Source organism: Calliphora vicina, chromosome 1, assembly GCF_958450345.1.
Source record: "Calliphora vicina chromosome 1, idCalVici1.1, whole genome shotgun sequence".
NCBI lineage: Eukaryota > Metazoa > Arthropoda > Insecta > Diptera > Calliphoridae > Calliphora > Calliphora vicina.
Genome location: NC_088780.1, coordinates 142,966,492 through 143,038,580, shown reverse-complemented (window position 1 = coordinate 143,038,580; position 72,089 = coordinate 142,966,492). Strand labels below are relative to the sequence as shown.

The window sequence follows — 72,089 nt, the reverse complement described above, 5'->3', positions numbered from 1 at the left end:
CTTCTACTTATTCTAATTATAGTAACAATTAGAATTTAATTTCATTGCACTTGTTCTTCAATTTGACGTAAGGGTCCCCTATGTCCTCACATATGAGGAAACAACCTGAAGAGGGGTGGCATAATAGTAAGAGAGTCTGATTATAACTGTTTGCATACATTGATGTGTATGTGTGTATTTGTTTGTATATTTGTTTGTCTGTTTAGCCAAAAACTAATATGAAAAGTATCCTTTTGAGACATGAGTATTAGAGTGACAATCAGTTGTATGGAAAAAAATTTTTGTTAAAATTTTGAAGAGTGCCGGGTGGAATATTGTGACACTAGGCCTAAATGTTAAGTGCTGAAAATTTGAGCCAAATCGGGCAACGATTTCTGGACGCGCATCGAGGTCAAAGTTCAGATATATGCAAAATTTTACTGTTAATATGGAATAAATAGGTGAAACTCGTTAACTTTCTGCATTGTTTTCTAGAAATGTGTAGATTTATTTATATTAATGAATATTACATTAAAAATTTTTTTTTGGAAATTAGCCCTGTATCTCCTTTGGTTCAAAATGACCCAAAAACTGTATTATCGCCAAAATTAGAGAAAAATGCAAATTTTTCAGTTTTTGAAAAAATTTTGCTACTAAATAAATACTTTTGCAATTGAATGTAAAAGAATCGAAATATGTACGTAATTATCGTTGTAATGAGATATAAATGACAAAATTTGATTAAAAAATTTCAAAGTTATTACAAATTCGCCAGACCATTAACGTGTTTCAGGCCAATTGAACAAAAAATTTAGGAAAAAAATTAAGATATTTCGAGAAAAATTAAAATAAAAGCTCATTTTTACTTAAAATATGTCCATATTTACTTGTATATGAGTTTTTGTCTTCGTAGGATATCGTTAACCTATTCGCAGGTAAGGCCAAAAAAAATAATTTTTTTTAACGGCTGTTTCAAAACTCCATTTTCAAATTTTTAAAAATTTTGTTAAACAAATTTCAGATTTTTTCGATCATCACATTGGGGTTTATTGAGATCAAAATAGGGAATAAAAATATGAAAAAATTATGTCAATACCTCTTACAGTTTTTCCGTACCTGCGATTTAAATTTTGCGTTTTTCAAGAAAAACTAATTTTTTGTCCATATTTAGGCGAATGAGTCCAATTTCCATACTGTTATAAATTTTAAGTAAAACCTATTCACAATATTATAGTCCTTGTAATTTTAAATATGTTCTGAAAGTTTTACTAAAATCGGAAAACGATAACCTTTAAATCGTGAAGGTCAATGGTCAAATTTTTCAATATTTGGAATTTCTAATGAAAAGATAGCGAAATGTTATATGTTGTTGGGCCGATTTTAATGCAACTTAAGGAAAATATAACATAAAGTCCAGAATTTAAAATAACAGCACAAAAATGGAAATTAACCCTTAGCAGCACTTGGGGTTCAAATTACCCTCAACTTTTAAAATCACGAAAAACACAACCATTTTGACCCCAAGTCCTCTTAAAGGTTAAAATCCATTTTTGCACTGTTGTTGTAAATGCTAGACACCAATATATATTTTCCTCAAGTTTCATGAAAATCGGCCCAAAAATATATAACATTTCGCTATCTCTCCATGAAAAATTCCAAATATTGAAAAATTTGACCTTTGACCTTCACGATTCAAAGGTTATCGTTTTCCGATTTTAGTAAAACTTTCAGAACATATTTAAAATTACAAGGACTATAATATTATGAATAGGTTTTACTTAAAATTTATAACAGTAAGGAAATTGGACTCAATCGCCTAAATATGGACAAAAAATTAGTTTTTCTTGAAAAACGCAAAATTTAAATCGCAGGTACGGAAAAACTGTAAGAGGTATTGACATAATTTTTTCATATTTTTATTCCCTATTTTGATCTCAATAAACCCCAATGTGATGATCGAAAAAATCTGAAATTTGATTAACAAAATTTTTAAAAATTTGAAAATGGAGTTTTGAAACAGCCGTTAAAAAAATTTATTTTTTTTGGCCTTACCTGCGAATAGGTTAACGATATCCTACGAAGACAAAAACTCATGTACAAGTAAATATGGACATATTTTAAGTAAAAATGAGCTTTTATTTTAATTTTTCTCGAAATATCTTAATTTTTTTCCTAAATTTTTTGTTCAATTGGCCTGAAACACGTTAATGGTCTGGCGAATTTGTAATAACTTTGAAATTTTTTAATCAAATTTTGTCATTTATATCTCATTACAACGATAATTACGTACATATTTCGATTCTTTTGCATTCAATTGCAAAAGTATTTATTTAGTAGCAAAATTTTTTCAAAAACTGAAAAATTTGCATTTTTCTCTAATTTTGGCGATAATACAGTTTTTGGGTCATTTTGAACCAAAGGAGATACAGGGTTAATTTCCAAAATTTTTTTTTAATGTAATATTCATTAATATAAATAAATCTACACATTTCTAGAAAACAATGCATAAAGTTAACGAGTTTCACCTATTTATTCCATATTATCAGTAAAATTTTGCATATATCTGAACTTTGACCTCGATGCGCGTCCAGAAATCGTTGCCCGATTTGGCTCAAATTTTCAGCACTTAACATTTAGGCCTAGTGTCACAATATTCCACCCGGCACTCTTTGAAATCTAAAAAAAAAAAATCGGCTGTCACTCTAATGAGTATGAAACCATTTAGGAACAACTATTATTGTGCCATAAACACTCATACATACTTCCATACTTATATGTATATGTACATTAGACTTGTCTTTAAAAACTAGATTGGTTTTGGATGATTCTTATTTTATTTCCTAGTACCTCAAGCTAACTAATGCCAAATTTGGCATCAATCGGATAACGATTGAACAATAGCACTTTTTTAATTTCTTAAAGAATTTAGCTTTTAATGCGTTTTTTTCTCACCAATATTATCACGACTTAAATTTTTTAAAACTCAAGAAAATTTCCGAGTTTTACCAGGAATTTTTTAACTTTTTTTTTCTTTATCTCCTGAAAATTCCTAAAATATAATACCCTACACTAAGTAAATATGCAAAAAAAAACTCCTTTGAAATTTCAATAATTTGTATTTGTGAGTGATTTCCGGAAGTGGGCCGATGGGAGCTATGACCAATTATAGACTGATCACCATGAAGTGATCAAAGTAATTTATTTTGAATTTTATGAATATACCAACATTTTTAGAATATTTATGCACGTTAATGTGATTTTCGGAAGCGGGTCTAATATGGGATCCGTTGCTAATTATGGACCGATCATAATACAATTTGGTGAAATAAATTCCGTATATATAAAACTTATTTGGAGCGAAATTTGTGTAGATACCTATACAAGTTAAACATTTATGACCGATGAAGTCCAATTTCGAGAGGACATTTATATGGGGGCTAGGTTAAATAATGAACCGATTTCATCCAGTTTCACTAGGCTTCGTTCTTGTGCCGAACAAATTTTATTTTTATTAAAATACCTTCAAAATTGCGACCTGTACTTTGCGCACAAAGTTTACAAGGACAGACGGACAGACTGATGACCGGATTCTGAATCGATCGGTATACTTTAAGGCGATCGGTATACTTTAATCGCTCTAGCCATTCTCACGTGATGCGATTACATACGTGGACCATTTCATTTTTATATGTTGGGCATTTCACGACAAGTGAACCAACTTTTGAAATCCATTTCTTCTGATCGGGATGAATTGCACCGAGGTTAGTTCTATTAGATAGTAATTGAGACACAATCAACAAGATCGGTCGAGAACTCTCCGAGTTAGAGGGGGTCAAAATTTGACATTTTGGCCAAACATGTGTTTTTTCTCATCCATGTAACTTACTACATATTGTTCTTAGCCAAATGTGTTCTAAATAGTTCAGATAGCCATTTCTTCAATCTTTCAAATATAAAAAAAATGTTTACATTTGTTCCCGAAATCAAAAACTTTTTTGACTTTTTTTCCAAAGGGACCATTTTTTCTCTGAAAAGAAAGCTTAGATATTTTCCTTGAAGACCTATTTGGTCGCTTAATGGGATTCGAGTTTGATATCTATCAAAATAAATGTTTTGTAACTCAAGAAATTTTTTTTGCTCAAAACAAACCTTAGGTCTTTTCTTTAAATACCATTTTGGTCGCTTAGTGAAATGCGAGTGTGATATCTATCAAAATAATTATTTTGTAACTCAAGACATAAAATGTTTGACTTTCTTTTGAGAATAAATAGAAAGCATCTTCAAAAGAGCTCAGTACTCGGACTATTTAGTAGAAAACGTTATAGCCAATGCAGGTTTAAAAACATACAAGGCTCAAAACATTCCTGACAAGAACTCGGCCAAAGACAGAGCACGGAAATTGAAGTCAAATTTTATAAAAAAAACAATACCTGCTGCATAATGGATGACGAAACGTATGTTCTGAAAAAGTTTTCGCAGCTTCGGGGTATATATTTTTATGTTTCTGATGCTCGAGAGAATGTTGTAGAAAAGCAATATGGAGTTACGGCAAAGGAAGTCAAACATTTGTTACAAAGGACTCTATAAATACCAAGGAATGTTTACAAAAATAATGGTTCCATTCATAAGACTTCTTAATGTGTCTATTTATTTTTGGCCTAATTTGGCATCCTGGCATCCTATGGTAATCAAGGTCTTGAGTGGTACAAGAACAATACTGTGGTATTTGTACCAAGAGAGACAAATCCTCCAAACTGCCTGGATAGATATTGGGCTCTTGTTAAAAGAGAATTGAAGAGCACAAAAAAGCTGTCCTAAAGTGGGGTAGATTTTAAACGGATACTTAACGGATACTTAATGGAAGGGTTTCCGGAAAAGGTTCATAAATTCATCACTATTGATTAGAACTATAAAATTAATATTGTTTTGTAAGTTCTAATAATAATTTCAATCAAATAAAAACAAAATCAAAATTGTAAGTTTAGTGGTTTCTTTATTATTAATATTTATGTATGTTAAGATTTTTTCGATCTCAATCCTTACTTGGTAAGAGAGACACCACTCTACTGTTATGATCCCACACATTTCTATAGATTTTATGTACAATGGTAACATAATATCTCATTCCAAGCTGTAGGTTAACTATTATAATTCCCACTAAACAGATCCATCCCAATTTCAGCCAAACATCGTAAAAATATAAAAAAGTAATTCAGACACATGCTGTCGAAATTACAATTTTCTTTTTAATGGATCTCCGATCTCGTCAATTTTTAGCTAAGCTTCTCACAGAGGCAAGGACTACATACGTAGTCAGCTTAAAGACTTTCACAATTAATGTTCTCCAAATATTCGATAATAACTAATCCAATCCGGCAAATTTTCATCCATCTACGTACAATAGTAACAAATTAATTCTTCAAAGTTTTACGGATTTCTCTAATACTGAGGTGAGGTTCCATGTCATCTAATAATAACCACATATATTTCTACCAAATTACGTAAAATTATAAATACAATGTTTCAGTCAAAGTTACATTCAAAATTATCTAATTACTTTATATGGGAGAAAGCCACGCCACCGAATATTTTCAGCGAAAGTATATGAAATTATAAAATAATACTTCCGCAATTATACTTCTCTAAATATTCGAAAATAACTATTTACTTTGTCACCCCTGTGCCGAAGGAATTGATTTGTATAATGTTTGAAGACTTTCACAATTATGGTTCTCCAGATATTCGAAAATAACTATTTACTTTGTCACCCCTGTGCCGAAGGAATTGATTTGTATAATGTTTGAAGACTTTCACAATTATGGTTCTCCAGATATTCGAAAATCCAATCGATCCCATTTTCAGCCAAATTCCGTATAGTACTAAGAAATTAATTCGTACAAAGTTTAAATACTTTTACGATAATAGTTTTGCATCATTAGCTCTTTAGTAGAAAATAAAACCTCTCAAAGCAAATCTATTTTTTAAGGGCAGATCTAATGTATACATGTACATGCAAATAAGGACAATATGAAAAGTATTTTTAAGATATAAAAAAATGTGATTTGTACTTTAAGCTGACTACTTTAATCGCAATTATTTAAACTATATAAATGGTTGGAAATATATTATGTTTGATTATTTTCTGGCTTACAAAGTAAAAATAACATAGCCCACATACGAGCTATGTGTCATTAATTCATTACATAAATAAAATATATTTTGAATATCTTTTTAAATAACTTTTCTGCCTATTTTCGTACTTCAGTAAATATTTTCCAATTATGAAATTGTGTTTGTAACTATTTAAATTGTGTAAATGAAAACAGTTTGTCGTGCAATCATATGCCAGTAGACAGCATGTATCAGAGTGTCGTTCAAGTTGTATATTTATGTGCGTATGATGGTATATACATTTATATATATACAAACATTGTTTACGTCACACAGTGAGGTAGATGTGGTCGATTTTGACAGCCTTTATCTCACCTTGTATTCTAACCATATGGTCACAAATTTAATTTTCTTAACCCCGATGTCCTCCTCTATGAGTCGTTCAAACATCATTTTGCAATCGAACCTGAACATTCAGATTTATTACAACTTTTTTTTTACTATCGATCCCACTGTGCACCAGTTTATACATGCATACATATAAACAATTATAGGTTGATAGGTAGGTTAAGAGGGCAAGTAATATCGCACGTATCCCATGTTATGAACACTTATTTAATTATAGATTTTCGCCCTTAAGGTACTCATTTAATTCTATTATTTTGCAACATTAACCTTGTTGTCATAAACGTCAATGTGTGTACCACCTTAATGATTAAAAATTAATAAGGCATGTTTCATTTAGCCGTCAATTATAATACAGACTTATAATACCTTGGTGGCAAAAAATATCAAATGTTATAAAAATAGAAAATAATGTGATAATAAATGAATTAGTTTCATTCTGTGGAGGGGTGCACGAGCATAATAAATGTATTCAATATTTTATGAATAATATTATGTAAATATAATGTATAGTATTTCTTAAGAAAATAAAATAATTAAAAGATAATTTATATATAAAAAAATTAACATAAAATTAGCTAAAATGTGTGAGGCTTAATTATACACATGTACAAATTATTATAAATGTTGACTATTACTACGTTTATACGTAGCCTATTCGCAAATAAAAATTATTTGCAGTTAACTAACTCTCTGTTTATATGTAACTTTGGTTACGGAAAATTTTTATTTTTTTAAATGCAAAAATGAAAGAATTAAAAATTCTTGTTTGTCTTACAATTCAATTAATGCAAAAACGCAATGAAATATTTAAAAAACTAAAGAAAAACTAAAAACGTTAAAAAATATGGCAATGTTTAAACTCTTATTTGCAAATAGTGTCGTTAATCAGGAATTGTTTTCGTGAGTTAGCTATTTGCAAATAAAAAGATAATTAACTGTTTATACGGCAAAGTTTTCTAATTACAATATTTTTATTTATAAACGTAGTATATGTCATACACTTATTTAAGAGATATTTTAAGTTTTTCATTTAAGTTGTTTGTAGAATACTGTTCTCATAATCCATGACATTTATTTTCCATTTTTTATTGGTCAATTAACGAAGTTTTTCATTTAAGTTGTTTGTAGAATACTGTTCTCATAATCCATAACATTTATTTTCCATTTTTTATTGGTCAATTAACGAATTACTATGTTATTGCTGATACAAAGGCAAGAAATCAAAATTATTGTCGAACATTTTGTAATAACGAAAAAATATTTTTTTTTTATTATAACTACTGTCTGTAACGACTTCCTGCAACACTTATCATGTTTATAAACATGTTCATCAGTAGAAGCTTCTTCATTAAATGCATCTATTTAAAACATAATGGTGACACTTGAATTTATTGCGATTATGAGATTGCTTAAAATATTACTTATACTACTTGTTATAAGTGTAAGGTACATGTTTCTCTCAAAGCATTAAAAAAAGCTTTCCAAATTATTTAAGGACAAATAATAAAATAACTATCGACCAATTCAACAGTTTTTACGCACTCCTGAAAAATTTCAAAATTCCACTTAAGTTGTTTTGTCAAAAGTCCACAGATATACACACAGCGTCAAAAGTTAGTATACACTACCAAATTTTTTGATTTTTTTAAGATCATGAAAATCATTATAGTCCGAGTTCAATCTTTTTTTTTCGCAATCGAATCTATTATTGACCCCAATCTCAAACAAACCGAAACTTTAAAATTTTAATCGATAGATAAATTTTAGGATTTTCCTTATTTAAAAAAAAAATCAAATAATTTTTGGTGTATACTCACTTTTGAGGCTCACTGTATATGTACTTTTGTGTAAAACAATTATTATAACCGGAATAACAAAATCAAATAACTCTTTCCCCATATTTTAGGTCTAGGGTTTTGTATTATACAGGTGTAGCCCTTATAAAGGAGCAATGTATAGTTATGAATTGATATTCACAAAATCCTATAGTAAAATATATGCATGTTTGAAACAAATTTGTGTTAAATTTATTATTATGGTTTATTTCCTTTAAATAAACTGAATTACTTTAATTGCAAATATAAGTGAACAGTAGTTTACAAATTTTAACAACTCCTTATTTATTTGAATACATACACTTTATAATTTACAAGAATACACTGGTAATACAGTTAATGTTGACTCCAACTGACAGCAACACGCTGTTACTATTTATATACACAGTGCCATCTTCTAGTAGTTTTATAATTCATCTATTGGAAAAAGCTAGAATGTTCTATTTCCACAATGATAACCTGTTGGTCTGATATGGACTAAATATGGATTCAAGAAGGATATGGTTTTGTGATATCTGTTTACATGAAACAAATGTTAGCTGATTTTTGTATGGATAATATTATTCTATGGGCAATTATTTACCATAAAGCCACATTCTGGGAAGACATTTCTATAGTATCTTACATATTACTTACATAATTGGTGGAAAGACCAAATGGAGGAAACTCTAAAAATTAGTGATTAAATAAATTGCAGTTAGAATGTGAATGATGGAAACGCTTGGAAATCGTTCGTTAAGCAGCCCTATCCATTCACTGGTCTAATATTACTATGAAAAGTTGATTTAATTAATGGCTTTAAAACTTTGTAAGCTTTTAAAAATATATAATAATATGAAAGTTAAACCTCAAATATTGTTTGTAACATATTCATACCCTGCACCACCATAGTGGGGAGGGTATAATGCGTTTGTGCAGATATTTGTACCGCCCAAAAATATTAGTCTAACACCCACCTTAAAGTATACCGATCGACAGAATCACTTTCTGAGTCGATTAAACAATGTCCGTCCGTCAGTCCGTCTGGCTGTCCATGTAAACCTTGTGCGCAGAGTACAGGTCGCAATTTTGAAGATATTTGGATAAAATTTGGTAGATATAATTTTTTTGGCCAAAGGACGGAGCCTACTGAAACTGGCTAAAATCGGTTCATTATTTCTCCCAGCCCCATACAAATGTACTCCCGAAATTGGACTTTATCGGCCATAAATGTTTAATTTATATATCTATCTGCACAAAATTCGCTCCAAATAAGTTTTATATATACAAAATTCATGTCACCAAATTTTGTTACGATCGGTCCATAATTAGTCATAGCTCCCATATAGACCCGCTTCCGAAAATCACTTTATTATGCATAAATCTCTTAAAATTCAACATAAATGACTTTCATATATACATAAATCACACGACCTAATTTCATGGTGATCGGTCCATAATTGGTCATAGCTCCCATATAAGGCTCACTACCGAAAATTCCTCACGAATATAAATTATTGATATTTTTAAAAGAAAAATGTTTTGGCTCATTTACTTAGTGTAAGGTATTATATGGTCGGGCTTGACCGACCATACTTTCTTACTTGTTTTATTTCGTATAGTGTATTTTTAATTGTAATGCTAGCATTTATTTTCTAAATACATAAATATATAGTACTTTTTATATTAATACTAAATAAATCCCTAAGGATAAACTACATATTAAAGGTATTATTATTTTTTAATACATTTCTGTAAACTAAAATTACTTGTTTAATCTGATATTTACATGCAAAAAAAGTAAGCAGTATTTAGACAGCTATTTAAACGTTATTTAGGGCTTAGTTTTATTTTGATATAAAAGCACATTCAAATCCTAACATACACACACAGTATATACTAGGGTGGACCTTATTTTTCTTTTTGTTTGGATTTCTGAATCTTCCAAGATCTAAAATTGTTCACCATCATCTAAAAATCCTAAATCTTTGAGCAAAATCTGATATCGGTAGCACATTATATTTAAAGTATCGAGTTTTCGAGTCAAAATAGAAATATTTTCACACCTAAATTAAACTTTATAATGTACATGTTAACTCTAACATCGCTAATGATAAAAGTAACTACCGACTGCAACTATTTGTACAGTGCCTTCTTCCTGCTATAAACTTCATGAACGATCTTAACGGACAAAACTAGAAAATTTTAATTCTAGAGCTTTTAGCAGTTTCAATGTTAATGTTACCAGCTTAAACATATAGTGTGGTGCTATCAACATTATTGATAAGTAGAAGATTCTACAGACGACCATATTTATAAACATGATGAATGTTGTAAGCAGTCGTTACAGACCGTTAAATTCAAATTGATAGTGCAATATTCTGACATCGATAACCCATTATAATGTGATTCCAAAAAAAACGTGCAAATATAAGACGACATATAATAGTCTCGAAAATTAAAATTACAAATTCGGAAATAAGCAACCAAGAGAAACCATCTGAATAAAAAATTTTCGAAAATAAGCTGGGAAAATTTAATTTTTTTTTTGGAAATTTGGTTTAAAATAATTCAAAAATGTAAAATTAGGGTTTTGAAATATTAATGAAATATTATGATTTGTTTTGCATCAAATTATAATGGGTTATCAATGTCAGAAATGTTTGAAATATTTTGAAAATATTGCTATTTATGTACTCTCTACACATTATCTGATTTGTCTAAAATGTTCATCATTTAGTTTTTAAATCACAGAAAACCATTATAAAATATACAATATCTTGGAAGCATCGAAAATCCAAAAAGTACAAACTAAGGGCCACCCTAGGGAACATACACACATAATATGCATATTATATTTTATTTAAATATATTTATTTGAATTTGCATTTTATTGTATATAAAAAGGTTTTAGATTGACAAATTGACACTTTTTGTTGTTAATTAGATGTATTGTGAGTGAGAATTAATTTGACACTTGTAAATGAAATTTTATTTTTGAAGTTAATTAGATGTTTTTGTTGGGAATATTTTTTGCTTTTATTTTTGTTTAGTTTTTTAAGCTTTTGTGGGTGTTAACTTAAGGCAACATTATATTAAAATTATTCTCAGTAGAATGTAATTATTTTTACTTTATAATTATGTGGTTTAAATTACATTTAATAACTAAGTTATATTAAATAGTAGGTGCTTTTTTTGGTTTTTATATTAAAGTTTACTAATTTAATTATACAAATAATAACAAGAAATGAATTCCCTGTTTTACATAATTGATTTAAGAAATGGAATGCTGATTTATGTTTAACGGGGGTGGGTAGTTTCACTTTTTATAATGTCATATAATTTAAATATAAACAGTAAAATTTGTTAGCAGTGGTTAAATGTTTATGTTTTGTTTTACTTCTTAGAATGCATAATTATAGCAAACCAATAGAAATTGCCCTCTTACGTGATATGTTGTTTAATAATTATACGCCATAGAGCGACTCACTTCATATGGAGAGAAAAAAGGTATCCCCTAAAATCTATAAATCGATTAAAATTTTAAAGTTTTGGTTTGTTGGATATTGGGCTGAATAATAGATTCGGTTCTGAAAAAAAATTTTCAAGTCGGACTATAATAATTTTCATGAAAAATACTTTTAAATAAATAAATCTCTTAAACGTGCTAGTAATGACAGAAACTTTTTTACAGATGATTTTCATGATAGCGTTAATCTTACTAACAATTGGTTCATTCACAAGGTCTCCTATCATCATGTCAGCTTAACCGACTCATAGGCGATCGGCACAGGGGTCAGCTGGTTGGTCAAGATAATACAATAAACAAAGGCAATTAAACCATTGTGAAATATTAGGACAATATGACATGAATTGACTAATTATGTAAAAAATTGCATGGTATTATTTTTCCCATTTTCAATACCAAACTACTTAGGACAATCTATCTATATGAATAAAAATCAAATGTCGTTCGTATATGTAGTTAATATATTTAGACAAATTTGTTTTTTAAATGTTGGTCATAGCCCAACTTAGGTTTTTACTGAATGAAAAATTTACCACGCCCACTTTTTTCGATTTATCTAAAATCGGAAAACGGCTACATCGATTTGGCTAATTTTTTGTCTAAATGATCATAGTAATCCAATTTAAGTTTTTACTGCAAATTCGATATATCTAAATTCGCTAATAACTTGGCCAATAAGCGTTGAATCAAGAAAAGGAACTCGATCTATGATCACTCATATTTCTGAACAAAAATCGATTTTTTATATAAAAACTCAAAATATCAAAAATCGCTAATAACTTGGCCAATAGGCGTTGAATCAAGAAAAGGAACTCGATCTATAATAAGCGTTGAATCAAGAAAAGGACCTCGACCTGTGATCACTCATATTTCTTAACAAAAATCTATTTTTTATATAAAAACTCAAAATATCCAAATTCGCTAATAGCTTGGCCAATAAGCGTTGAATCAAGAAAAGGACCTCGATCTGTGACCACTCATATTTCTTAACAAATATCGATTTTTTATATAAAAACTCAAAATATCTAAATTCGCTTATAACATGGCCAATAAGCGATCTGTGATCACTCATTATTCTGACCAAAATTCGAATTTTTATATAAAAACTCAAAATATCAAAATTCGCTAATAACTTGGCCAATAAGCGTTTAATCAAGAAAAGGACCTCGATCTGTGATCACTCATATTTCTGACCAAAATTCGATTTTTTATATAAAAACTCAAAATATCTAAATTTGTTAATAACTTGGCCAATAAGCGTTTAATCAAGAAAAGGACCTCGATCTGTGATCACTCATATTTCTTAGCAAATATCGATTTTTTATATAAAAACTCAAAATATCTAAATTCGCTTATAACTTAGCCAATAAGCGTTAAATCAAGAAAAGGACCTCGATCTGTGATCACTCATATTTCTTAACAAAAATCGATTTTTTATATAAAAACTCAAAATATCTAAATTTGTTAATAACTTGGCCAATAAGCGTTGAATCAAGAAAAGGACCTCGATCTGTGATCACTCATATTTCTGACCAAAAATCGAGTTTTTATATAAAAACTCAAAATATCTAAATTCGTTAATAACTTGGCCAATAAGCGTTGAATCAAGAAAAGGAGCTCGATCTGTGATCACTCATATTTCTTAGCAAAAAACGATTTTTTATATAAAAACTCAAAATATCTATATTCGCTAATAACTTGTCCAATAAGCGTTTAATCATGAAAAGGAGCTCGATCTGTGATCTTTCATATTGCAGACCAAAATCGAATTTTTATATAAAAACTCAAAATATCTAAATTCGCTAATAACTTGGCCAATAAGCGTTTAATCAAGGAAAGGAGCACGATCTGTGGTCACTCATATTTTTGACCAAAATTCGATTTTTTATATAAAAACTCAAAATATCTAAATTCGCTAATAACTTGGCCAATAAGCGTTTAATCAAGAAAAGGACCTCAACTCTGTGATCACTCATATTTCTGACCAAAATTCGATTTTTTATATAAAAACTCAAAATATCTAAATTCGCTAATAACTTGGCCAATAAGCGTTTAATCAAGAAAAGGACCTCGATCTGTGATCACTCATATTTCTGACCAAAATTCGATTTTTTATATAAAAACTCAAAATATCTAAATTCGCTAATAACTTGGCCAATAAGCGTTAAATCAAGAAAAGGACCTCGATCTGTGATCACTCATATTTCTTAACAAAAATCGATTTTTTATATAAAAACTCAAAATATCTAAATTTGTTAATAACTTGGCCAATAAGCGTTGAATCAAGAAAAGGACCTCGATCTGTGATCACTCATATTTCTGACCAAAAATCGAGTTTTTATATAAAAACTCAAAATATCTAAATTCGTTAATAACTTGGCCAATAAGCGTTGAATCAAGAAAAGGAGCTCGATCTGTGATCACTCATATTTCTTAGCAAAAAACGATTTTTTATATAAAAACTCAAAATATCTATATTCGCTAATAACTTGTCCAATAAGCGTTTAATCATGAAAAGGAGCTCGATCTGTGATCTTTCATATTGCAGACCAAAATCGAATTTTTATATAAAAACTCAAAATATCTAAATTCGCTAATAACTTGGCCAATAAGCGTTTAATCAAGGAAAGGAGCACGATCTGTGGTCACTCATATTTTTGACCAAAATTCGATTTTTTATATAAAAACTCAAAATATCTAAATTCGCTAATAACTTGGCCAATAAGCGTTTAATCAAGAAAAGGACCTCAACTCTGTGATCACTCATATTTCTGACCAAAATTCGATTTTTTATATAAAAACTCAAAATATCTAAATTCGCTAATAACTTGGCCAATAAGCGTTTAATCAAGAAAAGGACCTCGATCTGTGATCACTCATATTTCTGACCAAAATTCGAGTTTTTATACAAAAACTCAAAATATCTAAATTCGCTAATAACATGGCCAATAAGCGTTGAATCAAGAAAAGTACCTCGATCTGTGACCACTCATATTTCTTAACAAATATCGATTTTTTATATAAAAACTCAAAATATCTAAATTCGCTTATAACATGGCCAATAAGCGATCTGTGATCACTCATTATTCTGACCAAAATTCGAATTTTTATATAAAAACTCAAAATATCAAAATTCGCTAATAACTTGGCCAATAAGCGTTTAATCAAGAAAAGGACCTCGATCTGTGATCACTCATATTTCTGACCAAAATTCGATTTTTTATATAAAAACTCAAAATATCTAAATTCATTAATAACTTGGCCAATAAGCGTTTAATCAAGAAAAGGACCTCGATCTGTGATCACTCATATTTCTTAGCAAATATCGATTTTTTATATAAAAACTCAAAATATCTAAATTCGCTTATAACTTAGCCAATAAGCGTTAAATCAAGAAAAGGACCTCGATCTGTGATCACTCATATTTCTGACCAAAAATCGAGTTTTTATATAAAAACTCAAAATATCTAAATTCGTTAATAACTTGGCCAATAAGCGTTGAATCAAGAAAAGGAGCTCGATCTGTGATCACTCATATTTCTTAACAAAAATCGATTTTTTATATAAAAACTCAAAATATCTAAATTTGTTAATAACTTGGCCAATAAGCGTTGAATCAAGAAAAGGACCTCGATCTGTGATCACTCATATTTCTGACCAAAAATCGAGTTTTTATATAAAAACTCAAAATAAACGATTTTTTATATAAAAACTCAAAATATCTAAATTCGCTAATAACTTGTCCAATAAGCGTTTAATCATGAAAAGGAGCTCGATCTGTGATCTTTCATATTGCAGACCAAAATCGATTTTTTATATAAAAACCCAAAATATCTAAATTCGCTAATAACTTGGCCAATAAGCGTTTAATCAAGGAAAGGAGCACGATCTGTGGTCACTCATATTTTTGACCAAAATTCGATTTTTTATATAAAAACTCAAAATATCTAAATTCGCTAATAACTTGGCCAATAAGCGTTTAATCAAGAAAAGGACCTCGATCTGTGATCACTCATATTTCTGACCAAAATTCGATTTTTTATATAAAAACTCAAAATATCTAAATTCGCTAATAACTTGGCCAATAAGCGTTTAATCAAGAAAAGGACCTCGATCTGTGATCACTCATATTTCTGACCAAAATTCGAGTTTTTATACAAAAACTCAAAATATCTAAATTCGCTAATAACATGGCCAATAAGCGTTTAATCAAGAAAAGGAGCTCGATCTGTGATCACTCATATTTCTTAGCAAAAATCGATTTTTTATATAAAAACTCAAAATATCTAAATTCGCTAATAACTTGCCCAATAAGCGTTGAATCAAGAAAAGCAGCTGCTCGATCTGTGCACGCATTTTTCAGACCAAAATTCGATTATTTTAAAAACTCAAAATATGTACATGTTGCAAGACTTAGGTTTTTGACAACAAACTTAGGTTCTTTGTCTCTCAGTAGCGCTTCTATGTATATTTTATTCTATGTCCTATATGAATAAAAATTATCATTCAATAATACGTTTTTTTCTTTTTAAATATTTTTACCCTTTTCAAACCGCTTCGCACAAATTCAGAAATCGAACATAAGCAGTTTTTTAACTTGGACAGGACAACGTCTGTAGGGTCAGCTAGTAAGTAATAAAATTTGTTCTTGAAATCATGAGAATGTAGCAAAACAAAATCTTATTAAAATACTAATTTTTTATTGCCAATATAACTTTTTCATGCTAAGTATGTTTGTGTTTTTTGGATGTAGCTGACATAGCTCAATAGACTTCATAATTTTTAAGAAAACATATACTTTGTTGGGTTTTAGATGAATATTTCTCGATATTACACATGAAGTGATAAACTTAATACCCTCATTCAGGCGCGGATCCAGAGGGGAGAAAAAAGAAAATTCAAACCCCCCCAGTATTCACGTCTTTTGGTGGTGGAGGGTAAGAAATCTGTTTTTTGTTCTCTTACACTGTTTTTTTCATATATACATATAGTCTTTACTTGTTTTTAAATATACAAATAATATTATTCACTATTTTTTCATAGCTATGTTACAAAGCTATAACTTCTTAATCAAATTCTTCTATGAAGTAAATACCTCTTTCATTAATTGACAAACTGACTAAAACAATAACTTAAAATCTTTCTTTTCATAAATTTTATAATAAAAACAATTTTAAAATTCCAATTAACACAATATAAAATGTATGTACATATATGAACTTAAATACGAGTTAGTTGTCATGCACTAAATATATTGGAATATGAAAATTTCTCTATTAATTGTTTTCTTAATTGTGACAACTTAATTAAATACCAAGTGAGTAGTTAAGTGTCACTTACTAAGTGCGTACTTATATACGAAATGTAACTAATTAATAATGTAAATGAAAAGTAATACAAACTTTACAAATATAAATGCAAGTTAGATTAGAAAATAAAACATTACTATTATAAATATTAAATGCGAAACATAAAGGTATACGCCAACAAAATAAACTTAATGTAAGAAATTGAGTAAAAGATGATTTACCCCCAGTAACAAGAAGTCTGGTTATGTCTTAACTAATAGTTATACTGACAGTTTTCATTAAAAAATAATTTTAACCGGCAGTATAACTATTAGTTAACGCATAACCAGGCTTCGTGTTAATGGGGGTTAGATTAAATTAAAATTAAAGTTAAAAATGTTTATGATAAAATTTAAGTTAAATTGATAATTAATAAGACTCCTGGGCCAGATGACATATCAGAACTGATATGGATGCAGTGATAAACGATGATAGCTGGTTCATTAGTGAATCTTTACAGCACTTTACAGCCAATTATTTAAAAGAAAGTGGCTGACAAATCTTATAGATATTTCAGAACTTTCTAACGTTATGGTGAGTATGATAAACTACCATCTACGATCATAAATATTTGAATTTTATTATTAATATATCTTGTCGCTACCGGTATATCATTAGTAGAATAGATACGAGGATGGTCAATTAGTCGGCGACTTTTTGAATTTCCCGGCTCTTAACTACTGTCCCGGCTACTACTGTCCACAGGCAATCGAAAATGGAAAAATGTAAATTTCGTCTGCTCATTAAGCATTTTTTTTTGCGGAAAACTAACTATGTATTTCCGTCTGTTAAAGGTACATCCGAAAAATACATTAACACGCATAAAAATCGATATTAATAAAAAAAAATTAAAACAAATTTGTTTAAAGTCTTCACAAATCTTACAACTAGATTTGTGACTATCTATTCTTAAATAAGCTAAGCTCCTTCATAAGGCTCACAAACTGAAAATACCCTACATCTAAAATATGGGCGGTATAATGGTTTTGTCATTCGTGTTATTGGTCGTAGACCCACAAATTTATATATTATTGTGCCTTATAAAATTCTAAGACGCTAGCGATGTCTGTCTCTCTTTTGAAGGCATAATATGGCTTAGAAGACTTACGGGCTGAAGATTAATCAAAAATACTATTTCTTGATCAAAAATGTTTGGTGTTGAAAATGAACAAAGACCAAAACAATTTTAGAACAAAATTTCCGTCCGAAGTTTAAAACAATTAAAATACTAGAAAATCTAAATTTAATTTATGTATTAAAACGTAAGAGAGCTATATTAGGCTGTATCGAATCTTATATACCCTTCACCAAATTAAACAATAAATTAAAATTTATATTTTTAGGGGAAAAAAATATTTTTTTTTTCATTAAAAAAATTGTACGGAAAACATAACTACAAAATTTTTTAAAAATACTTTTTTATTTTTTAAATTTATAATAAAATTTTTATTTGTTTATAAAAAAAAATAATATGGCCTTATATACACCGTTGCAAAGGTCTTTAAAATATCTATCATAGGATATCCATATTGTCTATATTAATGACTTAGTAATCGGGAATATAATTTGTGGGGACGAAAATGTAAAAATTACGAACGGAATGACAAACTTATATATACGAATTATTCGATTTTTCTCTTGTTCGAATAAAACGAATAATTCGAATAAGAGATTTTAACTTGTTCGAATAATTCGATCACACGTTTAAAATTAATCGAATTATTAGAATAATTTAAATTTTTTTAATGCAGAAGGTTTTCGAGCATTAACAATATTTTATGTGATGTTCAAAAAACAGCACATAATACTAAGGAAAATAATTCCCGGGAATTCTCGCACAATTTTCCGGGATTGAACATTTTGGGATTTCCCGTCCCGGGAATTACCTTGTTCAGATTTACCACTATACATAATTTTATTCCGATAACATTTAAATGCTTGAAATTTACCAATGCACTGATACAAAATATAAAACGGACCAAATTGGGTAAAACAAATAAATGTTTTATACAAAATGCATAAGAATTGGTGCCGATACTAGTTAATAAGATTCGGTATAGCCAAATAAATATATTACTCATATTTGTGCTTCAGATAATAAAGATTTTTTTCATAACTGAGAAATAGTTTTATTCTGCACTAATGTTGTTGTCCACTTTGCAACATCAATGAATGGCAAATCAATGATTTTAATTAATTGAATATCTGAAATAACCTAAGAATAAAAATAAATTAATTCCTTGAGTTAATGTTAAAAAGTTGTTCGATGTTTTATTTTTGTTTCTTTAGTTTTTCTTAACAGGTCATTAAGACCAAACTTCAAAACAAACTTAACTTTTTATTTGCAGATTGGAAATTGCTGAAATATAAAGATTGCAATATTGCCGCCATTAAAGCTACACTATCAATGAACAAATCATAATCAATGTCCCTACCAATATTAAAAATAACGGACATTGACTGGTTAACAGTCACCAATAAACGAAATGTAGAGGAATATTACCAACATTATTATTTTTATTATTTGCTATAATTCAAGGACATACCCGCATAATGAAAACAATAACATGGTTTATAGCATTTTGCTGCTTACAGCCACAATCTTTATGGTTCAAACAGCAAGAAGTCAAAAAGTAAAACCACATCGTGATGATACTGTAAGTATGCACTAATATTTTTTTTACTATTATTTACTATATTAACAATGTTTGTGAGGAGTGTTTAAGCATGGGGTGTTAAAAGGAGGCGGTATAGGAAGTTATGAGTTTTTCGTCCCTTCAATTCTTCTGCTAAAGTTGGTTCTTATTTCTTATTAAATATAACTTTACACTTTATGAGCCAATTTGTTTAATAACTATTTATCCTGCGTATATTAAATTTAATATATTTAAATTCATCTAGGTCGCTGTTGCACACATACATATTTTTAAAATAACATCATTTATTTTAACACCTTATAACATCAGAGAAAACAGTGATTTATACTTAGTTATGAAAATATTTATTTCAATACATTCGCCAGTTCATAAACCCGCCACATACTCGTGTATTGACCACAACTATTTCCATCACATACCGTTATGAAAATATCGACTGTGTTGGCATTTATAAAAATTTAAGTTTCTTTAGTTGCTTTTTTGTCATTGATAGATTTTTATTTTTGTGGCAACTTAAATGACACATTGATTCTACTCCCATCGTTATATCATGTTGTTCGAAATGTATTAAATTTTATTTTTTAAAGGAAGCCACATCAAAGTATTTATTGTTATATAAAAATAATTTTATTTATTTGCTACGTTCTACAAATATTGAAGAATATCGTTAGCTTACAAACCTACCTAAACTAAAGCGGAAGGCGGAACGTTTTTCTCCGCTTAGCTTTAACGCTGAAATATCATACCTAAACATTACAATATTGGTGTTTCTGATTTTTGTTTTGGGATTTGTAAACTAAAATTTAAAAAAAAAAATATTAAATTTAAAAAAATTAGTTTCTTGCTTATTTGCTTCTCCTTCTTTATTTCTGTGTTTACATTTATTGTGTTTTGCAACTAACTTCACTATTAAACGCGCTGTCAAAAACGGATTTTCCAATTTAAAAGCGTTGCCGCCGCGTTATTTCAGTATACTGCATACAAATTTTATGGGCATGAGAATTTTGAACAACTAGAAAACGCTTTCCACTCTTATTTAGGTATGTTTGTTAGTGTGCAAACGTGACAAGTCCATTTTCAATATGATTGGTATGATGATTTGGTATAATCATAAATAATCACAGTTTAGAAGAAGAGCGTTTTCGACTTATAAGTCCTTTTTTGGGACTTAGCTCATTTTCTATACCTTATTTTATATTTTTTAATGGTTTTACTATATTTTCTTATAACTATTTTTTTTTATTTTTATCGTTTTAACTTTGGAAAATTAGATTTTGCAAAAAAATTTCAAAAATTGTATGTCTTGAGTTACAAAATATTTATTTTGATAGATATCCCACTCGCATCCCGCTAAGCGATCAAAAATCTCTTTAAGGAATGGACCTACTAAGCCTTCTTTTGAGAAAAAAAATAAATAAAAAAGGGCCCATTTTGAAAAAAGTCAACAAAGTTTTTGATTTTGCAAAAAAAAGTCAAACATTTTATGTTTTGAGTTATAAAACATTTATTTTGATAGATAAGCTCGCATCTCGCATCCCACTAAGCAACCAAATAGGTATTCAAGGTAAATATCTAAGCTTTCTTTTGAGAAAAAAAATACAAAAAAGTTTTTGATTTCGGAAAAAAAAAATATTTTTTTTTTTATTTTTTCATTTGTATTTCAAGAAAACGGTTCCCGAAAGAAAAATATGTAAAGAGCGAATAACTGTTTTGTCCTGCGAATGTCACAGACAAACTGAAATTGTTGGTTGTTGGAAAATCGAAAAAGCCACGCGCCTTTACATGTTTTTGTCAAAAATCATGTAATACATAACTCCAGTAATAACGCCTGGATTATATCGTTTATATTCAATCACGAATTAGAAAAATAATTGTTTAAAAATAATGACTAAGTCCAAAGTTATATGCATTTGAATTTAAAAAAATTTTAAAAATGTGATTTTTCGCTAATTATTTGGGAAAAAATAACTGTTTTCTTTTTAAGTTATCGCAAAAAAAGAAATTTATATTTTCTGAAAGCTAGATTTTGATAAAATATTTCAAATAAAAAAAAATTTGAAAATTGATGTTACCGAGGGGACAACTTCCATTCAAAAAAACACTTATTTTTTATGTAAAATTTAATTTTAGGGCAAAAATTCTCAAATCGCATATTCGATATCAAAATATAGTAAGCGATTTTAGGTGGCTCAAAATGTTTCTAATTATTCTGTAAAGGGTTCCGATAACCCCGACCCTGGTATGGATATTATGCCAAAAAACTCAAAATTCCCATTTTTGGAATTTTTCTACAGTTTTTTTAGGAATTGCGGGATTGCTGATAATAAAATTTAAAATTCTTTTCTATTTATCCATTTTAAATAGAAAAATCTGCATAACTGTGAAATTTCATTAAAAACTATTCATTAATAAAAATTTAATTTCAATTCGAAAAATTTGTACCTATGCAAAAATTCAATAAAAAAAAGTTTCCTCTTTATATGTAGCTTGTCAGCAAGATAGTCAAGTACAAATTAGGACTCTGTTAACTCGAAATTTCCAAATTAATTTGTTTGTGGATGTCTAATATACAACCTAAAAGTATAATTTACTGTTTTATTGAATTTGTATATACATAATTCAATCTTGTAAAAGGTCTCTAGTTATAAATTAATCACCAAAGTTTAATCTCCAAAGTTTTCAATATTATTTTTTTTGTTTTATTTTATTTTTAATTTAACACAATTTGTATGTATGTGTCAATTAGAGTTGTATATTTTTTTTCCAGTTTTCTTCAGTCTTGTTTTATTTTTTTCCAACTATTGACAGAGGCAATTAAAAAATTCAGTGATGAGGAAATACATGAGGACGATTTACTAAAATTTTATACATACATACATATATGTAGTATGTATTGTATATTTGATGAAATGGATGAATGTATTGCTCGATGATGTGAAGAGTACCTGGAAAATGTGTTTGATATGTATCATATCAGACGCAATGCATGATATAGCAATTAATATGGGTTAAAAGCGGTTATAGCCAAAGGTATGATACGAATTGCGAAAAATCCTTTTGGTTACATTTATAACTGTGGCAAAAAATCAGATCGAGTTTTATGTTCGAGTTGTGCAAAAATCAGGATCAATAAATGTTAACATATCGACCCCTTTGCGCGAAATTATCGTATGTTACATTTTTATGAAATTGACTTTTTGATGCAAATATATAGTAAAGTCACTGACTCACCACATAGTAAAATATTATACCGATATTCGCTATATTTATGGAGATATTACTGAGTTAATTTTATCGTATGTGAAATGGTAGCATTTCTTGTGAACGAAATTATCGTATGTGCCATACAAATGTCTCCATACTAGTTTTATCAAATAAAAGATCATATGAATAACCATGTAAAGTTTTGTTTTACTTTTATTCCTTACCATGCCTCTATTCGGTTTACCGTTATTTGGGAATTCTCTTTTTCTTTTTTTTCAATAATAACTAGTAGCATATTAAAATTGAACAGTAAATGTTTGAATATTTCATTTAATAAACATTTATGATCAGTGATAAGTTTGTATGAAAAACTAATCGTGGAATATAGTATATTTAAAATATATTAAAAATGCAATCGTTATCCCAAATTTCACTTGTGCCTTACAGTTCAAGTGACAGTAATGAATACGAAAACGAAAACGGTGTTGGAAAACGGGGTTACAAAAAATGTCCAACTATTAAATCTCGTAAAAACACCGACAAAAAAGTTTTACCTAATCCATGCCTAAACAAGAGCTGTCATAAAGATTGCAGTAATATTCTCGAGAGTTCTCGAGAGCACTTAAATGAACATTACTGGGGAATGTCAACTACAAGAAGAAGAACATGGCTTCTTTCGTGTTTAAAGCCGAAACAAATACAAAGGCGAAGGGCAGCAGCAAAAAAAGTAAACAGACGTAACAATTCGTTTGAGTACTCTTTAGTCTATGAAGGAGTCGCTTTTAAAGTTTGCCAAAAATTTATTTTAGCAACTTTTAATATTTCACAAATGAAGTTAAGATATGCTTTTGCTCAAGAAAACTCAGTTCAGGCTAGACCAAAATTTGTACCTCACAATAAAACGGATGAGGAGAATCTAAAACTTCTTAAATCATACTTTGAAAAACTTCCTGCCGAGCCATCACATTATTGCAGAGCCAAAAGCAGTAAAGTTTATTTGCCACAGGAATTTAGAAATGTCCAAAATCTTTATAAGTGCTACATTCAATACATGAATGATAACAACTTCAGCAACTCTATAGTATCGAATTGGGTTTTCAGGAAGATTTTTAAAAATGATTTTAAAATTGGTTTTCATTTGCCAAAAAAAGATAAATGCACTAAGTGCGAAAATATTAAATATCTCGATGAGGAGCAAAAAAATAATTTCACGAATACAGATGAGTATAAGTTGCACATTAAAGACAAGGATAAGAGCAAAACCCTATTTTTAAGAGACCAGGCAGAAAGCAAGAAGAAATCAAACTTTTTATGCGCCAGTTTCGATATGCAGAAAGTCTTGAATACTCCGTTCGGAAAAAATATAACACTGTTTTACTCCCGTAAATACGCTTATTATAATTTCAGCGTTTACGAAAATGGCACAAGAAATGGCTACTGTTTTTTGTGGGGTGAACGCGACGGTAAGCGTGGCTCCAATGAAATATGCTCAGCTCTTTACAAATATTTGCTAATCATAGATCATAAAGAAACAGCTAATGAACTAAGTCTGTATTGCGACAGTTGCGCAGGTCAGAACCGCAACAAGGCTGTAATTGCCATGTTCGCATATTTTTTAAATTCTTCAAATTTTGTCAATAGAATTAAAGTTACCTACTTACTTCCGGGCCATACTATGATGCCAGTTGATTCCGTGCATAGCACGATTGAATCTTTTGTGCGAAATCGAACAGTGTGGGCACCTAGTGAATGGCCCATATTTATTCGTAGTGCACGAACTAATCCAACAGGTTACGAATGCATCGAGATGCAGCACACCGACTTTAAAAATTGGAAGTCATTTGCAGATTCGTTACTACCCAACAAAATTAAGCTTAACTTAAATAAGCTTCGCATCGCTAGTTTTCAAAAAAGTTTAGGTTCAATTGAACTACTTTATGGATATTTTGATAGTTCTATGAAAAAAAACATAAGCAACCTGAATTTTAGTTATAAACTAGAATCATTATACCAGAAAAGTTTATGTATTTCGACAAAAAAATTTAATGATTTACAAAATCTTTGTTTAAAAAATAGTATACCTCCAAAATATCATAATGAATATTTAAATTTAAAGCATTCCTTAAACATTAAGGATTCATTAAATGAAACAGACGACGATGATTAAATTACTTATTACATTTCTTATTAAATACTAACTAATGTTATTGAATTAAAACAAATCGTATGTAGAAATATATTTTATGTTTATTGTTTACTTAAAGATATTAAAAATAAAAAATTTTGTTCTTTCAAATTTCATCATAAATAAAAATTGTATTCAATTAAACGTGCCATTTTACTATCGTAAGTACCTAACATAACGCACACAATTAAAAAACTGTGTGGGCAAAAATATCGTATATCCAAAAAAAACCGTTTATTACTAAATATACAAGCTTTTCCATTAAAAAAGTTTTCAATTTATTTTACTAAATCGGTTATTGTATCACATTTAAAATTTGGTATTGATGTTACCAGCCAAAGCAAAGAAATTTAATAAAAACGCTCTCCTGTAAAATTTGGTTTTTGTAACATACGCTAATTTCGCGCAAAGGGGTCGATATGTATATTAGGGTCATTATTTAGCAATTTTTAAATAATCGATGCATGCAACCTCTAAAATTGTTCTCCGTTACCTAAAAACAAGGATAATTGAGGATAATTCGAGAAAAAGTTTTGACCTTATTAGCATCGAAAATTCAAAAATTTCTAAATAAGCTCCACCCTAATGTAAAGAATTATTCAGATGCTTAACATTAAAACTTCTAAGGATATACATATTTATGCTAAGGATTAATGCTAAATTTTTGCACTTCACTATTTACACAATATCATAATAACCTATTATTTTAACACGGTGATGCCATTGGAGGCAAGTACCTACTTACCACAACTGCTTATAAATATGTCATAATGTTAATATCACAAAAACTAGTTACAGGTAATGACTTCAATAACACATTAATAATTAAGTCTCACAGTAGCTGTTGTAAGCAAAAACAGAATGTGCTCATGTTATTGTTACATAACAGATAATAAATGAGCCATTATACTAAATGAGCCATTATACAAGTAATGCAGACAGTATGTAGTAGTTTTTGCTTAATTGCAACACATTACCAATATTTTTACTGCGTACATTTTGATTTGAAAAAGTTCTATTTTGAAACGAATTTCCAGATTTCTTAAAATATTTAATTTTTGGAAAAATTAAAATTAACTTAAATATTTAAGATTATTTTAAAAGATAATAGACTAAACATTGTACAATTGTTTGTAACGTGCAAACATATTATCCCTACATAAAGTATTCTAATCTGATCAGAATCATTTTCTGAGTCGAATTAAAATTTGCCACATATTTCTTTATTGACCCAATGATGGAGCCTATTGAATTTGGATAGAATCGGTTCATTATTTCTCCTAGTCCTCCCGAAATATTACTATATCGTTCATATAGGTATCCACAATAATTTCGCCACAAATAAGTTTTATATAAAAGGAAATCACATTTAAATCTTTTGCGCGGATCGGTCAACAATTAGTCATAGCTGCCATATATGTCATATCTTAAATAAACACAAATCCTAACCTAATTTTATCGGTTATCCGAAATCAAACCGGCATAAATATTTTACAAGTATTTATATCGAAATAAAATTACAAATAACTTTAATATACTCAGAAATCTTGCTACAAAATGTTTGGATGATCGGTCCATATTGAGTCGTGTATAGCTCTCACTTCAGAAAAAAAAACAATTAAAAGGGAATAAATATCTTAAATTTTTTAATAATGATAAACAAATGTGTACATTAGAGTGACAATCAGTTGTATGGAAAAAAATTTTTGTTAAAATTTTGAAGAGTGCCGGGTGGAATATTGTGACACTAGGCCTAAATGTTAAGTGCTGAAAATTTGAGCCAAATCGGGCAACGATTTCTGGACGCGCATCGAGGTCAAAGTTCAGATATATGCAAAATTTTACTGTTAATATGGAATAAATAGGTGAAACTCGTTAACTTTCTACATTGTTTTCTAGAAATGTGTAGATTTATTTATATTAATGAATATTACATTAAAAAAAAATTTTTGGAAATTAGCCCTGTATCTCCTTTGGTTCAAAATGACCCAAAAACTGTATTGCAAATTTTTCAGTTTTTGAAAAAATTTTGCTACTAAATAAATACTTTTGCAATTGAATGTAAAAGAATCGAAATATGTACGTAATTATCGTTGTAATGAGATATAAATGACAAAATTTGATTAAAAAATTTCAAAGTTATTACAAATTCGCCAGACCATTAACGTGTTTCAGGCCAATTGAACAAAAAATTTAGGAAAAAAATTAAGATATTTCGAGAAAAATTAAAATAAAAGCTCACTTTTACTTAAAATATGTCCATATTTACTTGTATATGAGTTTTTGTCTTCGTAGGATATCGTTAACCTATTCGCAGGTAAGGCCAAAAAAAATATTTTTTTTTAACGGCTGTTTCAAAACTCCATTTTCAAATTTTTAAAAATTTTGTTAAACAAATTTCAGATTTTTTCGATCATCACATTGGGGTTTATTGAGATCAAAATAGGGAATAAAAATATGAAAAAATTATGTCAATACCTTTTACAGTTTTTCCGTACCTGCGATTTAAATTTTGCGTTTTTCAAGAAAAAATAATTTTTTGTCCATATTTAGGCGAATGAGTCCAATTTCCTTACTGTTATAAATTTTAAGTAAAACCTATTCATAATATTATAGTCCTTGTAATTCTAAATATGTTCTGAAAGTTTTACTAAAATCGGAAAACGATAACCTTTGAATCGTGAAGGTCAAAGGTCAAATTTTTCAATATTTGGAATTTTTCATGGAGAGATAGCGAAATGTTATATATTTTTGGGCCGATTTTCATGAAACTTGAGGAAAATATATATTGGTGTCTAGCATTTACAATAACAGTGCAAAAATGGATTTTAACCATTAAGAGGACTTGGGGTCAAAATGGTTGTGTTTTTCGTGATTTTAAAAGTTGAGGGTAATTTGGACCCCAAGTGCTGCTAAGGGTTAATTTCCATTTTTGTGCTGTTATTTTAAATTCTGGACTTTATCGGCCCAAAAATATATAACATTTCGCTATCTTTTCATTAGAAATTCCAAATATTGAAAAATTTGACCTTTGACCTTCACGATTTAAAGGTTATCGTTTTCCGATTTTAGTTAAACTTTCAGAACATATTTAAAATTACAAGGACTATAATATTGTGAATAGGTTTTACTTAAAATTTATAACAGTATGGAAATTGGACTCATTCGCCTAAATATGGACAAAAAATTAGTTTTTCTTGAAAAACGCAAAATTTAAATCGCAGGTACGGAAAAACTGTAAGAGATATTGACATAATTTTTTCATATTTTTATTCCCTATTTTGATCTCAATAAACCCCAATGTGATGATCGAAAAAATCTGAAATTTGTTTAACAAAATTTTTAAAAATTTAAAAATGGAGTTTTGAAACAGCCGTTAAAAAAAAATATTTTTTTTGGCCTTACCTGCGAATAGGTTAACGGTATGCTACGAAGACAAAAACTCATATACAAGTAAATATGGACATATTTTAAGTAAAAATGAGCTTTTATTTTAATTTTTCTCGAAATATCTTAATTTTATTCCTAAATTTTTTGTTCAATTGGCCTGAAACACGTTAATGGTCTGGCGAATTTGTAATAACTTTAAAATTTTTTAATCAAATTTTGTCATTTATATCTCATTACAATAATAATTACGTACATATTTCGATTCTTTTGCATTCAATTGCAAAAGTATTTATTTAGTAGCAAAATTTTTTCAAAAACTGAAAAATTTGCATTTTTCTCTAATTTTGGCGATAATACAGTTTTTGGGTCATTTTTAACCAAAGGAGATACAGGGTTAATTTCCAAAATTTTTTTTTAATGTAATATTCATTAATATAAATAAATCTACACATTTCTAGAAAACAATGCAGAAAGTTAACGAGTTTCACCTATTTATTCCATATTAACAGTAAAATTTTGCATATATCTGAACTTTGACCTCGATGCGCGTCCAGAAATCGTTGCCCGATTTGGCTCAAATTTTCAGCACTTAACATTTAGGCCTAGTGTCACAATATTCCACCCGGCACTCTTTGAAATCTAAAAAAAAAAAATCGGCTGTCACTCTAGTGTACATATGAGAAGGAAACCGGTATAATCTATATCATTTGAGCACATACTTCGCACTAAAAACTGTTACAATTGATCGATAATAGACTTAAGGTTCATTAAATGTCTAAGAGTCTTTATTAGCAGTAATCTTTTAATTTTGCTGGGTCAGTAAGTCCGCGACTTTTTTTATATTTCCCGGCTCTTAACTGAAAGGACAACACTGCTGCTGTTAACAGGCATCTGTCAGTTGACTCTTTTTAAAAGTTGAACAAGCTGCGTCATTTAGTTTGTGTTTGACAGCCATTGTTGATAGCAGAGGATAAATTGGAAAAAAGTAAATTTCATCTGCTCATTAAACATTATAATTTGGCGAAAAAACCATCACTCAAATAAACGCTACGACTAGATAAATATTATGGAATTTCTGCACCATCATTTTCAATGGTAAAAAATGGTTTACTGAATTTCGTTGTGGCCGTACAAGCACGGAAGATGCCGAACGTTCTGGACGCATTTTAAGATCTCTACAACCGAAACAATTGAAAAAAGTCACGCTATAGTATTGACTAGGGTATTCATTCGACTAATAATCGTTCGATTAATCGAATAATTTCTTACGAAAAATTATTCGAACAATTTAAAAATGGCCATTTTCGAATAACGAATAATTCGATCAATTTTATGTAGAATAATCGAATAAAACGAATAAATGTTCATATATATTTAAATTTATTAAATTGCTTAAAATTTTTCATAATTCCAAATTTAAATTAGTAATAATGACTCACAAAAATTATATTGCTTCTGAAATTCGACAAATAATTCAACAAATTTACTGTAGATGAGTGTTCCGATAGCTCCTTCTATAAATATATAAATATTACTGCACGAAGTTACAACTCTAAAAACAAATCTTTCAAAATTTTTAACTTAAGACTTGAACCAATGAAAATAAAAGGTTCGGAATAAAATATTTGTTATTTAGCTGGCGAAATATTAGAAAAATCGCTATTAATAATCAAAATATTAACTTAGATTAAAGTGGAGTTGAATGTGATGGAGAATGTGATTTTAAAACGGTCATCGAAAGTGATATTGAGGATGACATTTATAATGAATACATTGATATAGATGAAGGCCATGATCTTAAAATATATGTATATAAGTGTTGCAAAATATTTAATAAATCGAATGATAAACACAAATATTGCAAACTAACGTGATTTTGAACATAGTTGAACATCTTTGTCTAACATGCTAATAAACATTTTGTATATTTGTAAATGCGTCAATCATGCACTGCCTGACTTCAAATTAGCCACGTTCACTGACAATGATATCAAACTTTGGAGAGATTCCCTTTATTGTGTAATTCCCCAAGACCACTTTATTAAGCAAAGATTCGGCAACGTTGCTAGAGCTTGATGTATAATACAATTTGTTATAAATAATTTTTAGAAATAGTGAATAATTAATTTACTAAAGAATTAGTTACTCAATTTAAAACCCGAATTAATGAACGACATAAAAAAGTTCTTAATACATTTATATTGTATTTGAATTCAGGATCATGTCCAACTATCTCAAATTTGTTAAAGCATAGCTCCAAAACGGAAACTAAAGGGTCAATTGTTTAGTAGATTGTTCGGGAGTTAATCTGATCAGAGTATTTCTGATGAAAATTTAATGATGAACCTTGTTTTCGAATGCTTTTTAACATTATCAATACTTGAATGTTTACTTTAACGTTATTTTTTGATTTTCTTTAACAATAAAATATTAAAAAACCGACATCAAAACTTAATTTTTTACTTTTTTTGAAAAATATAAATTATTCGAATAATTCGATTAAGTTTAAACGTGTGATCGAATTATTCGAACAAGTTAAAATCTCTTATTCGAATTATTCGTTTTATTCGAACAAGAGAAAAATCGAATAATTCGATTACCCTAGTATTGACCGATCAGAGACTGAAAGTGCGAAAAATTGTTTGATAAATAAGCATCTCAAATGGATCAGTGTTGTCAATATTTAATAATCAATTGGTTGCACAAAATGGTACAAACATGCGCAGTTTCCATATCCATGAATTTGACTACCAAATGCACTCTTTATATCCAACACCAACATTCTTCTCCACAGAGAGAAAACAAATTCGTAGTAGCAACGGAATGTGTTGCCAATCGAATGATTCTGCCATGGTGACCGAATTTTACAGTTGTGGCTACAAAATTTTATAGTTGCTTCAACCGAAATTCTTCCCTAAAACTGATTTTCTGTTGCTACAAACGAAAAAACTATTTATTTCAATATTTTCAAATAAAATCAATAAGAAGAATTGAAAAATTCAATTGCAATATGAGTGTACTTTTAATAAAATATGCATTTTATAAGGTTTTTTAAATCAATAAAACCGACTTCCCGATAATTTTTAAATATTAAAAATGATATGTAGGTCAAAAAAAATTTATTTGGCTGTTTAGTAAATTTAACAATTTTTAAGATAATTTTACTTGGAAATCATGTCCAAAAGGGCAGTTGAAAGTTGTATTTGCATCATTAATGTATTTGTTTTTAAATAAATATATTTTTAGTTATGCAATCTAAAGAGGACATAATTATATTTCAAATACATCTTAAATCAATAAAATCCGACAGCAGCTTCATAAGATATGAATATTTAAAGTTAAAGCCCTAGTAAAGGTTCATGATATTTTCGAAATTTCTAAGAATAAAAATTAAAATGTCTAAAGCTTGTTTATTGAATATGATCAAAATCGAATGATCCAAGGATAAAAACTTTTTGAGTTATATGTGCTCTTTGGTGCAATTATTGAATTTGATCGATTTTTTGGCTTAATTCCTGAAACTTAGAAACACTAGTAGTTTTTTAAAATGAAACAAGTTTTGATATTTATTTGAGTGTAATGACTAGGCGGCGGATTTTTATGCATTTATTAAAATATTCTTCAAAAAATTAAAAATATGACCTAAAAATTAAAAAAATATGCACATATTTTTGTGCAGAAACAAAAAATGTTTAACTGTGGATCGCGCAATGTCTAAAAAATATACAACAGTACTCCCTGCAATTAGGACTTTTTAAATTAAACCAGAAAGGAAAAAGTTAAAGTTTTAAAATTATTAGATTTTGATATACCCCAGAGGAGAAAACCTTAGCGCACGGCCGAAGGCCGGCAATGCAAAAACTTTTCAGAAGCCAGTTTTTGATACACCCCAGAGGAGAAAAACTTAGCGCTACACTAAGAATAATTTCACTTTTGTAGTTCCTTTTTTTATATCACATAAATAAATTGCTTCGCATTGGGAATTATTTCACTTCTATTGGGATTTATTTCATTGGGAGTTATTTCGCTTTTTTGGGACTAATATTTTTAAAATTATGAAACCGCCGATTATTGGGAGTAATTTCATTTTAGCCTTTGGTAGTTAATTCATTTTTCAAGATTGGGAATTATTTCATTTTTGATGGGAATTATTTCATTGGTAGTTATTTCATTGGGATTTACTTCATTTGGGAGCTATTTCACGGTGCCGCTATTTGTAATGCTGAGAGAAGCCAATTGGTTACTTTGTACATCTCATGTAATCTAGCGTAAAGACAATTGAATTTAAGTGTCTCTAATTAATATATAGTGCATTTGCATATAAATCCACCCCCTAGTAATGGCCATAGAGAAACATAGAGAGGAAACTATAAAAAAACTCAAACAAAAAAATTGCCCAAAATATATGTGTTGATTTTGTTTTCACATAGTTTTTTCTACTAATACATTCTCACCACTTAGGCTTCTGACAACTAAGTAAGGTCTTTGACAGGAGAGTTTCCGCTCTATGTCTATTCTCTATGGTAATTAATTGTTATGGATTTTCATATTTAATTATATCATTTAATTTAGAATTCAACGTTATTTGTCATAAATCAATGGCATTTTATGGTAATAAAATTTTAAAACCGTTACAAATTTTATAAAGTCATTTATTATTTAATATGTATGCTTCACTACATAAATGAATATGTATAAGTATTAGTCTGTTTGTAATATTTGTTAAATATAATTATTGGCCATTTAAAATGTGGGCCGTTTGTGGGCCGCAAATACACGCACGCAATGACAATGACCAGGTTTGTTACTCAATTAATGCCTGTAAAAACTGTTGCATATACGTATTTTCATTTTTTTTTTTTTTTTGCTTTCAATTATACCTTCATAAATATATAGTTAATAGCTTGTAAATAATATTTAATTTTACGCATCAGTTATTAATGTTATTGTTGGTAAAACTGTGCTGTCGCTAAATTTTTGTATGACTTGTGTTAAAAGGGTTACAAATAAAGATAAAGTTGTTAAAAATTATATATTCTTGAAATCTTAAACTCATTATAAATACAGTTTTATGATTAATACCAAATTCGATATAATATCCATAATGCAAAAATGTTTATTGCCAAGTAATGAGTTCAAATGCTAAATTCTGTTACTTCACTACTTTCACAATAGCATTTTAACTCATTACTTTAACACGGTGATGTGTGTCATTACTTTAATATCACTAAAACTAGTTACAACTAACGATAGTTCTCACAGAAGCCATTATCAGTTCAAACAGAATGTGCTTATTCAAATGACTAGAAAGTAAGCAGTTATATAACGGATAATAAATAACACATTATACATCTACTTCTAAGTAATGCAAACGGTATGTAGTAGTCATTTAAAAGAAAGTTATTGCGTAATTGCAAGTCATTAAGAAGTTTTTGTTGGCTAAATGCCGATGGAGCGTAAAGAGAAAATCGCAATTGTCGTTAGGAGTAATTTACAAAATGAACTGAATGTAAAACCGAACTACAATGATTGACACCTCTGTTTTGTATACAATCATTAATTTGTTTAGTTAATAATACGGGAATTTATACATAAATATTATCGTTACGTGGTTAATATTGTGTTTGATTGACCAACATAATAATTACATTTATTTTATTGATGATTTATCATAATTTAATTAATATGTGTGTAAAAAATTAACCCATTTAGAAACAGCGCAAAAAATTTCTAACAAATATTGACTTAATAAGAACACAGAACAAATTATTACCAATTCTCATTCAACTAAATCGGGTTTTTGGTTTCAAATTAAAATTTATTAAAGTTTTTAATTAATTTTAATAAAGGTAGAATCAATCAGGTACAATTATTAAAAAATATGTTCCAATTAGAATTCACCTTAAGTGTCAAACAAAAGAACATGAAAAATATGGAATGTCTAAAAAAATTAATTAAATTCCAGTTTTGTTGAAAAAAATCAATTTGAAAAGTTTATGTGTGAAAAAAAATTAATTTTTCGAAATAAAAATATGAAAAATTAAAGTTTAACGCAAAAAATTTCTAAAATCGCCCACAAATCAATTGAAAACATATGGACATAACATCCATAGTTTGACGTTATAGGGTTAAATATTGACAATATCTCCCTAATAATTGTACCTGGTTGATTCTGCCATGATTTTAACATTTTTGTAAACATTTGAATAAGCAAAAACAAATTTTCAGTCCAAATATGAAGCTGTCAAAATAATAAAAAATGTGAAACAAAATAAATAAAATTTCCCGGTTATATAGAATTCATTTTATCCATTTTACTTAAGATAAATAATCTGAAATGTCCAGACTAGTAAACTACCAACCAGTTTCAAGCGGGTCCATGTAAGTAATAATAATTATTGCATTGTAATTTTACACCTTTGTAATTTTTAAAAATTCTTTCTAAGATTACTTGGAGAAGACAGTTCACGGAAATAAGTTAAAATATCTATATGATGGTCTAAAGGATGGAGTAAGATAATTATTATTTTTTGTATCGGTATTTGTATTCTTTTAAATAATTTCAAACATTACATTTATTGAATATTTTTTAATCCCAAATATTTCTCTTATTGGTTTTATTAATAATTTTGTTTGATTTTATTTTAAAAACTTTCAATATTTTGTTTTGCTAATAGTATATTTTTTTAATAAAGAAAAAATACATTTTTAAATGTGAACAATTTACGATTTTTACCACCGTATTCATAAAAAAAATTTTAAATTTAAACAATGTTTTAAAGCAAAATTTCCATACAAAATTTGATTTTAAAACGTTGTTTAAATTTAAAATTCGTTTATGAATACGGCCTTTAGTATTTCATTGTAAAATTTCATTGATAGGTCCTATTTTAGTAAAAAATATTATTTGAGTTTATGAATTTTGTGTTAGAATATGATTTAAGATTTTAAAATATCGAACTTTTGTGGATTTGGTTAGAAATATAATGATCTGAAATTGAACTAATTTTCGGAATTAAATACTTATTTACAAAGTTATTGATGCTTTAATATTTTTTGTAAGAAATATGAGTGATCTCCAATCGAGCGCATTATCAGAATTAAACGTTTATTTACAAAGATTTATTGAGTTTTTCATATACGCTTATTTGTAAAGTTATTTATGATTTAACGTTTCTTGGGGTTTTCATATAAAAAATCGATTTTTGGTGCGAAATATGCCTTTTCTGAATTAAATGATTTTTTACAAAATTAATTGCAATATAAAATTTTGTTGAATTTTTCAAATAAAATATTAATTTATGGTCGGATATATGAAATGATTAATTAACGCAGATAAACACAGCGCCTTTTCTCAATATATTTACAAAAAAAAAATAAATGTTTGGTCAAATATACGAGTCATCACAGATCGAGCTCATATTTTCAATTTAAAGCTTATTTATAAAATATATAAAATCGATTTTTATCGAGCGTCTTTTATTTAAAAAGTAATATAAAAATTTTTGCAAAAATTATGATTATATGAGATTACTCAAATAAATTTTTACTTACAAAGTTATTTACGGTTTAATATTTTTTTTCAGATAAGTGATCACAGATCGAACAGATTTGCTCAATTAAATGCTCATTTACAAAGTTATTTACGATATCAAATTTTTGATTTTTCATATAAAAAAGAAATGTTTGGTCAAAATTATGTGCGATCACAGATCGAGCTCATTTAATCTATTAAACTCATGTTTACAAAGCAATTAGATTATTCATATAAAAACAAGTAAGAAAGTATGGTCGGTTAAGACCATCGTAACAAAATTTGGTGACCTGAATTTCGTGTATATAAGACTTATGTGGTGTGAAATTTGTATAGATACATACATATAGGGGGATTTCACGTCAAGTGAACCAACTATTAAAATCGATGTTTTCCGATCGGGATGAAATTTGCACCAAGGTTAGACCTATTGGATAGTAATACAGACACAATTTTGGCCAAACATTTGATTTTTCTCATCCATGTAACTTATTACCTATTGTTCTTAGCAAAATGTGTCCCAAATAGTTTAGATAGCTATTTCTTCAATATTTCGAAAAAAATATTTAAAAAAAAAAATAAAAAAATTTTAATATTTTTTTTCCGAAATCAAAAACTCTTTTGACTTTTTTTCAAAATGGGCCTTTTTTAAAAAAAAAAATAAAGCTTAGATTTTTTCTTGAGGACCTCTTTGGTCGCTTAGTGGGATGCGAGTTCTATATATATTAAAAACAATGTATTGTAACTCGAAACATGCAATTTTTGATTTTTTTTCCAAAATCAAAAACTTTGTTGACTTTTTTTTCGAAATGGGCCATCTTTTTAATTTTTTGCTCAACAGAAAGCTCAAATATTTTCCTTGAAGACGTAGTGGTATGCGAGTGGGATATCTATCAAAATAAATGTTTTGTAACTCAAAATATGCAATTTTTTATTTTTTTTTTTGCAAAATTTAATTTTTTTTTCAATGGGCCCTTTTTAAATTTTTTTTTTTTTTGCTCAAAAGAAAGATTGGGTCAAATCCTTTAAGACCTATTTGATTGCTTAGTGGCATGCGAGTGGGATATATAGCAAAATAAATCTTTTGAAACACAAGATATACAATTTTCGAACTTTTTTCCAAAATGGGCCATTCCTTTAAGAGCTTTTTGGTTTCCCCCCTCTAACTCCGAGAGTTCTTGACCGATCTTGTTGAAAAATTTGTGCAAATTTCATCCCGATCGGAAGACATCGATTTTATAAGTTGGTCCACTTGACGTGAAATCCCCCATATATAAATTAAGCATTTATAACCGATAAAGTTCAATTTCGCGGGGACATTTGTATGGGGGCTAGGTGAAATAATGGACCGATTTCAGCCAGTTTCAATAGGCTTCGTCCTTTGGTAAATTTAATTTACCAAATTTGAACGAAATATCTTCAAAATTGCGACCTGTACTTTGCGCACAAGGTTTACATGGATATCCAGCCAACCAGGCAGTCAGCCAGCCAGACGGAGGGACGGACGGACATTGTTTAATTGACTCAGAAAGTGATTCTAAGTCGATCGGTATACTTTAAGGTGGGTGTTGGACTAATATTTTTGGACGTCACAAACATATCCACAAACGCATTATACTCTCCCCACTATGGTGGTGTAGGGTATAATAAATTTTAACATAATTAGCAACTCTGCAAATTAACATTAACTTCATTCTTGCACATTATAAAGTGTGTAATTTAAGTGAGTGTATTCCTGTGAATTATAAACGTGTATTTGTATAAAATCAAAGAGTGTGACTATTGTTGTTACAATATTAAACTACTAAACTGCTTTTTTTTGCAATTAAAAGAATACCATTTATTTAAAGGAAATAAACAATAGTTTTCGAAAGGTAATAAAATATTCCACTTTTGTCAACTCGTTATTAATTTTTGAAAATTGTATTAATAACTTAATTCAAAATACATCAAATACCGTTACCGAAATAATAAAAATTAGGGTTACCGTTACCTTTTTACGGTTTTTAATTGGCAGCCAAACTTAATATAAATTGTTAAGCAGATATTTACTTCTATTGTTTTAGTTGATACACTTAAACAATATTCGTTCTTTAATTTCTCAACAAAAAATTCTAAAATTCTCCATCGTTTAGCAAATAATCTGAAATGTAACAAATGCCTATATCTAAAACGTGTGTATATATTTATGTACGAATATTTAATTAGAGCAATCTGAATAAAACGATTATAAATTATTTAAATTGTGTTTTATTTTATGGAATATTAATAAAGTTTAATAATTTAATACAACAAAAAAATGCTTTTTAATTTTCGAAACACAAGCAAATAAATAAATGAATATATACTCAATAAAGTTTCTTTTATGATTTATTTTTTGCTGTTGTACTTTTTAATTCTTTTTCGCATTCGACAACAATTTACAAATTTTCAATTTTCCTACGAAATGTTACATAAAAAAAACAGATGTTGTTTTACACTCCCAGCCAAACTCGAACAATCCAACACACCAAACAAAAAAATGTATTGAGAAACTTAACGATTTTACATAAATGAAATACAATTGTAAAATAACATTTTTCCTTTACGCGCACACACAATTTTTCAAATTATCCACAAATAAAAATAAAAAAAAAGCTGAACAAAAATCATAATAATGAAAATATATGGGAAAATTATGAGGCATATTGTGTTGTTATAATATTGCCCTCATTGAGGAAATCATTGTATGTATTGGCATAAGGACGATGAATACAACAAAATAAAATATACAAACTTTTACAAAAGTCTAACAATATTTTACAATCAAAAAGTTTTAGTATTACACTTGGTCTCCCCTCCCTAGAAACCGCCGTAAATTGGTGGGTAAAAAAAAAAAACATGAAGTCATAAGAAATTAAGTGCAAATTTTTGTAATTTTAAGAATTACAAATATCAAATGAAAATTTCATTTTAATGAGATCGTTCGAATACCAAAAATACTTGATGAATTTCAATATAGACATTTTCCATTTTTTTTTTTTGCCTTCCTCTTTTCAAATATGCACGAGGATAAGACGATATGAATATAAAATGACGATAAAAAGGGCAGTTTGTGTATTTATTATTTTCTCGTTAAATTTTATGTGACATTTTAAGTAAGCAAAACAAATTCAATATGAACGTCCAGAAAAAACTTATACATTTAAAGATACATAAATTATATGTAAATAATCCATTAAACGGTTTAAAGTATTGTAAATAAAATATGTTGATTTCATATTACTCACTGACAGATTAAATACAATAGATACAGATAAAGTTTAAAAGCTCTTAACAGAACAATTTGTTTTGTCCAGAAGAACAATAAGAAGAATTTGGCAGTCAAAAATGTGATTGAAAGTCTCATGGGACGAACAAGTGTGCGATATTTTCTTGATATCTTGAATAGTTTTTATTTTAAAAACCAAGTGGTTAGATTTATCTGATTTAAAAAACATTCATTCCACATCACCTAAAAATGTTTACCTTGGGTCTATAGATTTTATTAATTTTTAGCATTTCGATTTTGAAAGAAGTCCTCGTAGCCCGAGTAGGTTTAAATCATATATTTTGCTGTAAAATATCATTGATTTGTTAGAGCATATTTTTGCAAAAATTTTTGATAATGCTTATTTTGCTATATTTTACTTAAAAAAATATAATTTTTAGTCGTCAAAATGCATGAAATATTTGAAAAAACGTACTAATCTTTCAAAGGGGGCAAGGTTTGTGGAACTCCTGAGGAGTAAATAAAGGCTTTTTATATAAGTATTTGATATTGTTGAAAACCTTAGGACTTCAAGATTAATATTTTAGTAAAATTCAAAAATTTTGTAAAATTTTGCTACGTCATTTACCTTAAAAACTAAAAAATTATAATATGGTGATTTTCCACGAATAAAAATATAAAATTTAAATTCAAAATTTTAACAGTCAAAGATATCATAACAAAATTTGGAACTAATATAGACTCAAATATCCTTAAAGCAATGGCATTATAATTTTGTGACCCTTTTTATTTTTAAATACCGAAATTCCTAAAACGAGGGAAATGTATTCCAAAAACTGAGTTTTTTTCAAAAGTGCCTACAGTGACGTTATTTACCGTGTGATAGTAAAAAGCTTTGTAGATCTTTAGGAAACATAAACAGTTATACAAATAAGCAGGTCATTCATGGATCGGTGCTTTGCCTTTTTAGAATTTTTTACTCAAAACGAAATTTTTTTTAAAAAAATTTGACAAGTTTGGATAGGTCTAGGAGGTGCTATGTCCGCCTAAGTGAACCAAATATTACTTTACACGCTTTTGCCTTAAGTTATTTTTTCGGATCATATAAAAATTGTTTATACCTGAAGAAATTTTTTTTATAGAAATTAAAAAATAGGGCCCTTTTTACATGTTCCAACTCTTAGCAAGTTTTTATTATTTTATTTAGAATTTTATCGCCAATATAGCTGATATTTTAAAAATAAATTTCGACCCTCTGTAGGCCCGCCATATCTAAAAAACCATAAAAAGATTAAGCAAAACTAGAAAACAATAATCAATAAATCTGAATATCTCTTCAAGTAATAGAGATACCTACACACGTAAGCGTAAAATTTCAGCTTATTCGGATTATAAATGCAATTTTGGGGATTTTTTTTTAAAAAATTTGAGACCCGATGTGACCAAATTTGAGGTGCACTGAGGGTGTTCAGCTAGGAAGCTGAGCAAATTTAAATCAACTCGAAAATACCTCAGCTCCAAGCATGTGATATTTCATAACAATATCTCGAATAGTTCCCGAGATACCGAATTATTTGCAAAAAGAACTTTTCTAAACCCCTGTGCTTCGGTGATGAACGATTTCGTAACTTTAATTGTGGCAGCTCTTTATTCATTTATTACTAGATTAAAATTAAGATTGGATGCTATTTTACAACACGATCCACATTTTGATGATTTGAAAAGGAAAGATGCATAATAAAGACTCTAAAGATATACAAGAACAATTATCATTCTAAAACTTTAACTATTTAATTTAAATAGTCATATTCATAGAGAATAGACATAGAGCGGAAACTCTCCTGTCAAAGACCTAACTCAGTTGTCAAAAACCTAAGTGGTGCGAATGTATTAGTAAAAAAAACTATGTGAAAACAAAAACAACACTCGTATGTGTAACATTTTTGAGTAATTTTTTTGTTTGAGTTTTTTTCGAGTTTCCGCTCTATGTTCTCTATTGTCATATTTGCTGGGAATTCTATTGTGTAATTTTTGGGCATTGAGTGATTCAAAGTTAATTATATTATTTTTGAACACAAAAATATAACTGCATATATTTAAATTTTTTTTTGAGTTTTTTTAAGAATATTTTAGGCCCATATTTTCCAATAATAAATGCATGAAATCCGTCCCCTATAGTAGATGTAGTGTGTAATTGTTGTTTTATTTCGGAAACTATTAAATGTACTAAAGCCTAGTTTAAACATATTTATTTTTGTACATTTAAAAATGGGAAATAATTATGATTTCGACTAACTTGCCTTTTTATTTCATTCGTTTTTTCTTTATACTCACTTTCACTTTTTTAAATTTATTTTATTTAATTTTTTTGTTTAGCTTTCAACTTTTATAAGTAAAGGTAATTTTATGTGAACCTTTAATTAGCTGACTTTATTGGCACAATTATTTCCCCATTTAATGATGTTTTTTTTTAAATATTTAATGATTCATAACCATTTTATTGTCAGGTGTCTATACAATTAACAATTCAAAAATTTGTAATGAAACCTTTAAGTGTTTGGAAATTATTACGGGCAATAAAATATTAATGTGTTAATTAAATTCTAAGCATTATTACAACAGCCATCACATTTCCTATGTTAAATTATTTATCACAACGTTTCAAGAAGTAAATATTAAACGAGACAAGACATTCTAGGCCAATAAGTATTTTTGATTCTAAATGTAATATACATATTTAGGTTAATAAAATATATAAATAATTATGAATGTATGTACATTAGGATGACCCTGTTTGTATGGAGAAAATATAGGGGTCTGTTGGTCATAACTGTTTAATTTATATAAGTATCTACACAAATTTCGCTCTAAATAAGATTTATATATACGGAGGTCATATCATTTAATTTTATCATAATCGGTACAGAATTAGTCATATCTTCCATATAAGGCCCGCTTCCGAAAAGCACTTTAACGAGCATAAATATCTTAAAAATATAGGTATCCACAGAAATAAGTTCCATATAGACAAGGCGATCGGTTCATAATTAATCATATTGAAATTAAAAAAAAAGTTTTTGCTCATTTACTCAGTGTAGGGTAAGTGAGTAAAAACTTACATTACATTGTATGGTCGGGCTTGACTTTTTTACTGTTTTTTTTCCTTTATTTGGAACATAGGGCTTCTACAATCAAATTCCAACTAATTCTAGCATTACAAATTAATTTAATTTCATTAAAAGATTTGTTTACTTTCTTAAGTTCATTTAAGATTGTTCTACGGCATGTATTTTGGACGACCTGAGCGCCGACTTCCTTGTGAATTCCATTCTAAGACGGATCTCGTAACGCTGCCAATAGGTTTACGGAGAGTATGTTCAATCCATCTCCATTTTCTTCTTGTTATTTGACGAACTAACAATGGTTGTCACAAACATATACATGTTTACTGTAACCATATACACTTAATCAATTAAGTCTCCGTACAGACATACTCATAATATAAACTAGATATTTATGGTCACTTTTCAATACATATTTAAACCTTTTTTTAATTCATTTTATAAAAAATCTTATAAACTAGAAATCAACATAAAAAAACTACAAACATTTTCCTTAAAAACATAAAAATTTACATAAATTCAATAATTGTACGAAAAGTATCACCAAAAAAGTCTCCGTACAGTTAACCGTTTTAAGGCAAGGAATCCCAATATTAATTTTAATTGAATTTAATATGTGGTAGGTCCTCCTTTCTGAGCAATTGCAGCATTTTAATGGCTGTGCATGGAATGGACCAGCTTTGTTGTTGTCAGGGAATCTATTTTATACCACTCTTCCATTATAACGGCTTTTAGCTGATCTTTTCTTGTTATATTCACAGAAAAAATTATGACTAAAATATTTTCAAACAAATGCATGTTTGAAATCAGATTTGTATTTTATTATTTATTTTATTTGGTTTCATAAATATTTTAGTTGGTTTTAAATTTGATGGTTAACAATGCTAACAACTTTTTTTAATAATGAGAAACGTCTATTTGTTTTGTAAATATTTTAACATAATGTACTTAAAATCAAGCACGTTTTCATTTTGTGATACATTTTTATAATATTCAAAATAATAGACAACACTTGTACATAACAAAATATTTTCTTTATTAAAATTTTGTTTGAATTTTTTTATAAACTCAAACAATTTTTTAAATTATTGAAAAAATGTTTGTTTACTTTGAAACAAAAACAAATTTATAGTGAATTTTGACAAACAGCTGTAAAATAAAAATAAATTATACATATATTTTGAAAAAAAATATTTACATATGTACACAATTTTAAAGTTTTGGTCGTCATGAAACAGACTAGGAGTTCAAGGGCTCAATAACTCCTCACGTTTCAAGATTGGTAAGTATGTATGAACTTAAAATTCTTTATTATATCATTGTTAAACATTCCGGTATAATTGCAGACGTTGTTAGCTTCCTATGACAGAAATTTGGGAGAATACGACATAATTGGTAAGACGATTGATTTTCATTAAGATGAATGTGAAAACTGGTTTATCTTCCCACAGGTGAACAATATCCATATAACTTGGATTCCCGTTTGCTGGATAGTCCGTAAGTGGGAGAAACTAGTTCATATTTTATATGACAGTATTTTCTATAGAAAATATTGTGTATAACAGTATTTTCTTTAGAAACTATTATATATAACAGTATTTTCTTTAGAAAATATTGTATATAACAGTATTTTCTTTAGAAAATATTGTGTATAACAGTATTTTTATATAGAAAATATTGTCTATAACAGTATTTTATATAGAAAATATTGTGTATAATAGTATTTTCTTTAGAAAATATTGTGTATAAAGTATTTTCTTTATAAACTATTGTGTATAAAGTATTTTCTTTATAAACTATTGTGTATAACAGTGTTTTTCTATAGAAAATATTGTGTATAACAGTATTTTATATAGAAAATATTGTGTATAACAGTATTTTCTTTAGAAACTATTGTGTAAAATAGTATTTTCTTTAGAAAATATTGTGTATATCAGTAGTTTATATAGAAAATATTGTTTATAATATTATATTATAATATATAATTAAAATATTTATTGATTTTGAATTTAAATGTTATTAATATTTTAATTGATTTAATAAAAAATATTGTTTGAATATCTAGTCAAAACCAATTATTTGTTTCTATGGTTTTATTAAAAATATTGTTTGATTTTATGTGGAATTTCATATAAATGTTTCATTGATAGTTAAAATATTTTAATAAGAAAAAATTTTTTTTTTTTTCAATAAAATATTTACAAATTTTGTTGTTTGATTTTGTGATTTTTGTGATAGGTCCCATTTCAATAAAATATTCAATTGACTTTATGAATTTTGTGATTGGATTTGAATTTTTGTTTTTTCTGTGTTGTGCTGCCGAACATTTCTTTCCAAGTGATCCCATATATGCTCAATCGGGTTGAGATCAGGTGACTGAGCTGTGCGATTTAAGTGCTTAAGAACATTATAAATAAGACATTCCTTTACTAATCTAGAGGTGTGATTAGGATCGTTGTCTTGTTGGAAGCAATACAAACGTCCCAAGCCTAATTTTCCAGAACTTTGTTTTAAGTTTTCTTTTAATATATTAAAGTATGCATATTTATCCATCGTGTTTTCAACAAACATAAGTTATCCCACCCCAGATGAAGCCATGTAACCCCAAACAATAACGTTACCTCCTCCATGCTTTACGGTTAGCGTCAAATGCTTCGGATTCATTTCAGTATTTGGCTTTCTCCATAACATTTCTCTTCCATCAGAACCAAAAACATTCAATTTACTTTCATCGCTAAAAATAACTCGATCCCAAAATAAAAAAATCTTTATCAATATGCTCGATAGCGTAATCCAATCTCTTTTTCATGTTCACTTTTCGAACAAGGGGCTTCTAATCCATTTAGTTTAAGAGCGTTTCTTACAGTTTGGGGGTTTACCGTTAATTCATCACTAGTTTTCAAGTTTCCCGCAATTAAACATGCGTTAATTTTTGGATTACCTTCTACAAATCGTACAATTCTTCTCTCTAAGTGGTGATCTATTTTTCTTGGATGGTCAGTTCTTTGTTTATTTGCCATTGTTCCGGTTTTTTTGAACTGTTGAATAACGTACTGAATGGAAGAGCGTGGTCTTTTTACAATATCCTTGATTTCGGTTAGATTTTTTCCTTCATTTTGCAAGTTAATAATAATTTTCTTTCTATCCATTAAAATTTGCTTATTTTTGGATTCCCTGACAACAACAAAGCTGGTCCATTCCATGCACAGCCATTAAAATTAAGCAATTGCTTAGAAAGGAGGACCTACCACATATTAAATGCAATTAAGTTTAATATTGGGATTCCTAGCCTTAAAACGGTTAACTGTACGGAGACTTTTTTGGTGATACTTTTCGTACAATTATTGAATTTATGTAAATTTTTATGTTTTTAAGGAAAACGTTTGTATTTTTTTATATTGATTTCTAGTTTATAAGATTTTTTATAAAATGAATTAAAAAAAGTTTTAAATATGTATTGAAAAGTGACCATAAATTGCTAGTTTATATTAAGAGTATGTCTGTACGGAGACTTAATTGATTCAGTGTATATTATTGATATAATCATGTGAATCTTAAGTTAACCATATTATGGTTACCACAATCTTGTAAATAGTTACTATGACTATAATATGGTTAAAAAACTTTTAAAAAATTGAAATGATTACTGTAAACATGAACAATAGAGTGCTCCAAGATTGTATGGACGAAAAAAAATGTCTTATTACCCCAAGTGCTATTAAGGGTTAATTTTAATTTTTCTGCTGTTTTTGTAAAAACTAGACTTTGTGTTATATATTTCTTAGGTTTCATCAAAATCGGCCGAAAAATAAATAACATTTCGCTAAGTTTCCATGAGAAATTCCAAATATTGAAAAAATTGACCTTTGACCTTCACGATTTAAGGGTTAACGTTTTCCGATTTTAGTAAAACTTTCAGACTATATTTAAAATTTGCTGGAATATAATATTCTGAATAGCTTTTGCTTAAAAATCATAACAGTAAAGAAATTCGGCTCATTCGTCAAAATATGGGAAAAAAAATAGTTTTTCTCGAAAATCTCAAAATTTAAATCGCAGGTACGGAAAAACTATTGGAGGTATTTTCATACTTTTTTCATATTTTTATTCCCTATTATGTTCACAATAAATCCCAATGTGATGATCACAAAATTTTGAAATACAAAATTTTTAAAAATTTGAAAATGGAGTTTTGAAACTGCCGTTAAAAAAATTATTTTTTTGGTCATACGAATAGGTTAACGGTATCCTACGAAGACAAAAACTCATATACAAGTAAATATGGATATATTCTAAGTAAAAATGTACTTTTATTTTAATATTTCGCAAAATATGTTAATTTTGTTTCTACATTTTTTGTTCTAGTTGCCTGAGAGACGTTAATGGCCTGGCGATTTTTTAATAACTTTAAAATTTTTCAACCAATTTTTGTCTTTTATATCTTATTAGAACGACAATTACGTGTACATTTCGATTCTTTTAAATGAAATTGCAAAAGTAATTATTTAATGCCAAAATTTTTACAAAAACTGAAAAAATTGCATTTTTTCCCCTTGTAAATGCACATTAAAACTTCAGCGTCGTTGCGGCACCAGTTAGCGTTATCATATCATCCTAATATTTTACACAACGTGTTTCTACAATACATAGAACCATTCTAGAGGGGGCGACGGTCAAAATTCGCAATTTTATTTTTTTGGAGCACTCTAATGAACAAATATATTTTTTCTCTGCGTGTGTGCGTGCTATAGTGTTTGTCATCAGATAAGTTTCGCTTCCATAATGCAGTGTAGATTTTACGCAAGCATTGAATATGCGGATCTTCGTGTTTTGTGATATTTGTGGTGCCCTCCACGTTTTATTTAGGTGACCAAATAATGATATTTTTAGTCTACTAGACACATCTTTCTCCACACCACTATCTATTGACATCATGCATCCCAGATATCAAAAATGTTTTACATATTTAATCATGTGGTTTTGTATTCTGAATTGGTTATCGGTGACGTTATTAACTCGCATTGCATGTATATTTTCAATGTTTATTTCTAAACCAACGGCCCTTGCTAACTTGACTAAATCATCCACATGTCGTTGTATTTGTGAGAAATGAGGCAGATATCGTCTCCGAAATCCAAGTCTTCCAAATGTTTGCGAAAGTCCCACACAATACCCCATTTCTTAGCGCATAGTTTTAACATTATCTAATCAAGTACCACGGCAAAAAGCAATGAAGAAAGAGGGCTATCCTGATTCACCCCTGCGTTTGTTCTGAAGGATTCACTTTGATTTGGCATACATAGCCATGGAGTACATATCCATGCGCATTAATTAATGTGTTCCATATTGTGCCACGTCTTATAAAAACAAATGCTTTTCTAAAGTCCACAACGACTAAATAAAGCAGTGTGCGCCACCTTTACAGACTGTTATATTATGACACGAAGAGTATTTGTTTGATCTAAACAATTCCGATGTGGCCGAAAATCTGCCTGTTCGTCTCGCAGTGTCAATTATTTATTGTTATAATATTACCTTATAAATAGTGTTAAGCAGGGTGATATCTCTCCAGTTATCGCAGTTGGTCAAATCTTTTTTTCTTTGGAAGCTTAATGATGGCTCTTTTTGTCCATGTTTTAGGAAACTGTTCATTTGCCAAGCATCACGAATATAAGGTTGTAAAAAGTCAGCTGAAGGAGCTCAGGCGGATGCCATCTTCGCTAGGTGCTTTGTTTTTTAACTTTTAAAAGAGCACATGTAATTTCATCGAAAATGAAATCATCGTCAGATATTATTTGGTTTGCAATATTAGTTGCTACGAAAGAGGATGAGGGGTTTTCTAAGATGTTGTCTTCAGCGATATTGCTTTAGAAATGTTGCTTCCATCGACGAGTTTAATATTCTAGATTGGTAAGTAGCTGTGGCACGGTGTGGCTAATATTTTGATTCGAAAGTTGACCTATTAGTTGATTGAGCTCTTTCATATTATTCATTCTTGCAGCTGTTTCTGTTTCAATGACTGTGTTTCCGAAGTATTTTCTTTTGTCTTATCGAGCTGATGTCTTAACGGCCTTTACTACAGTGTTGTGTTGTGGTTTTAGATTTTGGTCTTCCCATGGCTGTTGCTTTAAGCTATTTCTTTACTGTATTAAATTCCAGGTGATATCCATATTTTTTTTTGTTGTTTTTATGTGAAAATAAGTATGAATAATGAAGATAAGTAATACATTTTTACTAAAAAGTAAAAAGACCAACAGAAACAACATAAATATCAATAAGAAAAAACATTTTCCCGTGAGACAGTGATTTAAATCAAAATAAAAAATCGGAAGAAAATAGGTTTGCAAAAATTCAAATAAAAATCGAAAATCGTAAAAAACCGTTTCGCTGAATTTATATGAGGCTTTTAAAATTTTTTGAAAAAATTATAAAAGTTCCAATATGTTTGGACTTACACGATAATTTTACATTTGAAGACCTTTCACATGATACTAATATTTCATAGGTTTCATTTGAGAGAAATATAATAAAAATAAACTAAAATCTTAAAAAAGAAGGAGCTGAACCCAGGGCATACATTTTGAGAAACAGTGTGAATGAATTAAACTTTTATTTGAGTTGGAGACATCAAAAACTTTCTACTTTGGGGCCACTCTAATGTACATATACAATTGGAATTGATTTGTTGATTACCCTGATCTATTTCCCTTCTATTTTACACAAAATCCTGACAAGTAATAACTAATGCCCTTAAGTAATAAAATATATTATTCAATGTGCAACAATCAATATCCAGCGATATCATCATCAAAATCATATATTCATTGTAATGCAACTCGTTTCATATTTAGATATGTATCATATTTATTAATATGTATCATAGATTGTTGTAATGCCAAGACAAACTGACAAATTGCATATTATTTAATTAATAAGCAACTCATCACTAAAACACTTGTTGTTTAATTGAAACTCCGCCTCAACAATAAAATTTTGCAAAATTTTAGTTTGTCATGCAATCAACAACAACGACAAATCGAATGCATTCAGACACAATAGAAATACAATCAATAATGAATATTTATTAAAAAATAAAATTTCAAATCGATAAAATATGTATGCAAATTTAACCAGCAATAATACTAGAGGAATTGTAATTACAATAGAGCAGCAATGCTCGAATGTAACAAATTATTTAGTAGTCATTTGTATTGGTCATAGAAACAACTGCAAACATGATTTATTATTGTAGTAAGTACTACAACGACTTGTATGAAAAAGAAACTAAAAAAACCTATAAAATACTTGAAATTCCTAATAAAGCAATCAGAATTGTAAATTCACATTGCATACGAACTAGCAGAAATTGTGAAAAACGAGTGTGAAATAATACAAACTATAAAGCTCAAAAGGAGTAAAAAATAGAAAAATATTACAAAAGAAAAAAGTTAAAAATTCAAATTCGAAATATGAAAAAAGAAATTTTAATTGAGGCCGCTGCCTCAGTACTTGTTGTCCTGATATTGATGCCGATTTTAAGTTTTGCACAAAAACCACGACGCGATGAGAATGTAAACTGGACAATTTCATTATTTTACACTTTCGAAAAAAAACAAACTAAAACTAAATGTGTACAAAATATACTGAAATATCTTTAAAAAAACAAATAACCCCCAAACTGTGCAATCAGTGCATTTGACAAAAATGGAAACGGAAATTCATTTGCACAATTCTGATAAATTTGCGCGACAATTTAGAGTCGCAAATCTGAACTGATTTATTGAATCCGCGAATTTTTGTTTACTTATAACACTATGCAACAAATGAAGACTTTTGGAATAACACAAGATCATGACAGTATAGGTTCGACTCTACTACCAAAGGGTAGTAAAACCCTATACTCAGTTTGTCCATTTTGGTGACCGTTTTTTTTTATGGGCCCTTAAATTTTCTGAAAATCAGTGGGGCCTCTAAAAAAGGTGTCATCAGTTTTTGGTTAACAGCTAATTCAGACTTTGTGATACGGCTTAACTTTATATGGCCATAATATAGGTAAGAGTCCGCCAAATAAATTGTGTTAAATGTTTTTTCCAAAAAATAGCTTTTTCGTGCACTTTTGTTGAAAAAATATAGGAAGAAACATTTTTTTTTTACTTTTTTTAGAATAACTTCCAGGGACTCCTAATTTTTCAATAACAATATTTTACAAAGTTGTAGCTACGGTAAATCTGAATAACTCTTGTGAACATATCAATGCAATCCGAACATATCTAGGCATTCTAAATAGCTGTCAAAAATCACTTTGTAGCATAAACATTTTAGTTTTTTACTATTTTTTGACTCTAAAACAAAAATTGTTTGTTAAAAATTTATGTTCGAGTGCATACTTCTCTATTGTGCTGGAACAACGAAGAATGAGCAAATCATTATCGGTATGATCCGGGCGCATCACTTTATCCAATCTTGATCACGCAAGACCGGCTTGATGCAAGATATGAAAAAACATTAAAATTTTTGAAAGTGGGCATGGTTTGTGGAGCTTCTGAAGAGTAAATATAAGATTTTTATATAAGTGGTGGAAACCTTATGACTTGTAGATTAACATTTTGGTGAAATGAATTATTTTAGAAAATTGCCCACTTTTACGTTATTTACAGTATGATAGATAGTATGATAGCTATACAAATATGTCGAGTTTCTGAGGACCGGTGCTTTGCGTTTTTAGAATTTTTTACTCAAACCTAAAATTTTGTTTCAAAATTGGCAAAGTTTGGATAGGGCTGGGGGCACAATGTCCGCTTAAGTTAGTCAAATTTTACTTTATACGTTTTTGCGTTAAGTTCTCTTCCCAAATCATAAAAAAATTTATATATCCACGAAGAAAATTAGTTTTTTATAAAAGAAAAAATATGGGGACTTTTTTGGGAAAAAACTTAAAAAACACGCATACTAAGTTGAAATATATAAAAAGATGCTTCAACTTTGGATGCGTGTAACTTTTTATAGGGACGAAATAATTGTTATCAGGTTTGTTTTATTTTCTTTAGAATTTTATCGCAAATATACGTCATATATAAAAAACAAATTTCGACCTTTCGTAGGCCCATCTATAAAATACAAAAAAAAAGATCGAGCAAAATTTAAAAAAAAAATTAAACCTAAATATCTCTTGAACTAAAAGAGATAACCTACAGATAAAAGCATATTTTTGTAGAGAGGACTATCTATATTTTTAATTTCAGCATATTCGGATCACAAATGGCTTTTTGGCGATTTTTTTTAAATGTGTCACATTAAGGGTCCACTCACTGATCACCATTCCGAACACCTCAGCCGAGTAAATAATACAGCACAACATAGACGTGTGGACTTGATCATACTATTTTAACAAAAAATCTTTGTTTTAGAGTCAAAAAATAGTAAAAACGAAAATTGTTAAGGTACAAAGTGATCTTTATGTGCTATTTAGAGTGACTAGACACGTTCAGAATGCATTGATATGTTCTCAAGAGTTGTTCAACTTTACAAGTTATTCTAAAAAAAGTAAAAAAAAAATTTTTCTTCCTACATTTTTTCAATATAAGTGCACGAAAAAGCTACTTTTTGGAAAACGATTTTAACAAAATTTATTTGGCTATATTATTGGCATATAAAGATAAGCCGTATCACAAAGTCTGAATTAGCTGTTAACCAAAAACTGATGACACCTTTTTTAGAGGTCCCACTGATTTTCAGAAACTTTGGGGGCCCATAAAAAAAAATCGGTCACTAAAATGGACAAACTGAGTATAGGGTTTTATTACACTTTGGTAGTAGAGTCGAACCTACATATATAGTCATAATCGTATGTTTTTTTCACGGTTGCACTGTGTAATCAATTAAATATAAATCTATCTATATAAAGAAAAATCAAATGTCGTTCGTTGGTAATTGCATCAGTAGAGAACGTCCGGTCCGATTTAGACAAATTTAGAAAAAATTTTAATTTAACGGAATGAAAAATTTACCACGCCCACTTCTACGCTCACTTTTTTCGATTTATCTAAAATCGGAAAACGGCTTCATCGATTTGGCTAATTTTTTGTTTAAATGATCATAGTAATCCAATTTAAGTTTTTACTGCAAATTCGATATATCTAAATTCGCTAATAACTTGGCCAATAAGCGTTGAATCGAGAAAAGGACCTCGATCTGTGATAGGGTTGCCAGCCGGGCTGGACTTGGCTGGATTGTCCAGCTTTTTTGATGCCTGTCCAGTTTCAAGCTAAAATTGAATTTGTCCAGCTAAATATAAATTTTCGACAATAATATCGGTGGCATGTCATAGTGTCCAAAAGATGACATTATGTCCATGGACATTATGTCATTTTGGTAGTGTCATAATGTCCATGTGTAAAGTGTCGTAAAGTCCATGGACATAATGACACTTTTGGAGTGACATAATGTCCATGATATTTAAACAATAATTTAAGTATTTATGTTTTAATTTAACTTCTATCGAATTTACCGTTGTAAATTTAAAGTAGTAATAAGACGATAGCTGCGATATTTAGTTATCTGTTATCTGAATTTTGTGGAGTTCAGACGTCACAAATTTAAAGTTTAAAAAAGTAAAAGTGTTTAAATGGGTAATGTAAAATATAAATATGAATTTAGGAATAAATTTGACAAAAAAAGAGAGTTCAATAAAAAATTTAAGAACTTTCACTTCAAAAAAATACTTTTGAATAATTTATTTACAAGAAAGGCTTTATTTAGCGAAGCCGCGTTCTATGGAGAAGAAAGTCCCTAAGAGCGGCCGTAGGCCGCCACGCAGAAAAACTTTATTTACAAAGACAAGTTTTTTGCACTCAGTAGCATGGCGAGCAACTATTCGGTATCGCAGAAAAAGGTATTTCTTATTGGCGGCCTGCGGCCGCTTTTATGGGCTTTCTCCTCCATGGAACGCGACAGGCGGCTTCGCTACATGAAGTTTTCTAATATATGAAAATATAAACTGTTACTAGGATCAAAAATTTTATAAAAATTAGTTTTTCTGAACAAAATTTGGACATTATGACACTTTCAAAAGTGTCATAATATCCATAAGCAAAGTGACATAGTGTCCATGGACATTATGACACTACCGAAATGACATAATGTCCATGGACATAATGTCACTTTATGGGGTGTCATAATGTCCATGGACATTATGTCAATGGACACTGTGACATGCCACCATAATATCCATAAATGAAAATTTACTCTAACACAGGTCAACAGGAAAAAAGTATTCACTAATCGCTATATCGATTTGATGGTTACCTAAGTAGTTCTAATTCTATTGATAGATTTTTTTTTCTAAAATTGTGAATTTTTTTAGATGTTTCTCCACATAATTTATGATAACTTAAAAAGGGTTAGTCCGATATTACTGAAGTTATGTATTGCGTTTTAATCGGCTTAGTAGTTTCGGAGTTATAATAACAAATGGAAGCAAAAAATATATTTTTAAGTTAAAATACCAAATTTTTGTGTCTTAAACTATATAAAACGGCAGAAATTGTTCAGGTTTATTACTTTGTCACAAAAGCGTATATAATATCAAAAAAATGATATATCGAACATCAAAATCTATTCATTATTTTCGAATTTATTCACAATTAAGTAAATTCGCTCATTTCAAAAAATGTTACTTTTTTAAGATATACATAATATTGAGTAATTAATGTTCTTCTTTCGATTGACTGAATTTTGAAAACATTTTCCCCATGCTATGTTCAATTTTTCACATATATATTGCGTTTCAATCGGCTCAGTAGTTTCGGAGTTATAATAACAAATTGAAGCAAAAAATATATTTTTTACGTGAAAATAATTTTTTTTTTTTTTGTTTTAAAAAAATCATGAAAAATCGAAAACGGGAGAAATTGTTCAGATTTATTGCTTTATCGCAAAGCCACATATAATAGAAACAAAATGAGATATCGATCATAAATATTGATGGATTCTTTTCGAATTTATTCACAATTAAGTGAATTCGCTCATTTTCCTAGTTTTTTTTTACGTAGCACCGTAAGAAAAATATTTACACAAAAACTAAATTAACATTTTCTCGGTCATATTTTTAATGTCCAGCTTTTTGCGAATCTGAATCTGGCAGCCCTAATCTGTGATCACTCATATTTTTGACAAAAATTCGATTTTTTATATAAAAACTCAAATTCAAATATCCAAATTCGCTAATAGCTTGGCCAATAAGAGTTTAATCAAGAAAAAGAGCTCGATCTGTGATCACTCATATTTCTGACATAAAAACTCAAAATATCTAAATTCGCTAATAACTTGGAAAATAAGCGTTGAATCAAGAAAACGACCTCGATCTGTGATCACTTATATTTCTGACCAAAATTCGATTTTTTATATAAAAACTCAAAATATCTAAATTCACTAATAACTTGGAAAATAAGCGCTGAATCAAGAAAACGACCTCGATCTGTAATCACTCATATTTCTGACCAAAAATCGATTTTTTATATAAAAAGTCAAAATAGATTCGCTGATAACTTGGAAAATAAACGTTTAATCAAGAAAAGCAACTCGATTTGTGATCACGCATTTTTCGGACTAAATTCGATTACTTTAAAAACTCAAAATATGTACATGTTACTAGACTTAGGTTTCTGACAACAAACTTATGTTCTTTGTCTCTCAGTAGCGCTTCTATTGTATGTTTTATTCTATGTCCTATATGAATAAAAATTATCATTCAATAATAACTTTTTTTTAACTATTTTTACCCTTTTCAAACCGCTTCTCACAAATTCACAAATCGAACACAAGCATTTTTTTAACTTGGACAGGACATCGTCTGTCGGGTCAGCTAGTATTGTATAAATGTATGACTTTGAAACAGAACGTTGAACTAAAACAACACAATTTTCCAAACTAGGTTTACCATCGTTTGTTCCAAAGATTTTGCTTTCAATATACATAAATTTTTAGAATTAAAATTTATACAATTTAGAAAAACTATTTTTAAAGCTTTTGTTCAATTTAATTTTAATTGAAATTTATATGAAATACAAACAGTCAATTGTAAATCGCACAAAATTAAAAAAAGATTGCTCATTGAAACAAATTTGTCCAATTTTAAGCGTTTAAATGAGTATAAATTTTCAAATTTTCATCATTAAAAACAAAACTTATTTCTCTTTTAGCAGAAGATAAGTACATACATATACATATATTTAGAAAACTCTTTGACAATTCATCCCAAATACATTTCTTCTAACCCACAACCACAGAATACGCTTGAAACCTTTTCGAGTTTTATTTTTTTGGTGATTGTTGAACATAGACTGGGGGTGTAATTTTCGTTTTTCATTTTGCTCAATTGATACTCGTACTTAAATAAAATGAAGCCAGTGGCCAATATTGATTTCAATCTTAATTAACTTTTACACATTTGCAAGTATTTTTATTTTTTTTCTTTTTTACTACCAACACTTAATACCTACAGATACAATATGATTTTCGTTTTTGTAGGAGGTGTGTATTCTGTGAACTGTCCACAATTTGAGGTTTCTGCTAAATAAAATTAAAGCAAACGAAATACCCAAGATTTTCAATATTTTGTATCTGCATTTATTAGTTTCTCATTTGTTATTTTCATTAAGTGTATGGTTTGTGTCTGTATTTAATATGTTTTTTGAAATTTGTTTCTATTTTAGTATCCACCCCCAGATTTCTTAAAGAGATTCAGCATCATTCATGATGTTTGTGTGGAAAAGACAGGAGTAGCAGAAGGTATGAGGAAAATTGTGTTTAGCTGCTTTAAACAAATTTCAGTAGAATGTTTAATTAATTTCTTTAAATTAAAAACATTTCATTTGTTTTGTTTTTCTTGGTATTTTTTATTTTTTTATTTATCTAATGTAGCTGCTATTAAGGAATTTAGTGATGGTGATATACATGAGGATTCCGCCTTGAAATGTTATATGAACTGTATTTTCCATGAGGTGAATGCGGTCGATGACGATGGCGAAGTGCACTACGATAAAATGAAACGTTTAATACCAGACAATTTAAAGGAATTTATTCAGCCTATTGTGGATGCTTGTGAATCACATATACCCCAAGGCGGTACTCAATGTGATAGAGCCTGGTCGTGGCATGTCTGTTTCAAAAACACTGATCCTGTGGTAAGCAAATAGCCAATACAGATATTGAAATTCATTCATGTTGAAATGAACATTAAATTAATTTTTTCTTTTTTTTTCCTTTAGCATTATTTTTTAGTTTGAAGATATTTTTTTATTTTATATACATATTTACCAACATTATTTTACATGGGCCTGGTATTGAATATAGATACATATTCATATAAATAAAAATAGATTTAAGATATACATATTTTTTAGAGAAATTTAACTATGTATTTGCTTGGTAAATGGAAGACAATAATAAATATGAATTTAAAGTTTAACTTACTTTAGTATTTCTGGTATATATTTACATATTTAAGCAGAACAAACAGAAATGGATGAAATGATTCGCCATATTCATAAATATTTAAAGTAGAATTTCCATTAAACCGAAGAATTTTAAAACAGCGGTTTCGGTTTAAAAAAATATAAAAAAATATAATATATCTTTTTGGGCAAGCCATTTGCAGTTGTGGCAAAAGAAGTGAATCATTGTGACATCAGGCATGATAAACACAGAAATATATATTGCGAAGTGTCTACAAAAACGATTTTTACCTTTCCTAAAACATTACAGAGTGTCTTCATATTTTTGGCCCTATACCACTTGAGAGGTATTCAAACAATAATGTCAATTTTGTAAGAGAGGCAAATCCACCCAACTGGAAAGTTACTGGGCTCTTGTATAAAAATAATTAAAGAACGCAGAAAAGTATCCCAGGATATATCCGATTTTAAGCAACTATAAAAACTATAAAATCTTTTATGGGAGGATTTCCAGGAAAAGTGGAAGTGGGTTAACCCACATTAAAAGGAATTATTTTAAAAGTTTAAACAATACATACATTGAATATAAATATGTAACTAAATGTATAATACTTGTTTTAATTATCGGTTTATTAATTAAATTTCAACCAAAAATGGTCAAATGGACTTTCTGATATGAAACAGAAAATGTTTCAGGTTTTGGTAGGCAAAATTTCTATTTACCCCCTCTGGATCCGCACTAGGGTTGCCAGACGGCCGGGAATGGCCTGGATTGTCCAGTTTTTTGTGTCTCGTCCAGTTTCCAGATAAAACATAATTTGTCCAGTTAAAAAATAATTTCTTTCATTTAGCAAAATATTTGTTTATTAATATTTTATACAGATACAATTTGTACAGTTCTACAATTGTGATTGCAAATGTATAGTCAGTTGTATTTTTTCCTTACAGTGATTACTACCTAGCGAGCAACCGACCGATTAATATATCATTGGTCAGAAGTAATGAGGTAAAAATACCTCTTCAAAACGCTTGTCGAAAAGTCACATGGGAATTTGTTATAATAATGGTGAAGAATATATGGATGAAGGTTTGTCAGAGGCATATTTGTATTTGATGTATAACGTAATGCATGAATTTAGCCCTAGAAAGTGATTCCTTTACTATTATAGAACTGTACAGTGAGTAATCTTTTGAATTGCCGGTTAAAATATGGAAGCAAAGTTGTAACAATTTAAAAAAAGATTTCATCTCTCGAAACAAAACCTTTACAATTAGAAGCAAATCAATTTTTAAAAAATTATGTTGCGTACTTAGAGCAATGATATGATTTCGGAGACGAATCACTTCATAACAAAATTTAATTTTTAAATTTAAAACAATCCCTTTTATCGTGCGATAACTTATCAAAGCTTCCAAAGCTTTTGCCGCAAGATATTCCATGCTTTTTTTTGAATTTTTAACACTGCGATCTTTGACATTTTTTACATTGAAATATATACTCCGAAAATTTACCTTTAACCTTTTGGGAGCAAACAATTTTATTTACACAATTTAAATTACAACATCTTTGCATTTAAAATGGAATCAAAAATTATGTTGGAATTTGAGTAGTTTCAGTATTATGGGCAATTATTACGTGTATATAATTTTAGACAATTTGAACAATTTTTTAAATTTTCAAATCGCGATATTTTTGAAGTGGAAAGTGATAAATCCTTTGAAACCGTAATATGTGTGGTAATTTTGATTAAAATAGAAGATGCCAAATCCAAAAATTGCAGTTTTCTGTCCGTTTTGATATGGATCCTCCCACTTCTGATATTGAAACAAAATTTTAAAATTTGGATTACAATAAAACTAGAAATATCTTTATATATATAATTCTTTTGTACGTGTGTTAGTAACTAAACTCCTCCTTAACGGATTGGCCGATTTCGATGAAATTTGTTGTGTGTGTTTGAGTGGGACGCTGGATGGTTTAGATTCACAATTGACATATATACGAACAATGGGCATGGCCATACAAAGTAAACATTTATTATTGCATATATGGAGTACTGTTATAGTGAGAGTCTTCAAACATTGTGTGAGCTATGGCATAACAACGTTTGCCTTTTATGATATGCGCCATACGTTATTTTGAATTAATGTTTTCTAAATCCAAAATAACGTATCATCAATATAAATTTGTATGAAAAAATAAAATCTTAAATAAAAACGGAATTTTTAAAGATACTTATTTAATTTAAAAAAATGTACTTATTAAATTTTCATTAAGATTGCCTGAAAAAATTCTATTGCAACAAATTTATTAAAAAATATAAGGAAACTACCTGAAATAGGGTAAATACTATTTATTAATTAATTACTCAAACCGTTAACATTATTTTGTTTAAGAAAATCATGCACAACTTCGAATTTTTTGATGATACGTTGTTTTGCATTTTAGGTGACGATATGTATGTAGGACTGAATTTAACGTTTCTTTATTTTTTGTTATTTTTTTTAATTTATTTTTGTAAAAAAAAAAAACTTAGCTTAAATTTAAATTTTTTGAACTATAAGTGCATTTTTAAATTGTCCAGTTATTATTTAAAAATCCAGGTAAATTTTTCTTATGGTCCAGTTATTTGAATTTTGTTATCTGGCATCCCTAATCCGCACCTATACAAATTAGACCAAATATTTGATGTAATGTGTATACAATGAATATACAAAAATCACAAAAACATTAGATTTATTAATTTTAGTCCCAAATTTTAAAAAGCGGTTGACCGAGGGGTATAAACCGGATAAACCGGTTAACCAAAAATCCACACTTTAAATTAAGCGGTTCGCAAAAAACCGAAATTTCGAAGAAAAACCGAAGGTTAACTGGTTATTCGGTTTATAAACACTAGTATTCACACGAGTAGTGATCGTTCTATTAATCGAATAATTTCTTACGAATAATTATTCGAACAATTTAAAAATTACCATTTTCGAATAACGAATAATTAATACATATATTTAAATTTATTAAATTGCTTAAAATTTTTCATAATTCCAAATTTAAATAAGTAATAATGACTTACAAAATTTGTATTGTTTCTGAAATTCGACAAATAACTAAAGATAAAGCGAGCCTTTCGATCACTGTAAATCAGTGGTCCAATAACTCCTTCTATACATTTATAAATATTACTGCAAGAAGTTACAAATCTAAAAAAAAAGCCTTTAAAAATGTTTAATTTTGGACATAAACCAAAAATTTGAAACGGTTGTCGATATGTTGGCTAGTTAATTGTTTTGTAGATTGTTTGGGAGGGAATCTGATCAGAATATTTCTGATGAAAATTTAATGATGGACTTTGTCTTTAAGATTATTAATACTTGAATTGTTAACATTAACGTTATTTTTAGTTTTTTCTTTAACAAAAAAATGTTAATTATTCGAATAATTCGATTAATTTTAAACCTGTGATCGAATTATTCGAATAAGTTAAAATATTTTATTCGAATTATTTGTTTTATTCGAACAAGAGAAAAACGGAATAATATGAGTATCCTAATGAATACCTACTGATATGCCAATATTTTAATGTTTAATGAAACAATATTTGACTAAATTTAGTTTTATTTAACTTAATACAAGTATACGTGTTTTTTGGCTCACTCTTTATGTTGAATACTCGTAAAAGATAAATTTAATTATTTGCAAATAGTATAAGTATATATACACTTTTTGAAGTTAAATTATCAGGCGATTTGATCACTATTTTTAAATGAATTGATATGATTGTTTATTAGAAGGTTTCCGGATTAGAACGTTCCGTGCCTAGCAGAAAATAGTAGAATAACATTGCTACACCTAAAATATGCAGAGGTTCTCATATATAAATTATATTTATAGCTTCTATCGATCACTTTGTTTTAGAAAAATAAGAATATTCTTAAAGTTGCTACATCAAAATATCATTACAAAAAAAAAACAAAGCAGTAACTGTTACTGGTACTCGATATCTTTCTTACAAGACTGGATAATATTGCTGTGGACGACATGTGGTTTCAACAAGACGGTGGCACATGGCCAAAAGAACACGAAAAAATTAAATTACTGCATGAGACATTTCCTGGCATTGTACTTTCTTATCTCGGTGGTTATAATTTTCCACATAACTCGTTTTAGATTACTTTATATGATATGAAATCTATATGCTAATGACCCGTCCCGTCTCTTGAAGGAGGAAATTTAGCCCCATTTATAGAAATCTAAATTTCGTATATTCCCCCATAACCCGATGCACCCGTTGCACGTTGCATTTTATTGGAAAATCATATATATGTCAATTCAATTCTGTATTCAATTCAATATGGCTATAATTTTCATCGACGAAGAAATCACACAACGGCCAATAGAGTCTCTGGAGAACGTTATTGCTGTTCAATGAATATTTTGCCTATTGCCAAGTCATTAATTAAAAAATTAACATCATAACAAAAGGTAATCTTTAGAAAAAATTCAGGACAAAATTTTGCAGAGATCAATGGAAAAATTAGATTTCTATGCATGCTTTCCTACAATATATACCGATAGATTCCAAATTTCTGTAGATGTTATAGAATCATTTTTATCTCATGTACTTAAGGCCAACATTGACGGTTTGAGAAAAATACCAAATGACGAACACCTACTCAAAATTTGGTATAATTTTTAATAATTTCCAAACTTTGTTCGTGAACTTTACCAGGCAAAAACTATAAACCTCGACTTATATTTTGACATTGCTAGACCATAAGCAATTTCAGGAGACATAAGCTTAATAAATAACTCTTTGTTTAAAGAAATATGAGGTGATTTTAAAATGTATTAGATATTATAAATTGCTTTTTAGTTAGATCAGATATATATCGTCACCTAAAATGCAAAATAACGTAACATCACTTTTCATAAGTTTATATGAGAAGCAAAAAACGATATAAAATGAAAAATACTTGAGATATTGAAACAAAATTTTCAAATCTGTATTACAGTGACTCTAGAAATATATTTTATGAAACAAACGTAATTTTTTCAAAGCACACTTTAAGTTATGTGGCTTACTTTTTTTAGAATTGTTATTTTTTGAAACAAAAAAAATGTTTATGAAAAAATCAAAACTTAAATAAAAATATTTTTGTTATTTTAAATAAAAGCAGTTTATATATACATTTTTAATAGTATTATGTTTTTTTTATTATAATTACTAACAACTACTTTTTTAAACTAAAAAAGGTTCTTCATTAAATTTTCATTAAGACTGCAAAATATATTCAATTGCAACAAATTTATTAAAAAAAAATTAGGATACTACCTAAAATAAGGTAAAAACGATTTATTAATTAAATACTCAATACGTTATTTTGTTTAAGAAAATCATATACTTGATGATACTTTAGTTTCAATTTTGGTTATAACTTCGTTATTTTTGATAGTAATGAATAGTAATGAAATCGTAATCAATAATAAAATCAATTTCGAATTTTTTGATGATACGTTGTTTTGCATTTTAGGTGACGATATGTATGTAGATAACTGACTAACAGATTTAAAAAATATTTAAAACAAAGGATTTTAGATATATAGTTGTTTGTCTCTCCTGTTAAAAAAATTACATAAAAATTTTTAAAGTTTTTAGCAAAACAATAGCAATCCTTAGTATATCTTTCTATACAATTATTTTGAGAATGTTTCACATTTTATGTTTCTAGTTATATAAACAAATTTTATACTAACAAAACGAAATTTTATAAAACTAAAAAATATATCATTTAAATTAAGAAGCAAAATGTGTTTGTATTATATAATAAGTTTGTTTAGTTATAAACAAAATTTTATTTTAATTAAAATGTTCAAAGTGTTTTGTCACTTGACCAAAAAAAAATAAACTTGTTTAGCTGGAAAGGTCTACATTGGCGCAAGCAATAATCAAATACAAAATTTTGCAGTTGGTATGATTGATTCGAATTTGCTCAACACTCATACGCCCCATGCACAACCAGTAAGGGAGTTTTTCAAATGTCTAGCTATTATTCTGAAACATTTATACAATAAAAATTTATTCCAAGCATTGGCCATTGTTACCTATGAACTTTTCCCATTTTTGTGGCAACATATGGTTTCCGAACTAAGAGAAATGTACAACTTTTGAGACCAAGAACGAATCAAGCCAATTTTGGATACGCTGTTTTAAATTGAATCGAATTTTAAAATTATGTTAATTTTTATTTTTTGCATGATTTGACTGGTAGAAGGATATTTAACAAATTAATTTCAAATATTTCATAAAAAATGTAACACAAGGTTTCTGAAGACAGCTGCAATAAACTCAGCTAAAAAAATTCACTTAATATTAGAAATTCCTCATATAATTTTATGCTATTTTCGATAAGTTAAGGGCAGCCTGCACAGCTCTGCTTATCTTTCAAAAGTAATAACAACATTATAAGTGTATTTTGGAAATTTTGTATTTATGTACAAGACTGAAATACAATTTTATTCTTTTCTTAAATACATATTTGTATAACATAACAACAAATTACTGATATAAGTTTAAAAAGTAATTTTATATTCGTCTGTGCAGAATCTCAATATGTAGTTTTGGCCTTGTATGGTGACTTAAATAAGTTATGATCCGTATTGTATAGAATTTGATTAGTTTCTTTAAACTTTAAAAGACTTATGTCGAACTATATGTATATAACAAATATTGCCCATTTTCAACACCATATAGACATTATTAACAGAGAGAGATTTGTGGAAAATTTCACCAAGATAGCTCTTTTCGTTTGGGCGCTATCGTGTTTTCAACAGACAGACAGACAGGCGGACGGACACACCTAGATCCTCTTAGAATATTATGAGGACCCAGGCTTGTTGGTTCTACGACCAATATTTGCATATGTTACAAACGGAATGACAAATTCAATATACACTTCATCTTTTTTGATGATGGGTATAAAAACTAACAAATATATACATTAAATGGATTACTTCTTTTAAGACAATTTTAATTTAATTAATGTGTTAATTGTGCTTACACAAAAGATCATTCAAGTAAAAAATTTAATAATATTTTTTTTTTAATTTTTTAGTTTATTTATGAAAGTAAATAACAATTATGAAACTGAACAAACATGAGTACAAAATACCAACAGAGAAAGAATTTATTTTATAATTGAGTTATGAAATTTACAAAATCGGATAAAATGTTGTTCAAATTGGAACCTATTACAAAATTTTTAAATTCAAACAATAAATTTCGGAAAAACTATTTTTTTTTTTCAATTAAAAAAATATGGCATTGAATAATTATAAATAAGTTACAATATGAGACAAAAAAAAACTAAAGTAGAAATACCAGGAAAGTAATACTATTTTTCTGATAGGCTTTATCGAGTACAATAAGAATATGTTTTTGAAATTTGCAAAACACCTCCAAAATCTTGAGTTACGGGTAAAAAAATGGTTTTTCATACCTTTAACCCTTTGACGACGAAGAGTTTTCCGCTGGTAATTTTTAAAAGCGTCGTCAAAGGTAAAAATTTGGGAACCTAAAGCGGTCAAAGAATTTTTAATTAAACTCCAGACAATCAAAATTACGTTTCGAAAGCTTATACCGACCTTGATTGCATATACGGGCAGGTTTTATACCCAAAAGATATTTTAGAATACAGTATGAGAGTTCGACACACTAATACAGTACATAATTTCCCAAACGAAACGTTTTGTGAGCAGAATGGTAGAAAATTTTCCATAAGTGAAGCAGATTGAAAGCAATGAGTATCCATAAATTGGCAGAAATAAGATTGTACTCGTCTACGATGGAATATATTCAGTACCGTTTATGTCCAAGGTTATGATTCGAGGTAGTTTTGAAAGTATTCTTTCAAGCTTACATTTTGCTATCAATGCTGAACAGCTAACCCGTCGACCAATTATACCATTGAGCCTTAAAAATACGACCAGTAATAAATCATTTCAACTCAGCATTTGGAAATACTTTGACCCAAGGCAAATACTTATCAGTCTTTATACGAGCCGCAGTATATGAAAGACAAACCCATAAGCTTGGGTGTAGTTACGAGTTTAAATTGGTTATTTATATAAAACTGATATATATATACACAGGCAAAAACGCAGAAAGAGGTTGACATTGGCGAATCCGTGGTTCAAGACATGACAGAAGACCTGGAAAATGTTATATTTCGACAACATTTCCAATAATCCAATATTATTATATAAACTTATGATCAATCGAAGATCAGATTTTATGATCGTCTGTTTTTTGATGACTGTAGCTGGACATTATCAAACAAGATAGAATGGAGGAGTCAGGACAAAAAACTGAATTGACAGTCGAACAAACACAATTTGTTTCGCATGTAAAAAATAAAAGTGCTTTACTGGAACAGAAATTGTTTTGAATTTTATCACAAATAAGTTCGATTTTGATTTAGATTTTATGAACCATATACAAGATCTCATAATTTTAAATTAATATTTAGTGTTTTTTTAAATGTTTTTTACTGAATTGTTTGTTATTTCATTGTTTATCAATTATAAAATATTAAATAAAATAAAAAAAATTTAAAGAAAAAACTCCTTTATTTTTACCTTTGACGACGAATGGGACACATATGTCCCATCATATTTTCAGTCCCCCCGGAAAAAGTATAGAACCGATTCAAAATGCGTTGGTCAATAAATTTACGTAAGGCATTGGTACATCTAATACTAAAAGTTTATCCAACAGCATCAATTAGAACTCGAGATATAAGAAAACTAAAATTGTCAAAAAAAATATACGAATTTCTGACTTTGAGAATCCCTTAAGCCAAACTTAAACAACATAACCTTAGTATTAAAGAACACATTTGTTTTTTATCGAACAACACAGCTTAGATCAAAATCCAATGAAAATTTTGGCTGTAATGACGATAAAAGCAAAGGGTTAAGCACTTATAAGCCATTAACTATGCTGATTCTCAACCAATTTAAATTTTTTAAACGGATTTAAAAAAGGAAACTGTGGTCTTTCCAATGGTAAATATATTATTTAAGTATTTTGATATTATTTGTGTGCATTTCTTCAGTAAACTTATTTTAGTTATTATTTTTCACCATTTTCCAACTTTGAAGAATATTTTACATAGTATTTTATAAAGGAACCGTACTATTTATGCATTGATTTAAAAAAAAAAGTTTATTTATGCCTAAAACGCAATATTGCTTTTAAAAATCCATTGGAAATTGACAAAGTTATTAGCTATTAAGCTATATCTTAACTTTTGTAATTTTTTTAATTTAACTTTTTTTTCTTTTATTTATCAAAAAAAATTATTAACTTTAACTGCAAATAAACAAACAGTTAATAAAATACATTTGGGTGTTTTGGACGTTGCAAACATCTGCACAAACGCATTATAACCTCCCCACTATGGTGGTGTAGGATCTAATAACCAAATTCAGCAATTAAGCAAGTAATTAATGTATCCCTTATAGACAGTAATTGTCACTATTGTCTGATCACTTGGCTGACTCCAATTTATATATTTTGGATCATTTGACACGTATTTGCTCTATGTAGTGCAGATAGTAGTAGAAGTAGTAGATACTTTATACATCCAATGAAATCTAACATGAAGACAATTGTCACATACATATGAGAATTCGACGATAACAACAAACACCTTCATTGCTGGCTTGCTTTGTTGTTTTATCCGAAATGTCAGTATTAAAATAAAAACGTTTATAGAATCCATCAAAATATTTATTGAAAATAAAATTAGTTTCAGGCATACGCTTGTTTGAAAATATTTTAGCAATAATTCGTCCTCTGCAATAATTCTCTAATTTTTACAAATTCTGGTCAACCTAATTTTTCCCACAAATTTTAAAATAACGAAAAACAGTTTTGAATAAAATCCAAACTGCGACTATATATTAGGCGTGTTTAAACGCCCTAGTAAACTTTATTTAGGCTTTTTATGCATTGCATTTTCAACTGAAATAGAAGAAATTGTATGCACATTGAATGATGAATATTTTTCGAATAACAACGACATCAAAAAACTTTTAATTAAACAATGTATTTTTCCTACATCTTTTTTGCTGCTATGTTTTTTCAACATGTACTTAGTTTTTTTTTGGTTTTTTATTACTATTGCCAAAATGGATGAAGACTTAAAACATATTGAAACACTTGAAAAATACCCTACAATACAAAGCATTAGTAGTATTAATATATGTATATAATCTGTTTGAATTTATAATTTTGTATCTTTTATATTGTTATAGGCAAATTAACAAATATTGTTAATAATAAAGATCTACAAAAATATATAAGTAAAATTTGTATCCTTATAACAAAAATTCTTTACAAATTACTCTTCAACATTATTTTAGTATTTATTTAGTTATTTGAAACCCAGACCGACAATCAAATAACATTTAGTCAACTTAAGCTATTTGGTCTTCCTGGATTGTAGCAACAAACCCTGGCAACATATAACTTCCCACACCCCCTCCTGACCACAGTATGGCGTATGGAATTAAAATGTTTCGGAAATGGAAGCTAGTAAAATATTTTGTAAACACTAACATTTCTTCTTATGGATGGGTGGTGTTGCTGTTGACTGAGTAAAGTTCATTAGTTGCCCAAAAGTCCATTTTTTTGTTTCTTTCATTTACAGCCTCAGCACGAATTTGTTGGTAGGCTTCATTTGCCAAAAAAAAAAATAAAGAACCAAGAAGGAGATGAAGAAATAAACAAGAGAAAAAACAACATTAGAGACGCATTTAAATTAAATTTAATTATACAATTTATTTTTTTTGCTTTTTTTCTGCGTTAAAATCTAAACAGTAACAGCATAAACAAAACTAACTTAACTTATATTCTAAAAAGTTGTGAAAATGTTGTTGCGAATACGTAAATGAAATATAAGGCATGTGGTAATAAAAACTTTACACTACCTCCCCCACTCCCACTCTAACGCCCCGTACACTATGCAACTTTTTAAAATCACAACAACACTCTTTAAAAACAAAATGGAAAAAATTATTTCCACGTATATGTGTACTGATACTGCCGCTGTACGGAATTGCAAACAAAAAAGTTTTAATAGGGGAAGTAAAATGACAGTAAAACTAAATCCCCAACAAACTACATTCAAATTCTACTTGAAAATGAAGATGCAAGAGATAGTGAAAACAACAGTAGCTGTAGTAATAACAAAGAGTTTGTCAATAAGTTATGTTAGAAATTCACTTATGCCATATAAGGAGAATCGTTGAAACTGATTTCAGGTGGCTTGTATTTCTTTCGTGTTTCGAAATGTAAAAAAAAATTATTGATACGAATGGTAGACAATACCAAAGGGTTATATGAAAAATTTTAAACGTTGCCTTATGTTTTTTCTCAAGCCGATTTGAAAGAATTTAATATATGGGGTATTTCATGTCAACTGAACCAACTCTTGAAATCGATGTCTTCCGATCGGGATGAAATTATCATTTTTTTTTGTTCAAAAAAAAGCTTAGGTCTATTCCTTTAAGACCTTTTTTGTCTGTTAGTGGGATGCGAATGGGATGTACTTATATCAAATGTCTTGAGTTACAAAATATTTATTTTGATAGATATTCCACACGCATCCCACTAAGCGATCAATAAGGTCGTCAAGAAAAGACCTAAGCTTTCGTTTGACCAAAAAAAATAACAAAACGGCCCACAAGTCAAAAAAGTTTTTGATTTCAAATTCAATAATTTTTTTATTTCTTTTTTTTTTGAAAGATTGAAGAAATAGCTATCTAAACTATTTGGGACACATTTTGCTAAGAGCAATAGGTAATAAGTTACATGGATGAGAAAAAAAAACTGTTTGGCCAACATGTCAAATGTCAGAGAGTTCACGACCGATCTTGTTGAAAATTTGCGTGTGAATTACTATCCAATAGAACTAACCTTCATACCGATAGGAAGTCATCAATTTCAAAAGTTTGTTCATTTGACATGAAATCCCACATATATAAAATACAAAAAAATGTTTCCGACTCTGAAACCAAACTAGTTTCATTAGAAAGAAAATTTTTTTAAGATTATTTTAGACACCTAACACTCTGCAGTAGGTCCATTCGTAAAGCCTATTTTTGAATTTTCACATGAAGATTGTTTTCAAACTCAACAACAGCTTGCAAAATCATGTTGAGCTACAAAAGGAAGAAATTGGGTAACATACGAATTGAAGCCGAGAGACTTTGAAAAACAATTTTGGAGGTCCGAAAGTATGTTTGCACCGAATCATTACACAGAAAAAACTACTTCTTAAACCGTTTCAATTCAAATATTGAACTGGTTGCAATTATTTCATAATTAAATCAAGTATTCATTTGCTCAAAAACAAAATTTCTTTATATACAATTTTCTTGATTACAATTTCTTGATATACAATTTTCGTTATTGGTTGAATTTCAAATACAAAAATTATTGAATAGCTACTTTTTGTAATTGAAAAAACAAAAAATAACAAAAATGTGTTTTCAATTACGAAAATTATCTATTCAATAATTTTTGTATTTGAAATTCAACCAATAACGAAAATTGTATATTCAATTGTCAAAATAATCAAATTCAAAACTCAAAATTCAATAGAAAATATCAAGAAATTTTGTTTATCAGCAAATGAATACTTGATTTAATTATGAAATAATTGAAACCAGTTCAATATGGGATAAATGTTTGAATTGAAATATAATTTTTTCTGTCTACTTGCGATGAAAAATGGATCCAGTACTATAACCCGAAAAAGAAGAGTTCGCATGTGAGGACAACCAGCTGAATCGACACCAAATATCAATGGCGCAAAAGTAATGCTCTGTATTTGGTGGGAGCAAAAGGGTCCTATCTATTGCAGCCAGCCATGAAACAACGCTAGGTCACATGTTGTTATACATATTAAAAACTATTTAGAATGAAGTGGTTGGGAAGTTTTGCCTCACCCGCTTTATAGTCCAGACCGAGCCCCGTTGTTTCGATCACTGCATAATGCTCTCTTTGGGATACGCTTCACTTTGGAACAGAGTATCCGATATTGACTTGATTCTTTCTTGGATTTAGAAGATGATCTGTCTTCTTGGATCGGAATCCATATGTTGCCAGAAACATGGGAAAAGGTCATAGATAACAAATTTTAATAAATTTACTAATATTAAATTTTTAAGTTATACACCCAATTTTTTTTTAAAACTAATACAAGACCTTACGACACTCAATATTAGACACGAACCGGATGATATACGTCTGAAACAATAAATTAAATGGAGAAAAACTGCGTTTTCAATTTTTCATTTCGAGATCCTGTTTTCTTTTAAAAGGACTTCAAATTTTCAGAGGAGTACATTTTTAAAAAAAAATTTTGATCAATGATCAAGAAGAGTTGTAAAATATTTCGTATTATTTTTATTTTATCCTGTAAGGATCAAAGGATGTCAAAAATGTCCTTACAAATTTTTATCTTTTAGATTTCCAATAATTTTTTTTTAAAAAAATAGTGAGTTAAAGACCCAAATATTGAATACCACATGCCAAAATTTCATCCTTGTATCCAAGTGTTAAAAAATATTTTAAATTTGAATTATTTGATTTTTTGTATTTTATTTTAAACCTTTCAGACATTAAATAGAATTAGTTGAGATACAAATTTGAAAATTTCAGTGTAAGCTAATTTGAAGCAGCTAATTAAGAATATGAAGTCAAATTACAGGTAAATCATCACATATGCCTGCCAGGTGAGGTCAAATACATTGGGCGAATTTTCTTAGAGGACATGTATCTCATAAATAAATTTTATAAAATTAATGTAATTAATTGCAATTAATACACAAATAGCTAAACTAATACTCACTTAATACTTACACATTTTTTTAAAGTTTAAAATAATGTAATTATCATTTTAAAAAAGCACCGAATATTACTATGTCTAACACATACTTGTAGAACGCTGACGTACTTATGAAAATAACTTAATTTAAAAAAAACCAATGAAAAATTAGATGTTTAATTCACATATATATACAATCTAGTAAACACTATTTTGATAACGCTATTAACTGAAAAAAACTATCCAATTGCGACAACGCTACATGACTTTAAAAGGAAAAATCAAAACATCCAAATATATTGGACAAAATGTCTGAAAGGGTTAATATTTCATTCAAAAAAAATATAACAAAATCCGTTGTGAAAAGCAACGAAGAAGACTTTTTAATAAACAAGTAAAATGGTATAGTCGGGCAAGCCCGACCTTATGATACCCTACACCAGGTATATGATTATAAAGGGTTTTCTTTTGATATGAAACTTATTTGTGTTGAATCTTATTTGAATACACACATTTTCGGTAGTGGGCCTTATATGGGAGCTATGACTAATTATGGACCAATTGTGACAAAATTTGGTGGGATGAATTGCGAATATATGAATATTTGTGTTGAATTTTGTTTGGATACTGACATATTTCAGAGATTTATGTATATTATTGTCGTTTTCGAGAATGTTGCTTATATGGGAGCTATGGAATATTGTTGACCGATCGTCACGAAATTTGGTCGTGAGAGTTCGGCTTACATAAAACTTAATTGTGCTGAATTTGGTTTGAATATGTTTATAATTAAGATATTTATGAGAGCTTAACTATTTTCAAAAAAGCCAATTGTATGGGGGCTAGGATAAATATTGGGCTGATTCTAACCAAATTCAATATAAAGGTTTGTGCCAAATTTTGTAGAATTATCTTTAAACCTGCGACCTGTAGTTTGATTACAAGGTTTACATGGATGGACGCACATACACACAGAGAAAAAATATAGTTGGGCATGGTTACTGTAACCATTTCAATATTGTTACAAGTTTTTTAACTATATTATAGTCACAGTAACCATTTACATGATTGTGGTAACCATAATATGGTTAACTTACGATTCACATGATTGTCTCAACCATATATATGGTTACAGTAAACATATATATGTTTGTGACAACCATTTATATGATGAAGGACTTATCATATTATGGTGCTCTCGGCTTAAGG

General features: G+C 28.5%; 1 protein-coding gene across 1 annotated transcript; it reads left to right on the top strand.

The window, feature by feature from the left end:
• Positions 1-50,000: 50,000 nt before the first annotated feature.
• On the top strand, positions 50,001-56,816 carry LOC135958388 (general odorant-binding protein 83a-like). Its single transcript, XM_065509294.1, has 4 exons — positions 50,001-50,102; positions 56,244-56,319; positions 56,452-56,714; positions 56,799-56,816. The coding sequence occupies exons 1-4, from the start codon at positions 50,001-50,003 to the stop codon at positions 56,814-56,816; spliced, it is 459 nt and encodes a 152-aa protein (XP_065365366.1).
• The last annotated feature ends 15,273 nt before the right edge of the window (positions 56,817-72,089 follow it).

Coding starts and splice junctions, on each gene's coding strand:
- LOC135958388 (XM_065509294.1), top strand. CDS start 50,001: ATGAAAAAAGAAATTTTAATTGAGGCCGCTGCCTCAGTACTTGTTGTC. Junction 50,103..56,243: donor AACCACGACGCGATGAGAAT/GTAAACTGGACA, acceptor TTTCTATTTTAG/TATCCACCCCCAGATTTCTT. Junction 56,320..56,451: donor AAAGACAGGAGTAGCAGAAG/GTATGAGGAAAA, acceptor TATCTAATGTAG/CTGCTATTAAGGAATTTAGT.